The sequence below is a fragment of the Homalodisca vitripennis genome, unplaced genomic scaffold, assembly GCF_021130785.1.
Source record: "Homalodisca vitripennis isolate AUS2020 unplaced genomic scaffold, UT_GWSS_2.1 ScUCBcl_827;HRSCAF=3624, whole genome shotgun sequence".
In the NCBI taxonomy this organism is placed as follows: Eukaryota; Metazoa; Arthropoda; class Insecta; order Hemiptera; family Cicadellidae; genus Homalodisca; species Homalodisca vitripennis.
The window spans coordinates 1,117-73,205 of record NW_025776940.1 but is presented as its reverse complement, the minus strand read 5'-3'; the positions used below and the strand labels follow the sequence as shown (position 1 = coordinate 73,205).

Genomic DNA, 72,089 nt, shown 5'->3' with positions numbered 1-72,089 from the left:
GGATTATTTAGATTTGCATTTATTATTAAAATGAAGTAAAGTATGTAAAAATGTTTAAGAATTATAAAAGTGTCTGTTGGTTTAGAAATAGTCTCTTGTATTTTTTTCAAATTTTCTGAATAGTTGATTGAATTTGTCTATGTAAACAGTTGGTTTATGTAACCTCATCTTTTTCATCTTACTTTGAATCTATAAAGCTTGGGGTTTATCATTAGTAAACTTTAAACTGAGAGAACAATTTTAATTGGGTTTATCCAGTGGAATCTGATCCAGACTTATATTAAAAAATACTGGATTTCAAAAAATATTCTAATTTCCACAAATTTGAGAAGCAGGTTTGAGAGTAAATCCTGACTGCTTGTCCTTTTTCAAACATTTTGTGACACTTGTTCACAAAACAGATCAGTCGGACCTTCGTCATCAAAAAATGAAATTTTCCAAAATCAATAAAGTTTAAAAAAAATCAGCCAACTCGATTAATCAGAGCTTTATTAAAGATATCCTTCAATAATCAGAAGAAAAATCAAAAACAAGTAGATTAATTCTGGTTTTCCTAAATTTCTTGACTGATTAAATTCAATTACCTTTCTTATTCGGTTTAAGATGGGGACATGAGTCTGTTTTGGATGACTTCAATCTAAGTATGAAGGACTTCTAAGAGCTAATTGATCTTCATCATATTATAGTAAATGAAAAAAGTGTTATGTCCTTTAAACCCAAAAAACAACATGTACTAATGATTTCATGTGTATCATTCCTTTTTTTCTGAAATGGACACTATTCCTTGGATAACCTACAAATTCCAGTTTTCTGCTGTTACTGCCTCACAATAAAGAACCCAATATTGATAAAAAACCTCCCTCACTGTTATAAAGTAATTTTGTTTACAACCCAACTACTTGTGTGTCCAAAATTAGAAATAGATTTTACTTGGGTTTCTGATTCAAATTTATAGGCACAAATATTTTGAAAACTTAGAATTAACTACATGTTATTGCTGACAGATTATAAGCGTTCATACTTCTATGTTTTTTGCTGCCTCTTTACTTTTAGGTATAGAGTAAGGGTCTTTAGTTGTTGATGTTGACTAATGAATGCATTAAATTTATTTTGAATTGTTTTGTAATAAATGGATTGTCTGTTGGGCGAAATAAATAAATAAATACATCTATTAGCTATGTTCATTTCTGTTTAAACTCAAGGTCCAACCCAGTTTCGTTGTACATACACTTTATTAATTATTATCTTATCTAAGAAGATAAAAAATTGTTACTTGATTTTTTCTATAACTTATGAGGAATTGATGTTTGTATTTGGGGGCATCTTTTTAATCAGGTTCATAAAAAAAAAAACTGTGCAGAAGGACGAAGGACATGATTTTTAACAGTATAATATTATGATGATAGCAATAAGAAAAAAACTAGTTATTTGTTATATACATTATATTTTTATTTACTTAAATTAATATTCTATTAAAAGCTCTTTATTTTTTACATTTTATTAATTTTTTTAAAATGTGACTTTATTAAAATAACATGTAATTTCCTGATAGAGTCATTACCTCGTAATTATATCTCTGTTAAAAACATTACAATTTCTTATCTCCAACCACTGTGGCCACAATTTTATGAGGCCTGTGATTTTTAATGTCTGCAGTATTTATAAGGTAACAACCAAAAACTTATTACTGAATGGATCATTTAGAAAAATTGATTCAGCAAGATAAAATCTTTCTTGGTGTAGCATTATAAGTAGGCGTAGTGGAATATCTGACATATATTCCTTGCATGGAAGAATTCCCTTGTAGCAATTTAGTCATAGCTATGGTTTTATTGGGGTAAACTAAAAATTTACTTAATTACTTTAGCTAAGACCTATGTACTGAAGTGACTCTTGTTTTGGGGGGAGATCTATTGGAATGATTCCTGACCCTTATTAAGTTACTGCATACTCTTTTTGGGTATAGTTATCGCAGATCCCGTAGGAGCCTAACAAGTAAAAGTTATGATTTTGGGACACCAAAATAAATTCTTTAACAACTATGAAATTACATGGAAAAATATGGAAATAACAAAGTAATAGTTTGTGATTAAACAACATTGATTGATAAAATTTCATTTCTAATAGCTCAATTTCGTCCGTAAAATGTGGCTGGATTAGATATATAGAAAGAAAAATTGTTTTCATTCCCACAAATTGGAATGTTTTCATTCACCAACAAAGGAAAAAAAAAAAAAATAAGTTGGGGGTGTTTTTTTTAAGCTCCTGTATATAGGCTTTAATGGTGCTAAAGCCTTAGTTACTATGGTTTGGGGGGGGGAAAACATACACCATCATAGAAACTAATCTTATCTATACAGAAATACAATTACCAAAATAAGTTTACAGATTGGAATCTTTCTTGAATAGCTACCATTCACATTTTATGTTCATTATGTTTCATTAGCAAGTATTCAAAATAAGATTCATTTCGGCTAGAGAGAGAGGGTATCTACAATGCAAGAGAGCACTGAAAATCAAATCTTGTAATCTTTTGAACATTGATTTTCACACTCTATTTACTTTCTAACTCTGAATACCAAATGTCTGATGTAGAAATCTTATATGGGTTTAGTTCCTACTTAGATTCTTTGCCAAAATTTATTTATTTTCTACTGCTATTTTCTCATTTTGCCATCATGGAATCACATAAGTTCAATGTAAAAAATTATTTGATACGCTTCTAGCCAAATCAGTACGGGCACGAGTGACATGCACCATCATTCTAATCTCAGTGGTTTCTCCATATATAATTGTGTTAACTTTTTTTAATTTTATATTTTTTATTTTTTTCGTTCATGATTTTTTTGTGTTTTTTTTAATTAGTTTTTTTTAATTTTTATATTATTTTTCTGTTAATTTTATAATGAGGCTTCATGCTTTCCAATCTATAGGTTGAGTTAGTTCTTCCAAGAGGTTGTTGGGGGACAAAACAGACATGAAATTTTCCCATCCTCTTGAGTGATAAGGAATTACGCTAACGCATGAGTGAGCCCATAAAACAAAGCAATATAAACAATGTTGAAGCGTTAGTATAAAAAAAATAAAATACCTATTCATGAACATCAAACGGGGAAGATATTAAACCCTTTACACTTACCGGTTACCACTGTCCTGAGTTTTCCAAGTTGTCAGCAATGTACATCGTAAAACATTCAGTATTCCGGTTTTTCCCCAAACATTTGTAAAAAAATAATTAAAACTTACATTATAAGCTACTTTAAAATGAGCATCGTGTTTAGAATTAAATTACTTATAAAATAGATAAAACTCTTTTATAGAAAGATATCCACTTATATTGCAAGTACAGAAAGGGAAAATTCACAGTGTGCTAACTTTGACTATTATGAATTCGTATGTAAGTATCAAGGGTGCTAAGCCTCTCCATTCATGCTAAAAATGTGGTAGAATTATGACTGGTAAAATATTAATAAAATTTGTATTGGTCATTTTTAAATCAACTGTACTATTTCAGGTATTCTTGTAAAGTTGTTGACACAGTACACGTTATGTTTATAATACAATCAACTGAATTATTCATAGAAAAATATTTTAATTATGTTTATGAGTTCCTTAATGTGTACAATTTAATGAAAATAGTGTGTCCCAAATGCTTTCATTAAAATAGTCAAAAAAATGTTATTTCAATAAAATTACTCTCAATGATTCTATTTTTTTTATTGGTATCCAGCCAATGACTGAAAAGAAATATTTCAGTCTGGGATATTCTGTTTTCTTTTTGTCAGTCTCAAACAAATAATAAAAAAAACTGAAACAACGTTAAAACAAAAAACTCATTTTTTTTTATTTTTCGAGTTACAGAATATTTTAATAGCTTTACTTAATAACTAAGATACCTCTACTCAAAACAACAAAGCAAACTTCAACAAAATTGTTTGAATTTTTATGTGAAAATACTACAAAATGTTCTGAAACTGTTTTGAGACATGTCTCTAGTGAAAGGCTTGGTAGTTTTTGGAACAGGCTGAGTGAGCAAAATCGACAGGCAGTCAAAGGGTTAAACTTGTTCAAATGCAAGCCTTATTCCTCATACAATGGTAAAATTAATTAAAAAATTCACTTATATATTTTGATGTTATATTTGTCACCACTATACTTATCATATTGCAAACAAGTAAACTATATTGCTTTTTTTGGTCTTTTCTTTGTGATGGTCTGTTTGAATTGCTAACGAACTTTTGCTAGTTGGGGTTTTTTAATTTGTGTGTATTTGCTATTGGTTTGGTACAACTAGTTTGTCCTGAGTTGGTTTTATTTGCATCAATACAGGACTGAGTGAGTTTTAACTATATATATGTTTCTAGAACTAACATTGCATGATAAAAATTCTTGTAAATGTTCAACTGCAAAGCCTATCTTTGGATTCACATACATAACTGCAGACGATTTTTACAAATCTCACCAACTTTCCCTATCAATCTATGCGACAGCTGAAGTATCAATTTACCTAATTATTAGCTGGTTCGTCATTTTGTGCATTGCATGCCTTTAAAAGTATTATTGTGCATGTGAACTGTTAATTTAAATTTTATTCTTTTCAACCTTGCATATTTACTTATTAAATTTAATTATTTAATTTAGGTAATCTTCTTTTTATCAAACATTATGCTACTTATAACTCAACTAGCAAAGTGGATCAGAGTAAGCTACTGATAAGCATTGTTAACCTTCAGCCCATTATATTAATATCCTATTATGTCTGATTCTTTGACCTGTCTGTGTTAAGATGGTGTTTGGGACCACCGAAAGAGGGGGATTGGTTGTGATGGTTGACTGCCAGCGGTTGGTTCCATAGGGAATGGTATCAAATTGTCAAAAGCTGAAATATCAAAGTAATAAATGTTGCCGATACGAAAAAATAAATTGGGACTGCGATAGAATTACTGATTGCTTAGGGTCATCTAATCAGCCTTTAAGGTTTGTTATCTTCCCAAATGTCAACTGTATTGACCAAAATGGACGATCTCTTAGGCAAGGTTAAAAAGATAGATGATATATCTAAAGGATATTGTAGGACATAAAAATACGAGATTACTACAATACAGAGCTTTGCTTATCGGTATTGGAGCCAGAGTGGAGGGTATTGAGAAAAAATCTGCTGTGGGTAGTGAGAATTTTTTCAAAATAGATGACGTTAAAGTCACAAGTATATTGGCAAACACTACTAGGTTAAATAAAATTGATTAATAGTCCTGCCACGTCTCCTTGGTCGCTGGTTGTTGTCTGAAAGTTTCGATGATAGAGCTGGGTAGGACCAAAAACATCCTTATGTACGCTATACCAGTGGTAGCACCAAGTCACTACCTTTGGAAAAAAAAAGAAGTTGACCGAGAAAGAAGATTTGCATCTGTCTTTGATGCTTGTTAAAATTTTTCAAGGCCCACTCAGTTTTCCTATCATAGAGTTGGCAAGAAAATCTAATCGGGGGCCTCCGCCCACTAAAAATTGTTCTGGGGCTCCCAGTATATGAGGTTTCCATCTTTATGAAGACATTTTTCTGGGGACAAAAGTGTCCCCTGGATGATCCCTCTATGGATAATGTTTTCAGTCCTCACCGCGACCGACTCCTCAAATGAGAGAGCCACTGCTTACTGCCCTCGCGCTAAAGAACTTTGATGAGAGGGTTGCCGAAATGCAGAAACTAGGCATTACTATTAGAGTAACTCTGAATGGCGGTACCCAGATTATAGTTTATAAAATTACTCAAAAAACGAAGTAAAGGCGGGACAAATCCAAAACTAATACAGGTTTACTACTCAAATGTAAATGGGTCTTCGGGAGTAAAACTAAATAACATTAAGGGTCTTTCCTCCTCGCCACTAACTGAGTTTTGACATCTTTTGCTCTCAACTGAGACCAAATCTATCCACAAGACATGTAGTGATGCCGAGCTGGGGTTTTCTTTGCTTATAACGTATTTCGACAGTGACAGATCCTGACGAAACTAGTGTCAAGGCCAGTGGACGGAGGGTGTCCTGGTTGGCAGTCAAGTGTTGTTATCCTTCTTCTGCGGCTATGCCCCATATCAACATGCATCTGTCGAGCCAAACCCTAATCTCGCAGTCAAACGACTTCAGTTGGTGTAAAAGTTCTAACTAAGGCGGTTGTATTACATCCCTCCTGACGGATCTGTCAATTCTTACGAAAACATACGTCACGTCAGATAGGGAAGAAGCTTGTCACGTTGGATTCCTTTCTCTCGAAGTGCTGTACTTATGGGTGATCTGATAACCAAACACCTGAAAATTGATTGGGGGGCAGCACTTTCTTTTACTTTTTTTACATTTTTTTTTTTCTATTTCGCATTTATTTCTCTTTTATTTTTTCCTCTTTTGCCCAGTTTTCCACCTCGGACTATTCTCCGTTTCCGGGCTTCCAGACGAGGAGCCCTTGAGGCGATCTTACTTTCTTACTCTTGATTTTAACCTCAAGTAAATCGTCATTGTAAAAACACTTTACTCGTGGTGTAAATTCTGGCTACGTCATACCTCCATCCACTCGGATATTACATCACTGTTGTATCCAGGGATTGGATGAGCCACTGGTACCTGAGGAGTGTACATTCAACCCCGCTATTTAGGATTGCTCTTTCCTTCCGTTCCCAACAGCTGGCAACATGACTTCCTACGTCCATAACTTCAAGAAAATGTAACACTTATAAAATGTATATCAAGAACTAACTGCAGCATGATATCCCGCGATGTTTTGTTTACAAAAAACTCTTTTTCACACACCTGATGGACGTTAAACACATGCAATTCTCTAACTTTCCTTGCTGAAACGTTTTAAAAAAACCTCTGTCTTAAAATCATACAACCTTTGATTTAAAGTCGGATCTATCATTGCCCACCGTGGTTCAGGTCCGGAGTTGAAGAGACTGGTAAACTGAAATAGAAAAGACTTCACTTTACAATATAAGCGCGAGAACTTTGAAATGACCTGCAACATACTATTCTTACTCTCCTCGCACTCAGGTCAAATTTGTAAAACGGCTTTCTCAAAGATATGCTTCGAGAAAATTACATAAAACCTATGTCCAAATTAATATCCTTACTTCTAATCCCAAACAAGGTTTCTGGTCGGAGCTTTCGTTGAATGGTGTTTAAAAGATAGAACCATGGAACCTCCGGTCAGCTCCTGGTTTATAATGGCACATCATCGTCGGTGTTTGATATGAAACAAGTGCGATAATATGGTTGGCTGATCTTCTTCTCCTCGGTGTTCACAGTTCTCAACAACAAGCCTGCCTACTTGTTTAGGACAGTTGTCCGACTCTTGCAGTTGTTATCTTCTCATTAGTATTTTTAGTGAAGATGAAGTCAGGAAAGGAAGCTTCTCAATCTCAACGTAAATATAAAGGCTCAGGGCTCTGTGGACCATGATACCTACTCTGGTGGGTCCTGGAAGGTATTGCCACCCTTTACTTTTATCTGGTCCCGCTTCCCAGGAGCTCTTCAATCAAATCAGTATCCAGTGGTCCAGTGGTGGTTTTTGCCTGTCAGTTCTTAAAAAAAAGCTATGTTGGTTACCCATACACCAAATCCGGGACAAACATCTGAAGTTACCAATTATAGACCTTATTGCTGGTCCAGGTCACGTCGAATCTCCAAAAGTCTTTTTGAGAGACCTGGTGCTTTCTAGAGTGTTCTCCCCTAACCTACAAAAGGTGTATATCTTACCATCAACATGGGTTTTCGCCTGGGAAAATCGGCGGAGCAAACGAACTTTTGTAGTCCTTCCAGTCCAGACATTAATCTTCATCCTTCTCAAGTCGGAGTGAAACAGGTTGATGTATTTTTTTCTGTTGGCACTTCTCACAAGGCTTTTGACTGGAGTCAGTTCACTTGCATCTGGCTTGTAACGGCTCTCTGTTTTAGTAGCGTCCATGGGCCCTCTTTTAGAGTGGTTTTCATTCGATAACCCTTCAAGGATCGCAAGCTAATGGTGAAATTCTCTTTTCGTTCTTTCTCCAGAGAGTTCGTGGCGGATTTCAGATTGAGTCCCACAGGGTTCGCACTTTGGGTCCCGTATTATTTAATCTATTACATCAATATCTATATCTGACGTAGTTCCTGCCAATCACCTCTATTGTTTGCTGACGATATTAAAACTTTACTCTGGATAATCAACATCTGAATTGCGACTCTTGAAATCCTTTCAGCGAAGTATATAAAGGCTGTAGTGATGAGAAATGGTGGTGCTCTGATATAATGGCAATTGTCCTTAAACTCAACGGAAATGTCTACTCCGTTATCACCTTTCACAGGATAAAACATCTCCTCGTTTCCCATGATTATCCAATTGGGTGGATTATAGTCCTCATAAGGAACAAGCGAGAATTAGGGACCTAGGTGTGATTGTGCTGCTTGCCTCTCCTGAGTTCTGTAAGATCACCGTGTGAAATCAAATTTGTAAGCAAAGCAAATAGGGATACCTCGGCATTGATAATCAGGTTAACTCTACGTTTTTTTCTAACGGCTCCTTTTGGCGTTAAAGACTCTTATTGTTGCCTTGTTACGGTCTCACTTGGAAATATTGCACTAGTTGTGTGTGTCCTCCTAATCAACAATATCTCCAAGGTGATCAGAACTCCAATCGATTCAGTCTCGTTTCATTCCCGCCTTAGTTGGTTCCATCGCCTGGGTCATCGTTTATTGCTGATGTCCCTCGTGTAACTCTTTGGCAGTCTGAACTTGGCCATGTCAACCCACTTGCTTTGAGGAGTAAAAAATTTTTGATCTGGTGTTTATATACAAGGTGGTATTATGAGACGATCTCAAAACTGGCCCCTCAGGTTACTGGAGCGAGTTAAGGTTTCACCACGTTCCTGCCAGTACAAGATCAAGGGGACTATGTTGGCAAGACTGCATCACTCTACAAAAACTACGAAAGGAAACAGCACACGATGGTCCGGAGTCCAGACGCTTGGGAATACACCTACCACTGGGAATCTAGGACTTTTTTAACACTGGTGCTGTATCGTTTAAGAGGACAGATTAACCAAAATCTGCTCTCCATGGAAAGATTAAGAATAGGAAGGCTCCATGTAAAAACCCCCCATGGCATTGTTTTTTATGTTCGTATAGTAGATATTTGTTTTATTACTATTATTTATTATTATTATTTTTTAGATTTCCTATTATTGCTTGTAATCACTTTATTTAACGCTTACTTACTGTTAATCAACCTTTTTTATATTCGGTTATATTAAACTATTTTAGTCCTTAATCGCGGTTTTAAAATTGTTATCGATTCATATCTATTTTCTGCCCTTGCTTGCTCTGCTTCATTAGTACCCTAAATTGTTCATTTGTTATTTTATTTATGTTTCATTGTTCATTAAAATTATTTATCATTGTTATTTATTATAATGTTAAAAAATTGTGTTTTATTTTTTACTCTTTCGTTTGTTGATATTCTTGGGGGGTTTTGTATTTTATTTCTTCATAGTCGATCACTTGTTAGCTCTTTCCATATTTTATTGCCTTGTTGTCTGTTACTCTATCATGTTATTTTTTCATATTTTCTTATTGTTACACTCTTTTTGTTTTGCTTATTTCATTGTGGTCTTTTGCATCTTGCATGTATTTTAATTCATCTTGTTTTTGTATTTTTTTTCATTTACTACAGTACTTTGTTAAATATTACATGTTTTGTGTGTTGCTAGGCTTAATCTATATTAGCCATTGAAAACCTTTGTAATCTATACTTTTGTTAAAATGGGTTTTGTCCAGTATATAAATAATATTTAAACAACTTGCTTGGTTGTTAAATATCGTTATAATAAAGATATGAAAGATGGAGATGTCCATTGGTAATTAAAAATAAAAACAGAACCAACTTTACGATCATTTACCTTTTGTTAATGGATCAAAATTAATTATACAAGTAAATATAACATTTAAATTTTAAATTGAAAAATAAAATTTTAGAGTAAAACTGATGTACATGGTCAAATTGTATAGATAGTTATAGTGCCCATTATCCTTATTTATAACACACAACATTAATGACAATTTTTTGCCCAACATTTGGTATGTTTTGGCAGGTATGTAGTCTAAAGAAGTTTTGACAATTATCACATTATTAAAAAATATATTAAATTAATATATACTTCAACTGTGAGTTATTATAAATCACTTTTTAAAATGTTCTATAGGAGTATACTTTTGATTGCTATAATACATTTTTAGGCACTACCAACAAACCATTATATTGCACAGAAACCTAATATTTTTAAAGGAATATTGCTTAACATTATTTAGTTGGATAAGTTTTGATAAATGTGTCTAGCTTGATCATTGCATTTAATTCATAGTGGGTCACCTTCTAGAATTTAAGTGATCTATTATTCATTAGGTACTACACTTCGATGGTACTGTTTTTCAATTTGCTAGTGGCAGGGTAGCGACACCGATGGTTTACCCACCGCTGGATGGTTGGAGGCAATCACATTGTCAGCTGATAATAGCATGTTTTCATTAGACATAGAAACTTGGAGTTAGTTACAAATGATTCAGATCTAAAATAAAAAATATTGTTTAATAAACAATTTAAAAAAAATTTTACTTCATCGTATAAATAGCCTATTTACCTTGTAAACTTATTACTAGTTTCGAGAGTAGACTACATTGTAAAGAAGAGCTGGGTTTTATATTTGAAAATTAATTTGTTACTAAACATCAAATACAAACGCCTCCCTCGGATAACCAAATTGCCTTTTTAAAAACCCCTTTAACATCGCAAGTATTAACGGTTAAATGTTAAAATACCGAGGTATTATGGTATGATTTTATATTTGTTTTTAAAACCGCTAATACTGACTGAATCTTAGCTCTATATACAAATGCCATTTTTCAACCACCTTTAACTTGCCAGACTAACCACTTAAATGTAAAATTTACCCAGGTATTATATAGTGATTTTTATTTGGTTTTTAACCTTAATATATCTCAAACTCTCTCGATAACAAATGCATTTTTTCAAACCCCCTTAGAACTTTGCCCCAAGTTTAACACACTTTATGTTGAATATACCCAGGTAACCCAGTGTAAGGATTTGTATTGTGTTTTTAACCCCAATAGTACATATTTGTTTCCAATTTCAAGGTTTTTTTTTAAAAAAAAAAATTCTAACTGCCTACAAGTCCTTTTTACAAAAACCTATACCTTGATTTTTAAAACTTCAAATAATACATAATTTCGTTGGAGGAGTTTATTTATAAGGTTACTCTTTTTAGCATGAGTTCACCCTTTTTGGCAACATTTTCCAAGGTTCACTGACAATGTATTTAAGAGGGACTATAACATCATTGACAGACTGGTAAAGACCAATAATTAGTAAATGTTCCAATTATTGTATTGCTTTAAGTATGGTTTCCTCTTATTTATATCAAATTTATTTACTTATTTGCATCCCACCACCCTCTTCACCCCCCCTCACTCCCCCCCCCCTCTCCCTTCTGTTCCTTTTTCTCAGAATAGTTACAGTACCCTTTGTTATGTATGAGATTATCATTGTATTCTTTAATATCTAAAAAAACATGATTTTTAATTTCATATTCATAAAATTCATTAGTACGTTACTTATAATAAAAAATATATACTTTTTTGGCAAATTGTCTATAATTTTTTTTATAGGAAAAGCAGCAAGAAATAAATATACATATTGATAAAAGCTCTGAAATCAATTTTAAATGCCAAATTAAATGAACATATTCCAATCGATTTTGACTCCTTAAGTTTATTATTATTTTTAACATGAAAATTTATCTTATTATTCTCATATTTCTATCTTATATTCCATCTTTTATTCTATATTGTTTATTCTCATAATTTAACAACTACCTATTTTGATATTTATCTGAATAAATGTCTACAATTCAAGTTGTGTTGTTTGTAACAAATGTTCTTGTTAACTAGTATATAAACAAAAGTTGATGGTACCTTTAGAGACTCCCCATTAGATAACGCCAATCTTTATGTTAATTTAGAATTATATTATTGCAATTTAACTTAAAACATACTGTAGAAACAAACAGCTATCTTACTCTATCTTGTAAGAAGAGTACTACATCGATACACAAAGATCAAAGGTTCTAAAAATCCTGACATCAAAACTGATGGGCTAGAAGCTTTTGTTACAAGATCCCTTAGAATTTTTCTTTGGACATATTATTTCTCAGATAATATAAATCTCTTGAGGAAAGTTTTTCAGCTCACCTCCAGGACCAAAGTAAAAATGTTTGGTTAGACCATACATAATCCAATAAATGTAATAATAAATATTGAAAGGGTTCCCTTAAAATGTCGTCTCTTCCCCGTATTTTGACCAACAAAACAAAAAACAGTAAAAGCCAAAGCTGATAAAATTAGCCAAAAATCAATATACTCGGCCGGAGCCGTGTTTCTTAAAATTGGTCTACCAGAATTCCACTAGTTTAATTTATTAATATACCATTTTAATGCGTAGTTTAACAATTGTATTAAAATTATGGTATTAATGAAACAGTTGATACTTGTATAAAAAAGTCAATTTTTTTTATTTCCATGATTGTGATAAACTTACTTGCTGAATAAGAATATAATGATTTAGTATTTGTTAGATTATGCTGACCAGGTTTATTTGTTATTTTATTCAATATAATTTCTAAGTCAGTGGATTTTTACTAAGACGGGAGGCTGCATCTTACTAGGTGAGGCTGCAAATATAGTAAAGCGGCTGCTAATAAAGCCAAAGGTATATATAAAAACCGGGGGTATCCTATGGGTAAATACTTATTGTGCTCCTAGTTTCTTGACTTAATTATTTCTTTAATATCTTCTAATCGCTTAAAACTTGCTTATTTTAAATCCTTTTAAAATGCACAAGTAATGGCAGGTATAATCGAAAAGTAGACCATATCATAACACCAGAGTTGCAGGCATAATACATCATTTTTTTACTAAAAATGGGTATCAAAAATTTTAAGTTTTAATACAGTTTTTATCTTCAAATATTGTCAGTGTAAACCTGTGTTTATTTTCATCCCTCTATATAATTACTGTTGTTATGATATATTAAACTAATAGTTCCATAACCTTTAGGCAAATATAGTTAGGCTTAGTGTTTAATTCAAATCTTACCAGTGCTTCAAATATGTTAACCTCAGCAATTTACTACGGGCAAACCAATTGTATTTCATGGGAGCTCCAATGGTATGGAGGTCAAATAAATTTAATGTTTTTAAATACAAACACAAATTAATTGCTCTCGAAGAATCAAATACGTTAATACAAACCACTCCCACACTACTGGGATTCAGTTTCTTTCAGGCTGATACAGCATGCAGCGAATCGGGAGTACACATAAAGTGACAAACATTTAAAATTTTTCAGATGGACAGAGTACGCAAACGTTTACAGAAAAAAAAATCAAGAAGAAGAACCTTATTGGATGCATACGTTGGACAACGATAGTTTATCACTTTTATTTTCATCCAATAGTGACTAGGTTTCATGGGCTCCTACTGTGGTGGAAACAGCTGATTGCCGAGACTTTGGCTTACAAAAAAGTTCTCAAAGCCTTGTAAAATTGAGTCTACCAAAAAATATTTTTGTGGGGTTTATATAAAAATTATATACAGTAAGCCCTAGGAGATGAGTGAAAGGGCTGAAAACAACCTTTAACTCAATTTATATATTAAATCTATATAAAACTTGTATATTTAAATCGTTTATTTCTAAACAAATTTAATATATATATATAGAGATATATTTATTATATATAATATATATATTTGAGTATATATATATATTATATATATACTATATATATATATATATATATATATTATATATACCGATTATGTAATAAATGACGTAATTTCATAACATTATCAACAGAAGATGATAGTAACTATGAAAATAATAATTTAAGAAATAATAATACCGACATAAAATCATATATGATATTAGTCTCCTTATTATCAAGGAATATCCTCTAGTGTCCAAGAATATTCACTAAACCACACATTGTTGAACAGCAGTTTTCTGTAGGTCGAAGGAAGAAGAAACTTCTTAGCTGTTTACTGCGTTTTCTACCCCGAAATCTATGTTTTCAACATAGAGGATTTCTTGTTCGAACTGCGTACGTTTGACACCTAGAACCACTCCGGTCCAGCACAAGCTAAACCTGGTTAAAATTTGTTCTATCAAGCTGGTTCCTTGAGCGTTCACCAAAACACGCCACAAGAGACTCTTACGGCAATTGTTACGTTTGATTAATATAGGAATTGTTAATGATAGTGACAACTTTCGGTCGATAGTTGAGGTCTCAACTAGTATACGGTGTCCTTACTAATACATGTTTGGAAATACATTTAAATTGTTTGATCCAACTTCTTTGTAGTATCTAGGTGGTAAATCAAAGAGTCAAATTTATCCACCCATCTAGATTCCTTATCAAAAAAGGATTCCAGCCCCGTATATTCTTATTTGCAAAAGTGTTGGAGAAATGTCCTTTCAATATATTGAAAGAAACTAACAGTGAAAATCACCTTGTGAGTCGAGTCTAACCAGTAAAGAACAGGGCTGGATTTTTAAAAAGATTATTAATTTTGTGTCGTTGACTAAGAATTTGATAGATCTATGGATTTTGTAGTGGTTACTCCTTTGGGCATAACCAGGATGGTTTCACCAGTAGATGATTAAATAACAGAACCCAAAACCCTACTATTGAACGACATAAGGCGAAAGTCTAATGGCCCTATATCGATGATTTAGGTACTATTGGTGATCATAACCGACCACTGCTCCCAAGACAGGTTGAATCGTTAGTTGACATTTATGGCGTCGTCGGTGGTAGTGGAGTTTTTTTGTGGTCATTTTTGTTTGTGTCGTTTCTGGCGTTTTTGTGTGTGGGTTTGGTCTATTCGCTTCACAGGTTCAAAATAAGATAGTCAAGAAATGATAACCAAAACAATAAAAAAATAAACGATCAGAAAAGATAAAATATTAAAAAAAGAAGAATAAATAACCCAAGCATAAAATTAGCAATTCTAAAAAAAAAAATATAAAACACAAACAAATAAAGAGAATAATCATAAAAAAAAAATAAATAGTAAAATAAAAAGATCAAAACTTTCTAAAAACGTGATTACGTAGGTGTAGCACAAATTAGGATACAATATTTCGTGGAAATAATTAAACAAGGAAAATTTGTCTTATATCGCAAACCCCTCCCCCCATCTTAGGACAGAGGTTCAAAGTCCGAGCGGCCTAGTAGATACACGTGATTGGCAAGAGCTATCGACGCCCGTTCACGCTGAGTCGCGTCCGTCTTTGTTGTTACTTCCTGTGTTTTAAACCCCTTACAATTTCTCCAAAACAACAGAAAAATTCAACAACAAAACAAAACGATTACCAACACAAAAATAACTAAACTCTTTATCGAAAAAAAAAAACAACACAAAACTTAGTTTTTATTGATCAACACTCCAAACGCCGCAAACCCCAAATTGCGAGTGCCTCCGGTTCCTGAGGTTGCTGCAGAAGGCCGCGCTGATGGTCAACGAAAGAAAAACATCCTTCGAGATAGTTACCGTATCAGTAATAATATCAAATTCTAGAGGGGGCTGATCAGAAATACTAAATTTGAATTGTAATGGAAACGGGCCAATTAATGTACCGGTGCAATAAAAACTTAATATAATCATGTGAATGCCGCAGCGAAACCTGCCGTAATCGGGGGAAAACAAAAAATTCTCGAGAAAAGATAAGATAACAGCTCCGACAACCCCAATATCTCGATCAACAATACCTGGGAAATGCTTGTTTGATTTGATGAAATGTTAAGTTCTGTTACTTAAAACTACATTCGTTTAGATACGTTCTAAGTTTCATTGATACGAAAGTTTTAAGCGTTGGGGGCATATAACGGAATATGAACCCCATTAACAATTGAAATCGTTTGTTACTGTAAGTTTGTAATTTTGTAATTTAAAGAGTTGTTCTTTTCGTTCTAATCATGTTTGTTTCCTATAAATTTTAATATTTTTGTGTTCTTCGTGTCTGCGGTGGGAAGTCGTGTGGTCGTTTATAAGTCCCAAAGATGTGAACCGATATTTAATACCTCGTAACTCTCCATTCTGGTTGGTGTCTTACTATTGTTGTAGTCTCTTACCAACAAATAATGAAACCCCAAGGTATAAATGAAATAGATCCAACTAAAGTTCTAATTGGAGTTATGTAAATTAAAAGTTAAAGCCAGCATATGACAGAGACAAATTACAGGATCCGGTCATAAATCCTCCCACCATGAACACTTTTGCTTGTATCCTGAATGTGGTTTAAATCAATAACTTTGTCAATTTCATAAGGACATAACAACAAGAAGAAAGAACGAACTAAGTTTATATTGTTTATAAAAAGTGTATCATGGATTTTATAATGGAATTTCCATAAACATATGTAAAATATAGAGGCAAAATAAAACAAAACTTTCCGTTTTTTACCAATCAATCAGTAGGCAGATGGTATTCATTGGGATGTATTTAGTGTATTATTAGGATTTAGCTCTCATATGCTTTGATATGATTATATTAACAAAAATTCATTTTAAAATATAGGTGAGAAAACATAGTTTGTATTGGACTGATTAGCCAATTTAAGACGGTTTGACCTGTTAGCTAGGTATTTAGATCACCACCATGGAAATCTAAAAATATATTTCTATTGTATATTCAGTTACCGGATTACCGGAAAAGAATAAAATGTTAATCATCATAGAAAGTGACATTCATTCTATTTCATCGCACTCACATTGATGTTTACAGAAAATAGCATTGGTGATCCCTTATGTTAGTGAGTAAATTCACTTTGGTTTCAATTATAATAATTTGTAGTTTAAATTATTATTCATGTGAAAATCAAGTTTAATTCTAAAAAAAATATAATTCTATTGTTACGATGTATCTATAATTATCGTGTTGCATTAACTTCAGAAAGGTAAGTAATATGCTTAGCTTTAGGCTCGCTCATATTAATTATTATGCTTGGAGTGGAAGGAAAAGCCGAAAACCACTAATTTATATTTTATTTATACATTTTGGACATGGAATGTGCTAATTGAAAGGCGAAATTCTTAGTGGGAAGTGGTCAATAACTGTTATCTTTGTTTGCTAGGTGGTACTCAGGGCAATTTTGTAAATAAGGGATGATATTTCTTGAAATATGTATGCCTAATTTGTTACTCAGAACTTAACATTTTTTTATTATACATAGTATTCAATTTTTGTAATAGGTTCAGTAGGGTCAGTTTTTCACAGATAGTTAATTACAAAGTTATAACTTTAAAATTTTTATAATATAAAAGTATTAAAATGGCTGCAGTATAATAAGTGGCCACGCTGTTGTTATTTTCGTTTATGTAGTGAGTAGGTTAGTGACAAGGAGAAAGAACAATGGCAATGAATATGCAGATGTTGGCCGAAAATGTATATTTAAACATTGACTAATGTTTTAAATACAAACTTTGTAGATCCATTAACTTTATTCAAACACCCAAATTATAGAATCTATATTGTAAAGCTCTAAAGAAATCCTTTAAAAACTGGTCTCAGAAAATGACTGCTTTTGCTGATCATCTTGAAGAATATATGTATCAACTACGAGAAGTAATGATTATTGGTGGTGATCCATTCGAGCATTTTTTTTAAATGCTATTATCATTGACTTCTTCCCTGTGAAGTAATCATAAGTACTACACAACTTAAGACTAGTTTAAATACGGTTTAGTTATTTTATACAGATTTGAAATAAATACATTTATGTTACATATAAAAGTATAAGCTTCTCTATAAATACAATTTAAAAATCCTAAAAATTTTAATCACTTCATAATTATTGATCAAAATTTATTCAAAGTAAAATCTGTGTGTTTGGAAATACATTCAAAGTTGGAATCATGTGTAAATTGGTTATTTATTTATTTATTTATTTATTCACGGCAATACGCCAATATTACAAAACTAAACACAGATTGCAGATGGCTGTCTTGCAATAATATAAAATAAAAGCCATCATGGCTACAATTAGATTATGGATAAATATATAATAAGTAAAAAAAACAAGATTGTATAGTAAAAGCTAGATACTTAATGAAAATAACAAACTGGATAGATGAGTGTGTGACACTAAATACCAGAAAACGAATACAAATTGATTAACAACATAAGATAGACCAACGAAAACACTAATAAGTAACATTAACTAAAAATTGTACAGTAAAAAGCTAGATCCTTAATGAAAATAAACATAAACTAGATATATGAGTAACACCAAGAACCAGAAACGAAAACAATTGATAACAACATAATGATAGTTCGACGATAACACTAAATAGACTATGAAAAAATTAACAACATGTTAAATATTTACTAGTAACTACTATAAAATACGTAACAAACTTGAACAATAGCTACGGAAAAGATAAATTACATAACAATTTAAATAATTAATAACAGAAGACGAAAACAATTGATAACAACATAATGATAGTCAACGATAACACTAATAGACTATGAAAAATTAACAATGTAATATATACTAGTAAAACTACTACAAATACGTAACAACTTGAACATGCTACGGAAAAAAGATAAATACATAACAATTTAAATAATTAATAACAGAAGATGCCCGAATACACAATAGCCATAAGATACGATTAAAATAAATACAATACAATAAATAATAAAGACAGATATGTGCTTTGTTAATGAAGTACACCCCGAAATCAGTTAAGTGCCGCTATTGGTTTATAGATTTCGGAAGTCAGTGCTCTAAGGATAGGAATAAAGTCCTCAGGACTAGAGGTGCTGTCGTAGAAGAAATCATAGTTCGCGGAGACCAGATTTCCAAGCCTGTGCAGACGAGGGATGACGCTGTTCAATTCATGGTTGGTAGAACATGAGGGACGGCAGAAGAAGTCCGCGGAGCGAGTCCGGCCGGGAACTCTGATGTTGATCAAACGAAGCAAGGCAGGACAGTCCAGGATCACCAACAAGCACCCTCTGAAGAAATGTCAGGTCGTGCAACTGCCTTCTCACAATGAGAGGATTCAGGCCCAGAAACTCTTCCACAGCACGCACCGGCACATCCAAATACTCGAAACCCAATCTGACCCCGACCACACGCACAAACCTATCCTGAATTCGTTGCAGTCTTTGAATCTGACCTAGTTGATAAGGTGACCACACTACACTGCCAAACTCCAATACAGATCTCACCAAGGACACATACACTGTTTTCATTGCTTCGATGCTAAGTCCCTTTCTTGAAGTCCTGATAACAAATCCGAGCATCCGAGAAGCCTTGTTAATGATTGAGTTCTAAATTGTGGTCATTTGGGCTCAGGTTGGCAGACAGGATAACACCTAAATCACGTGTGGAATAAGCTCTCTCCAACGATGAACCATCAAGCGAGTACTCATAGTGGATGAATCCAGCGGAACGATGAAAGGATATGGCGTGACATTTCTTAATATTAAGTTTCATGCTGTTCCAACCACACCAATCGTAGATACTACGCAGAACTGACCTGAAGTCTGTGGCAGTCATCAATGGAAACTAACAGAAGTAAAGATTGTTGATATCATCAGCAAACATAAGGTAGTCAGAACTGATACATTTGGTGATGTCGCTTTTTTTTTTTTTTTTTTTTTTTTTTTTTCCTTTGGGATATTGGGGTGGATTCCTAGATCCTCACACGTCAACCTGAGCTTATTGTGTACCCCTTTGATGTTAGAGGGGTAAGCCTATCTTCGTGCCCTTAATTAGGCTAAGAAGCTTTTCCCCGATGCTAGCATCTGGTTCGTCGCGCTGGTTGTTTATCACCGAAAAAAGAGCCCTTCTCCTTGCTCCCAGTCTCTCACAGTCCAGTATTATGTGTTTTGCAGTCTCTTCAGACTTATTGCAGAGTCTACACTCCGAGTCCTCATTTCGTAAACCTAGAGTGTTTAGGTGTTTCCTGAAGTGGCCGTGTCCAGTGATCAAGGCAATCACTTGCTTAACCCGATCCCTCCCCAGCCCCATCAGCCATCTGGTGAATCCGGAGCTAGAATCGGCAAGCAGTCTTTTGCCGAGTGCTTGTCCTTGGTGACTCTGCCACCGCAAGCGGTGTGTCTTCCTGGACCATTTGTTTATACTTTGATAAGCGGCTGACTTGCTTATACCACAAACTCGGTTCTGGACCGGTGTATGGCATGCTTGCTCCGCTTTTGGCAAGCCTGTCGGCGCATTCGTTGCCACCTATTGCCTGTGTGGCCCGGTACCCAACCAAGACGCACCACAGTTGCGTGATCCAAGCTTGCAGAGAGTGTTAAAGCACTCCCACACAAGCTTGGATGAAATGCTTGTTGGAGTCAAGAGCTTTTTAAGAGCTGCCTGACTGTCTGACATTATACAGATGTTTCATTTCCTGGTACCTTCTGGTGAGGCCTAGGTTGGCACAGGCTAGGATACCATAGATTTCGGCTTGAAATATGGAGCAGTTCCGACCCAAACTGCCCGCTAAGGGCAGTTCTAGGGGATTGACTAAACACTCCATATCCAGTTCTACCCTTAATAAGCGAGCCATCCGTGTACCAGACAAAGCTCTTTCTTATTGTTGGGATGTTATCTTGCGATTTCCACTCATCCTCTGGAGTAGAAGTCAACAGAGAATGGCTTATTGAATACGAACTCCGTTTCTCATTGTGTCGGAGACCATTTCGAGAGAATAGCGCTTTGGGTTTACAGCCTCAGTGATGGCGCGCCATGGCTCGCGTTAGACCGCGCCATTCCTCCACAAGCCAGCAACCATCAGCCGATAAGCTGACTTACGCGCTTCAGCTTTTATATGAACATCAAGAGGTAGAAGTCCTAAAGCCACCTCGAGGGTCGCTGAGGGGAACTGCTCCTGAATGCTCCGGTTACAAAGATTGTGCCAAGCCTTTGTAAGCTTTCAAGCTTGGGCTTTGGCAGTTACCTGATTCACCTTTGTCCACCAGGACTAATGAACCATAAGTGATTTGAGGCCTTACAACTGCTTTGTAAAGCCATAGTGCTATATGGGGTTTTACGCCCCATGAGATTCCTGCAAGTCTCCTGGACGTCATGAGCGCCCACTTTGCTTTGTGCAGGATATTATTAAGATGATCATTCCACGTAAGCTTATGGTCCAGAGTCAGTTCCTAAATATTTGACTGTCTTTGACCACTCCAGCTGAGTGGATGCGAGTTTCAGCCTAGAAAGAGACTCTAGGTTCCTTTTTTCTAGTGAATGGTACAACTACTGTCTTAGAGGGATTTACTTTCAGTCCCTCTCCCTGACACCAGTTGTGTACATGTTGAAGGTTGGTATTCCATGAATATCAACAACAACATTTGTGTATTTTCCCTGTCACCATAAGGACTATGTCGTCTGCATATCCTTGGACATAGATTCCGTTGTTAGTAAGGTCCTCAAGTAGACCATCTACTACTAGATTCCACAGTAGAGGTGACAGGATGCCTCCTTGAGGACATCCCTTGTGGGTGCGATCACAAGCGATACTTCATTGAGATCGGCCCTGATCCGTTCTGGAGCACAGCATGGCCCTAAGCCACCGGCACAGAGCTGGCTCGAGGCCACGTCGCTGTGCTCCACTTACCATTGCAGTGAATTTGGCATTGGTCGAAAGCTCCTTCAATGTCTATGAAGGTGCACAATGCCAATTCCTTGGCGGACAGGCTATCCTCAATCCTACTGACTAATTGGTGCAGTGCTGATTCACAGGATTTGCCTTGCTGGTATGCATGTTGGTTGCGATGAAGGGGAGTGTTCTGAGAGAACTCCCTTTCTCAGGTGCCTCTCCACCAGTCTTTCTAATGTTTTCAGTAGAAACGAAGATAAACTGATGGGACGAAAAGATTTAGGGACAGAGTAGTCCGCTCTCCCTTTTTTAGGGATGAAGACCACCCTGTTGAGACGCCAGACTTGTGGTATGTACCCATAGGCTAGGCTCGCCCTGAATAGTTCACATAGAAGGGTAAGGAGATTTCTCCGGCCCTTGTTGAAGCAGGGCCGGAAAGATTCCATCCCCTCCTGCAGATTTGAAAGGGGCAAATTTAGAAATTGCCCATTTGGCTTTAGAGAGAGTGACAATCCTTCTGGCAATGGCCCAGCTACCACGACAAGACTCTTGGCCGTGAGCCTGCCTCGTGATTACCAGACGTTCCAGTGTCGTCATTCTCAAAGATTACAATCAGGGAAGTGAGTCTCAAGGAGAAGTTTGAGGCTATCACTAGACCCGGAAGTGTGTTGACCTCCCTGGGACCTTAAAGATCCCAAGTGACCGGTTGGACTTGAGGCTAGCAAGCGTTGCAGTCTAGCTTGCCGCGCTTAGTCTCATTTATACCTTCTGTGTAAACTGCCTCCAGGAACTTTGTTTTGCTTTTTTGATTGCTAGGCTGTATTCTGTTAGAGCTCTATGATAGGACTCCCAGATACGGCTCCTTTTGCATTGATTGTACAGCTTCCTGACATTAGCCCTTTTGCGAGCGAGGTCTGCAGTCCACCACTTACTATTGGTTCGACTCTTCCCCCGTCGCAATGGGCAATTGTCATGGAAGCTATTGATTATAGCATTCTGCAGGTCAGAAGCTATCTGATCTATGTCTGTGAAGCATCGCACCCTTCCGCCTACCGATCCCAACTGTGACTGAAGGTCAGACTTATATCCCAACCAATCAGTCCTCCTGGGATTACGATAGAGGACTTCTGCAGCCTCATCTTGCAAGTTAAAGAGGATTATACCTGTGATCCGATAATGAGGCCTCTTCGCTTACGTGCCACTTATCAACCATTTCCAAGTTATTCCTTGTGTGCAGATTGTTATGTCAATAACTTCTTGTCTAATTCGTGTTGCGAACGTAGGGCGGTTACCTTTATTACATATAAATAGGTCCCTACTTAGAAGAAATTGTAAAAGTGCCTCACCTCTAGGGTTAGTGTTGGTGCTGCCCCATCCAGCAGAGTGGATTGGGCGTTGGCGTCACAACCTAGAAGAAGTTGTTGACGTCTGGCTTGTGCTTCTTCCACCAGGAGCTCTAGGTCTCTTGATGGAGGGAGTTCCCTGGCATCATATGGCAAGTATACGGAGCCTACAATTGTGCTCTGCACTATACCTCCATTCTTCCAGGTCAGTGTGCCCACAGTGAGATCTCTGGAGCAGAATTCGTTGAGGGTTAGAAAATCCAAGCCTCTCCTCAACAGGATGCAGGTTCTGACATTCCTTAGAGAGGTACAGTAAAATTAACTTACCTTTGGTTTTCATTTAGGCCCGCCACTCTCCCTTGGTGAAGCCATGGTTCTTTGAATCAGTGCCAGATCAAATCCCTCCTGGAGGAAAGAACTGGCAGAAGGCTGCCGAGGGCAGCCCTACTGTGCTGGAGGTTTGAATTTGTAGAAACTCGTGGCATTGTCCTTGACTGTCGAGGAGACAATTGAGACCTGCCAGAGTCCTAAGTTGGCTCTACAGTTGGAAGCCTTCACAGCCTTGTAGCAGACCTCGTCCAGGAAGCAGACGAATCCGTAACCTTTTGGGTTCTGGCTTGGATGGAAGGATTTTCCACTCGCTTGATGTCGCTTAGAAAGATGCAAAAGAGAAAGGGGCCGAGATGTGAACCTTGGGGGACACCCGATATGAAGCATGAAAGGGCTGGGAAAAACCACCAGAAGATCTAACCATTAACATCCGATCGGTAAGGTATGAATGAAGCCAGCGTAGGAGGCTGCCCATAAACCCATAGGCACGTAGGTTTCGCAACCAGATTGACGATGACTCACGGTGTCGAAGGCTTTGCTAAAGTCCAAGTAGATACTATCAACCTGATAGCCGGCGCTGAAGGAAGATCGAATATAATGGTCGTATATAGAACAAGATTCGTAGTAATTGATCTTCCCCGTGAAAACCCATGCTGTTCGGAGTTTAGGAGACTTTTGCAGCTGAAACTGATTCGATCGAGTACTAAGGCTTCAAAGACCTTGCCCAGCGCTGGTTGAATAACTATTGGTCTATAATTCTTAACATCCGAGATATCAGAGGATTTATGGATGGGGACCACAAAAACTAGTTTTCAAACAGTCGGGAAAGGTGCCAATCTTCAGAAAAACCGTTGAACAAAAACAGTCAAATGGGGCGCAAGTAAAGTACAGCAGTGTTTAAGTACAATAGGGGGGATAGAATCGGGACCAGTCCCCTTGTATGGATCCAGAGACGCCAACTTCCTCTCCACATCTGACTCGACGAGCACACATTCGGATAAGTTAACAGATTTCATCGAATTCGTAGTCCGGGTGAGGGGGCCGACATCATTTGTAAAGACTGATGAAAAATGATTAGCAAAGAGGTTACAGATCCCCCTCCGGAGATGATTCGACTGCGCCGTCAAGATGGTACGAATCAGTAGATTTGGAGGAAAATCTTCAAGGAGTTAATGAAGCTCCAGAAAGATTTAATGTTGCGAGGTATCAAGCAGTTAACATTTAGCAATGTAGTTAGAGTAGCATCTACCACTCAAGCTCTTGCATGCAGATCTTAGATTTTTAAATTCGTTGTAATGGGTTGGGTTCGAGGTAGCTTTGTATTTTTTATGAGCAAGTTTTTTCTTTACAACTAGTTGCTTAAGTTCAGGAGACATCCAGCATGGAAAGCAGGACTTGCCAGATCTCTTAGTGGGTGTAAATTCAAGAACAGTTTCTCTAATAAGTTCCGTCATAAGCTCAAAGTATTTAACCAATATCAGGGGGTTGGAAGGCAACAGGCCCAAGGAGGTAATTGAGTTTTCTAGAGATTTGATCGATATCACAATGCAGAAAGTTGTAGGTAGTAGAGTGGGCCGGAGGCAACATTGTGGGTAGACAGACTCCACAATGCAGAGCTGGGTGAGCAGGTTCCTCGGGGTAGAAGGGAGATCCAGGGCTGGCATAACATCAAGTGAGTGGTCCGTAGAGAAAATGAGATCAAGGGTGACATTTCGCACGTTTGAGATCTTGTTGCACTGGGTCAATTCAAAACCAGTTGCCATATCTATCATATGTTGAGAGCCGCCACTTGTAGAAACACAGGAACGGAAGCAGTCCAGTTCACATCGGGAAGGTTGGAAATCACCAGCAAGAAGAAAACAGCAAGAAGTGGACAGGAAGAGAGGACTTTCGTCAACAGACACACAGAACCCGTTCATATACTGAAGCAGGCTGTTGAGGCGGAATGTATACGCCGCAGACTAAAATAGGGGAAGTAACTGTAGAAATAGACAAGAATAGAGACTCCACATCAGCGACAGAGGAGTTGATGGTTCTAATGTGAAGATCTGACCTGGTTATTGACTAATGGCGGTAAAGAACAATGATGAGCGTGTGTTCTTTGTTTCACAAGTCATGTTTATCTGTGAAAAACAGTCAAAAGTAAATACATTTTTTTTATGATATATTATATTTTAATTTATATACATTTTTATATATTAATATGTAAGATTTAAAACCAGAAAACTGAATTGTTCTTTGAATCTATTACGTTATTTTGTCTAAACATTTTGTTTTTAGCATTTTTAGATGGTTGTCTGGTCATGAATATCGATGATTGGATATCATTTGATAATCATGATCTAATTGTGGCAATGGCCTTTTTATTATACTGCAGCCCTAAAATATTCTATATTCATGGGGCTGTAAAAGTACAGTTTTAAATATTCCTGAAGGTTGCAGTATAATAAGCGGCCACCACCATCAATATTCAGGAGTATCGAATCCTCGATATTTACGACTATCTAAAAGTACCGAAAACAAAAGTGTGGAACCAAATTACATAATAGGTATTTCAAGTAATATTGTTTAGCTAAAACAATGCTAAAAGTAAACTATACATTAAAAACTATCTAGGCTGTTTTATATTTATAAAAATGTTATAAACGAAACAATGTAATATTCACTTACTTTTTACTATTTTCAAGGATAAATGTGCCTTGACTACTTGTGACACAAAAAAACACATGTACATTGCCATTACGGGAGACTGTAATAAGCGACCTACACTCTTTATTTCGTTTGTTATTATCGAATTGTTCCATATATTATCCAAATTCGATATATTAATCATACGAAACAAGAATTATGACGCATTAACAACAAGATTAATACATTACAATTTTTAATAACATTAATTTAGTAATAATATAACAAAGTAAACAAATCCAACTATGGTCTAGATCTACACATCCGAAATATGTTTATAATATTTTGAAATTGCACGGATAGCAGTGAGCAAACTGCTTTTGTGAAGACAGTAGCCAAACCCACATGTATATCTAGAAATTTATCAAATAAGTTTCTCATATTCATTTTCATTTCCAAAGTCTCCACAAATTAGTTACTTCTTGCTGTTTATTGTTTACATGACAAATGACTGTTACTAATAAGTAATAATCATATGCTTTTGATAAGTAAATTGTAATATCGAGTTATTCATTCAGGTTAAAACAATCAAACCATTGTATAAAAAAACTACCGAATAAATAGTGTAGACCCTTTATTAAAGTCTACCCCGTCATTATAATTAGATAGACAGTAGTATTAGTGTCAGTAACAGGTAATTCAGTGGTAACCTATTACCAGGATACTGGTATTTCAGGAACAGCTGGACCGAATGATTTGGTGTTCTAACAACTTTGTGATTTTGGATTACTCTGTATCCAGCAACAGCCACGGCCATGAGATTAGGAGTGGGAATATTACACAATGGAATGTTATTATGTGATATAAGTAGGTTTTAGATTAGGTTATCGTAAATATATGTTAGTAGTAGCGTTGAAGTTAAATATAGGCCTAATCTTTATAAGCACTAGCGTGTTCTGAGCTTTAATTCGGGGTACTATTTTTGAGGAGTGTTTTTCTTTTATGCTAGAAGATCGCGCTGATGGCCAGAGGCATTTCTGATCAGTATTTTTTGACCTTAGATCATGTCCCAGATCGTCCAACTTCTCCAACATCAGATCATTGTCGAGCTGAATTACTTTATAGACTTTTAAAATTATATTATAGTGAAGCAATATTTTTATATGTAAAAGAATACATTTAAGATTATAAAAAAATAACACAACTTTTTTTATACTAAGTTTGAGCAGAGTAGCGCTTTCAATTTACTACTTTACAGGAGTAAACATGTATGACAGCATAAATCGTTCTAGTCGATAGTTTGGTCATTTGAGTGTTGATTCGATTGGGTTCGTGGCCGTTTATTACATGTATTGCAGACTTCCTGAATGCTGTAGGGGCAAACTGTTCAAAAGATAGTTTTGTTCAAAAAGCTTTTACGGCACTTGAGGCCTTGAGGGAGTCAGACAGTGCAATAAAATGATTAGTGTCACTGATAAGGAGATGCCGATCTAGGAAACTTGTGCGATGCTAAGGGATTTTGATGTTGTTGAACTGTCTAAGAATGTAATGAATTGGGGTGTTTGTTACATGAAACAATTCAGAGGTTTAATAACTCAAAATATAAATGGGACGGAAAGGTAAGAGTATTGGAATCCTTGAAGATTTTCCTGCAGGAAGACGGGCAAGGTTTCCCAAATGCTGCTCTCAATGCCCTCTTTCGAAGTTTGAAAAATGTTACTAGTGCATTTACATTCAAATCTCCAAATGGCCATGGTATAAGATATTTACCAAGTTACAGCAGCAGTATAATAAGCTACCACAATTGAAGCTATTATATGATTCCGTACTTAGGAGATTTATTCTTCATATATTGACAGAATGAAAGGTTTTTTGTGAAACAAGATTATAACCTCTTTCAGATTGTGGGAAATTTCTCAGAACTGTACACATTGTTACAGTTCTCTAAAATTTGGTTTAGGACTTGATAAATCTTATACAACCTATGGTTAATGTTATCTGTCTCAGATTCATAACAGCATAAACATTGAAAAGTTCTTTCAAATATGGTGTGAGACGTTGTATTGCCAAACATCAGGAGTGGATTTTTAATCAATAATGGTTCAGGGTTGGGTAAGGTAAAAATTACCTATCAACATACATACAAAGACCTAAAATATTTTTAATCATATCGTTATTAACTTCTGTACTTTTATTGAATGCTGCATGCTTCAGTAGAGGATTTCCCCCTATTGAATTTTTGCTCTATTATTGCTCTATGTGATGATTTTATGAAAAATGAATTTATTGAAGATACTGCCAAATACTTCCACTGGATCATCTGTTGTATGTATATTTGTTTATGTTTTATAAAAATGAGAAGTTTGAAGAATATTATTTGTGTTTTTCCGCAACCCTTCAACAGCCTCAAATTTTTCATAAATAGCATTGATGACCATTTTTCTACATTTTGACCTTAGCCAAATAACCGCCATTATTTCCTTCTTCAATTAGGCCTACTTTCAAGTCAGCATTTTCTTTTTCTGGTAAGGTTGTAGGATTAAGTACATTGATATTACCTTCATTATGTTCACTTTCGTAATGAAAATCTATTACCACATTTTTACTATAGATTCAGTGAAATTGTCTTTTATGTACCTTATGTTTTCCTCACTTTTACCAGTTTTAAGTATAACCACAACATTCTGGTTTGTACTAAACCTTGTAATTTTGAGCTTATTCTCAGATATAATTGAACACAATGTAAGCTGAAATGACAAAAAGCTGATGTGTAGTCAACCATAATGTCCTCACATTAATCATCATAGGTACAGACCAAGGGACACAAATATGCGTGAAACATTTTTAAGAGAAACATTCTATTAAATAACAAGGCGCAAATATGCTTTGACTGACTACCTGGGAAATAAACATGTAGACACAAATATGTTGCTCACGGTAGCAGACTTGTTCATTGTTGTATATAAACAGCTAAATGATGGCTGAACGTTGTTTTATATATATTATATAATATATATTTGGTCTTCCGATCATATGTTTTATTTTTTTAAACGCATATGTGACAGATACGACCAAATACAAAATAATTGAATCGGAAAAAGTAAGCGCTCTGTGGTGTAATGGTAGCACATTCACCCGGCGGAGCAAGTACTTTTTGCGATTCAATGTTTATTGATATTATATAATATATATATATATATATATTATGGCATAATCATTTGCAGTTGGAAAAATGTCATTCTGTCTGTCTGTCCCACATAGTATCACGAGAATATGACCTGTATACTTGAAATTTCACATGAAACTTCATTTCTACAGGCAGCTCTGAGTTCGACGATGGTACTTAAAATTGACCATCCAGCACATAAATAATAGTTATACCACTGTCAGACAACTAGATAAGAGACAAAGTCACCACTTCAAAGGTCTGTATACATTTAGCTGTCACTGATGTAACGTTTATTTACATGTCTGAAGGTTTGTTTTAGGTGTGTAAAGCTAAGAAAAGTATACTTCCAAATTTTACCTGTTTTCATACCCTATCATTTCGAACCTCCACCAAAACTAACATGGGTGACGATGAATTTCTGTTGTAATGGAAAATTTCTATATCGATTTCAAGAAGAATCAGGATGTGTGCCCAAAAACAAGCAAAATTGGCTCTCAGCTCCTGGACAATGAAATATAAGTAGGCTTGAAATTTTGCTTGCAATCACAGCAAATGCTGTTTGATATGTGACACACTGTGGCGTACTGCAACCTTGTTATAGTAGATATGAATTTTAAATCATTTACATTAATTGCACCTACTTCGGAGAATTTCTTGTAATTAAGTCCATTTAGAATTGATTTTTTGTATATAAAATGAATGTACGACTGATGAGGCTATTTATGAGTCAGAAAGTTCATTGCACCAGATATCAATTAACTTGATACAGTATTTAATCTTATTTTAACAAAAACTGTGGGATATTTATTCCTAAAACATTTGTAATACATTTATTGTGTAATGTTTTTTCAGACTAATAAATGAATGGGAAATGGACTACGATCACCTACTATACAGGAGAGAGGTAGATCAACACAACCGATGTTGTGGAGGATGGATTTGGTGTATAAGGGTATGATGCCTTTCTTTAAATTTATTATTGAGTTAAGTTTTAATTTAATAGTCTAATTCCATTTGATGTTCTCAGAAACAAAGTAGAGTTATCATGGAAAATTTACAGTCTTCGAGGACCCTCAATCTACATAAACCCCATTATGTTAATTATTATTAGTTTTTTAGTTTTAGTTAGTTAGAACAAATTAAATGTTCAAACATATTTATATTACCCATTTTAATTGCAGTAATAACAATTCGGAATTAATTTTCATCTTTTGTTATGTAAGACTGTAAATAAAATAATTTGTTACAAGTAATCAAATATGTTTATTACAATGTAAGATAAACATAAAAGATCTGTAATTATTTTTCAACAATATTTTGTGCCAGTTTTTCCGCTATTTCTTTTAATGAACATATAACATTATAACTCATCATAAAATATGAAGTCAAAGCTTTACAAACAATTATATTTCAATGCAATACATCTTTTTACATAAACCTGTGGAATTTTGAAGTATTTGGTAAAATAGGTAGGCAGTAAAATAATAAAAGTGTTAATAATAAACTCTTGTACACGGACATTGGGAGTTGACACCATATTTACGATGTCCGTATAATACGGATGTTGGGGTTAAAAGGGTTAATAACTACAAGGATAAGATCAAGGATACATAAAAATTGTACCATAAGGATTGAAATAAAGTTGTTCCACTTTTATAACAAATAACAATGGCAAATGTCCAAATCCACTACTAGTACTATAAAAGAAGGCAATTAGGATCATTTGCACTCGAGTCCCAGCAAAGCTGTTAACAAGCCTATTGAAACCCTAAGCATACACCAGTACCTGTGCTCTATATCTTTTATGTGTAGACAAACTAAATCTACAGACACATGGACCTTCATAACTAGCCCCACGTAATGCCTCCAGATTCATCCTGCTCTAACATAGAACAGCCCTCTATGTGAAAAAACCATCATATATAGACCTAAAGCTGTAAAACCTTCTTCCAGACCGCCTCAGAACCTGACTGGAAAAAGACTAAAGAGGTCGCTTCAAAAATTCCTGCTGAAGAATTCTGTGTACTCTATTGAAGAGTTCCTGGATTCTATAAACAATAGAACTCCTTGTTTCTATTTATTGTAATTTGACAAAATTACTGTTCTTAATGTTCTTTAATTTTATATAAATTCTTTAAGTAATAAAAGTCTTTTTTTATCACTTAGAATCTGGTAACAAGAACATACAAGTAACAGACCAGAAAATCAATTTTTACTAGAGAAATGTTTAACTTCAATAATTGCTTATAAGGTTTACGTGTTATATTGAACAAATCAAAAAAGTTTGAATAACCTGAAAATATTTGTTCAGAAGGGGAATAGCCAACTTACAGAAGAAGGTATCTAATTGGAGAAAGCTGGGGATCTCAAACTCTAATGGGCACCAAAATGCTGACATTTAAATATTGAGCAGATCTGAAACAAGAAATTGCTAAAGACGGGATTTAGGCAAAGGAGGGAGGTGGGTAGGACACAACTAGGATAAAGAAGAAAATACATGTAACAATTGTATTTATTCATTGTAGGCACCCGAATCTGCTGTTCTATCCCTAATCTGCCTCGGGCCCGTGCGGCAGACCAAGATTATGGTTGGTCTGTTCATGTATGCTTGCACTAAATCAACAAGATCTGCTCAATTACTATTATGGAAATTTAATACATTTTTCTTTGAAATAAAATTCTTTAATACCACCACTTGACCTCCTTACTTTCAGTAAAAAAAGGAACCTAATGCCTCCAATTATTATTGTTGTCAATTATAGCAGTGGTAAAGCCCGACAATGTTTGGATTTATATTTCTATCCTACATTTTAAATAATTGTTAGATAAAGCTGTATTTAAAAATTGAACTAAAATTAAAAGAGTCTTAAACTGTGCTTCAATACACATTTTGCTGTTGATGATAGTTTTTTTTTTATGTAGTTGATTTGGAATTCTCGGTTTTCCATTTGTTTTGCTGCTGGTGATAACTTCTTATTGATTCTGTGGTCGGTTATATATTAATGAAAGTTAACTGTGTGCTGCAGGACATCTGTGGTGTGGTGTGCGCCATCCTGACTTGGCTCCTGATCCTGTACGCTGAGTTTGTGGTGATGAGCGTGATGCTGATACCAAGTCCTTACCCCATCTACAGTTACATCAACATGCTGATCTTCCAGACTCTGGCTGTGTTAGCATTTGCTTCACACCTCCGCACCATGTTCACCGACCCGGTAACTGTCACAACAACAATATTTTGAGGAGTCGTTAAATTTTGTGTGCGAAGTAATCCACAGCAGACCTAAGTTTAAACTGAAGTCCTATTGACTCCTAATACACGATTATATTTCACATTATCTAAACACAACTTTATCTAGTAAAATCAAGGTGGCTACCCGACCAGTAAACCGTAAACTGGAAATAAGTCGGGAATTTAATGGTCAGAATTTTTCTGTAGAACCGGTTAAAAATTTAAAAAACAATTTTACTTTCTCCAAGAATTTATGAACTAAAAAAATAATTTGAATCCAAACCTCGACTAAACTAACTGTGTTTATACTGGCAAAAAAATTGCACAAGTTTTTTGACCGACAGTAAAAATCACTAGTCTAAACAGGCGCAAAAGCTCTTACGAACGCTGCTGCAACTAGTGTCGGACAGTTGTTTGTAAGAACTAGAGAGCAGTGTCCACTAGTAAAATTCCGATTATAAACATTGTCTAGACGTCACTATAGTGTGTGAACAAACTTTGTATTGACTTTCGTAACAACTGTAGTTACTTGCAACTGCTCTCATGAGTAAAATTGCTTTCTTGTTCACATTATGCAACAGTAGTTCTGTTACAAGAAATCTTTTGTAACTTTACTTGCCAGTGTAAATGCATCTTAATTTTATTGTCAATCTACAGACGGCCAGCCAGCTGAATCTACTATGTACGTCAGTTTTCATCGTCAGAGCACTCATTAATTGGATGATGGCTGTGAATCTCTTTAGTTCTTCGATCATCTGAAGGACTTCCCCGCACACGTAACGATCCCTTGGACAGTATTCGAAATTTTCAAACTTCCAACGTATATGTCGAGTATAACAATAACACAATGTGACTTGAACCACAGCCTTGGTGTATTTATTTACTTTGTAGTTGTGTTGTTGTGATGGGATGATTCTATTCTTGCATTATCTTAGAGGCAAACACAAAATATTTAAGAACCATTAATTGATAATGTTAATTGTGCTCATATGGAAGACACTGTTCTGTACTGGTGTTTAGGTACTTATTCTATGGATCACGAACTAACCGCACTTCAGTAGTAGATAACTTTTTTATGCATTCTTCAAGTATTGGCTGGCAGTGGGATTTTATTCGGAGCCATGATACTCTCGCAGGAATCTAACCTGTACAATTTTATAATGTACATGGAATTTTTACTAAAGACTGATTGTTTCCGATAGTTGATACTGCAATTCATTTCACTTGATTCCAATACCTTCAGAATCGCTTAAAATACGCATGGAAAATAACGATTTCACAAGATTACAATTAGTGATATGGGGAAGGTGAATCTCGAATCCGAACATGGATGACAGTCTATATGTGTATCACTCCCAAAAGGTTTCAAAACAAAACGTTCAGATGAGAGTATTCAGGTTATTTGTTGGTTGTACTGAATAAACCTTTTGTACTGGAGAAATCATTGTCTCCTCTATTAGGCTACAGTTACAACACAATAAAGACAACAACAAAACATAACACACAACAGAGAAAATGTACCAAGAAGGTGATCCAAGAACGATTTGTGTGAAAAGAAACAGTGAGTAGCTCAACATTCCCTGGCCGTTACTGGGCTCACGCTGAGGCAACAGTTTTAGCAGCCCACCGTGTATAGCTTGTACAGCAGTACTATTGAAGCCTGCTGCAGCAAACCTCCTTAGTAACAGTCATAGTTTTGTGACTGGATAAAATGCTCTATGCTGATGGTATTTTAGTATAACAAATCTGAAATTCAGATAGGAGGTATTTTACTTAATGTTTACATGTGTTTATATGAATTAGGGAATTTGATCATTGTCAATATATTCTTTTGTGTTGGATTGTTAGTTTTTCAAATACTATCCATCCTTTGGTTATTTCTAACTTCTGAAGAATAGAACCATATATAGCAAGTTTTCACTAAAATACTCCTTTGTGGTTACTTTAAAATCACGACATCATCGCCATTATCACCATCTGTTGATCATTTGTAGCATACACAGTACACGAATTCACCTATGTGTACATCTTTCCACCTTTTAATAGATGTCCACTATTCATATACAACCATTGACTCATCCACAAGGTTCTATTTTCAAACATTTTAATAATATTTATATGTTAGTATAATAAAAAAAAAAAATAGTACAGTAATGAAGAAGACAATGAAAGAGTTGAACTTGAATGTAATAATTATTGAAGAAAGCAACAAAATCATGTAAGGCAGAAGATGTCTAATAAATCTTAACACAATAATCGTTTGGCAAGGTTAGATAAAAGTTTTAATATTAAATTTTAAGTCTGATTATACTTAATCAGGCTTATTAAGTTACCTTCTGTCCTCAATCTTATCACTATTCAGATTCAGTTTAGCTGTAGATATCTGTAAAACTAAAATACCACACTAATAAAAATGTCCAAATCTCTAGTATCATCAAGGATTTAGATATAGCTTATTATGGAGGTCTGTCTCACATCGGTCAGATCTTTAAAAATGTTGTGATCAAATCATATTGAACTAAACCCTTCAAATCATAAAAATCGTGAAAGACTGTAAACCTTTCCAATCACAACATAATAATCTGGCTGCCAACCATAACCTTCTTTTAACAGTTAGATTGCTTAGACAAGACTCACAATACATATTAAAAAGTAAATAATTTGGGCTTTTTTTGTTTTAAAGATTGTATATTTATGAAACTACAAATAACATAGATATTTATGAAACTACAAATAACATAGCGATGGTGGGGGGATGGTTGATTCAATGTAAATGTTGAGTTTAGCTCCATTTCACCTTTTGCTTAGTGCAACATTTGAAATCTGAGACTGTCATAGACTTGACTCTTGAGTCTTGAGTCCATGTTCGTGTGAAGAGATCCAAAAAATTTGGTGACAAAGAAGCTCAAAAACAAATTCTTTGGATTGTTTCGACGTGAGAGACACCTTATCAAAAACAAGTATAATTTAGAAGAAAAGGTGCATTGAAGAAGAAAAACTAGTTTTTAAATGCTATACTAGTATATAATTTTAATAAGTATTTTGAAAGCAAACAATGTAATAATGCTAAAAAACATGGAAAATATTTTTTTTATTTTTTAGTTAGTCATTTTATTCAGAGACGTGGCTTAGTAACTCATTGCTGTATAGTACTACAAGGTAGTAGTACGCCACACCACGAGTTTCATAACCTTTGTCACCAAATTTTAACATGGACTTTACACACCTTTTCTTTTTACTCTATGTTGAAATCTCATAAGATTTTTACTTGGTTTTTTTACAAATTTATTTATTCTGCTATGTTCTTGATGCCGTCATGCCGTGATCAAAAGATCATTTGAAAAAATATCTGCTAATACTTGGCCAAATCCAATAGAGTGAGATGTACCATTATCGAATTCATTGTTGTTAATATATAGGGTGTTCACAAAAAGAGTGTCACAAACTCCTGTGGCTCTAAAAAACATCTCATATAAAAATAGGTTGAGAAATGTCTCGTTTGGCTGCAACACCATTTTGTATCTTTTATTCAAGAGTAGTTTCTTATCTCTAAAGCTAATTAAGCTAAAGAAACCGAATTTGGCACATAGATTTGAATAGATCAGAGGAAATAAAAAATATAATTGTGTTATTTTCTTTAATATTAACAAAATGGTGTCTGTTGAACATTTTAAAAGTAAAATAAAAAAGAAACCAGTATAGTTATAAAAAATGTACTAGTCACCAACTATTTGAAAAATTTCATTACAATTGCAACTTAATACGGTACTTGTTTCAACGAAATCCATTAATGTATAAGCGAGCATAACTACTTTAAAGGTATGCTTGCACAAGCCGGGAGCAGTAAACATTTTGTATTTTGATATGCATTAGCTGTTTTACATAGGTTATAAAAATTGTACAAGATACCAACTATTTTGAAATTTTTATAACAATTCCAATGGTACTCTTTCAATAAAATACATCAACACATAATCTAGCACGACCATTTTAAAGATACGCTTGCACAAGCCAGGAGCTCCAAATATGTCACAGTTGAGAGGTATCAGTTTGTTGCTATTGTGCACTGTAGCTGGGGATATACTGACATACTCTGCTCTTGATGCACACATTCTTTATGTAACAAAAAGTTTACAAGATAATATGGATTAAACTTATTTTGTTCTAAAATATTACTTCCTTTCAGAATGTTATTATTATCCTAAAAATAACATTTTTTTACATACTTCTGATGTTTATAAATTATTTCATATTCTAGTCTGTTTCATCGTCTAAAAGAAACAATAGCCAACTCAACCAAATTGCACTAAAATTAAATATTTCGTGACAACTCCTTTTTTGCATATTTAAATGATTTGTTCAAGAGGGTTAGGTGGAGGAACTTTAAGTGGCTAATGGGTTAACTGTTTTCAAACTTTTCTGTGTAAAATTACAGGGTTCTGTGCCAAAGGGAAATGCAACAAAGGAGATGATCCAGCAGATGGGCTGTCGTGAAGGGTCACGTCATTTTCAAGTGTCCGAAGTGTTGTAGCATCAAACCAGAGAGAGCCCACCACTGTTCTGTCTGTCAGAGGTTAGTGTCAGATACTGTAAATCAGTTTGTATCAGTATAATGCATCATTTTGTTATTTCTTCCGAAGTAATTTATAATATTTCATAGCTAAGCGATGTCACTATGAAAAATTTAAGTTTCACCACATCAATAGTAGCCCTTTATAAAAATTTTGCCATTCATACATTGGAAACACTTATGAACATCATGTTTTGAACTTTCTGAGAGAAAATATGTAAATCTCATTACATTCTGTTGTAATATTAATACATTTTCCTTTTAATTTCCACTGTGATTTTTCTCAGTGTACCAATTCCAAATTTCCTTTATTGTTTTATTGGTACATTTATTCATCATCCTTTACATCCATTGCCTCAACCTCACAACCTTTACTACTGCTAGATTACTTTTATCCTTTACCAACATTTGACTCTGTCTTATACATGTGTTTCAAACAGACATTCTTCTTTTTTTTAGTACAAATTTTGATAAATTCTATTTGTTTTTTAGTTTTTAATTTTATTATATGTTTTACCAGACTTTTGAGTATTGTTTTAAAACAAACACCATTTTAAAACCTGTTTATTATGAATGGATTTAATTTTATACAGATCAAAATTTGTTTTGTAACATTTCACCGTTTTCATAAACCATTCTAGCTGCTTATAGTGCTTTAGTATTCAGACCCATATGTCTGCAAAATACGGTGATCAGTGACTTCTAACTTCGAAAATGGTTTATTACACTCATATTCACACCTATATTTCTTTTGTAGTAGTTTTATATGAAGCAAAGAGTGATTCAAATTTGTGAAGTATATTGTTATTGTAAATAAAAAGCTATTTGAATTATGTAAAACTAGCGGACCCGGCGCGCTTCGCTGCGCATTTCAATAAGTTTCCCGCGGCTTCGCACGCAATTTCCCGTTGAAAACAGTACACTATATTCACTTATTCATTTTCTATCACATTCTAAACATTGCTGAGATAATTGATAGTCGTTCCTTCGTGAGCTTCTTGGGCGCATTATGAAGGTATGTACCACATTCCTGATACTTCTGTCAAAAAAAAACAACTAAGGTTGATTTTATAACATTCTTTATATTTGTAGCCAACGTAAGATAGTAATTATGATATCTGCATTGCTCTTCTGATCAAGCATGAGCATGGTTTATATTAAATAAATATTGCAGTTAAAGGTGAATTTTTACGTCAAATTTGAATTGTATTATCTGGATAGTAAAGTCTATGTTTAACAGTGATTGCAGAAACAGTTTAAACAAAATTTGTCGTTTCTCTTAAGCTTACTCTATGCTTTAAAACTATAAGTGTAGTAATTAAATTATATATAAATATATATTTTTTGTCGCATTATATATGTTTACAAAGAACAGCTGATTAAAAATTTGAAAAGACTCTTTCACTTAATAACATATGTTTGCTGCAATGCATTTCTTACGGGTATTTCTGTAACCAGTGGGGCGGAATCCTGAATCGGGAAAGGGATAAAAAGTATCCTATAACCTTCTACAGATCAAGACGAACAAATTAAAAAAAAAATTAGGCGAATCCGTCCAGCCGTTTGTGAGTGATGCTGTTACACACGAACAGTTTCATTTTTTATATAATAGATTTACAGAAGCAGGAATAAGTTAAACAAATATTTTCAGACTTGAGCATTCAAACCATGTATGGACTTAACATCATGAAAACTGTCTTCGTAGTAAGGCTTCCTAAGGACACAATACGTATCTTAACAAGGCACTTTCCACAATTATTAACTAGAAACCATTGTCAGTTGGCAGTCTCACAGACTAATTATATATATATATATATATATATATATAGTGGCCAGTTTTATATTTTACAATAATTTACCTACAGATATTTTAGTCTTAACCAATTTTATGAACTTTAAAAAGAAGTTAAAACAGTACTTGATTGCTAGATCTGTTTAGATGAATTCTTTCGTCAACCTCAAAGACTTAAATCGATTGTGTTATATTTATCTTATTGACTAAATTATTATAGGCCCGAACTGAATTACATGTAATAATTAGGTAAAATAAGTGATTATATAAACTGATGCCATTGTATGTTTGTATTTATATGTCTATGTTCAAATATTAATAAAGTTTGCTTTGAATTTGAACTTCAAACTATTGTTTAATGGACCAAAAGCACATGAAAAGCTCTTCAGTTAAAATTCTTCAAATAGGCCTTTTTGTACAAAATATGGCCAGACTGTCTCAATGATGTGCCACACTGGGTTCCCTTAGGTAAATACCAAAATTGATGTGACAATTCCTGATTTAGTACTTGTGAATAAATACTAATTGCTACACTTAGCACTTCCAAGAGTACACTCCATGTTGTTTGACAGTTCCTTCTTATATTGTAGGCAGTTTGAAGCAGTCATGTTTTTCCTGAGACTTTTACTTACTTTCACTTTGACTTAAACCACATTCTGGATATTTTACTTTATCTTTCAATGTATTTATTTCACTTCTTAGCATTAATAGATTTGACTTAATGTTGTGATGATTTTCATTCTGTTTTTTGAAGGTTTGTAATTAATTATCGTCCCTTCAGCCAAGTTATTATCCAATACTGATTTCTTCTACAAGAGATTTATTCCTTTGTACAGTTCGAAGTGAAGTGGAGTACTAAGTTAAATAGTATTGTACATTTTTCATCTATCTTAGTTTGAATTAATCGCAATTACTTAAATTCAGTTGCCTTAAATTAGCATTGCAAACAGCAGACAGATCAGAAGCTACTACCTTGATCTGTCACTGTAGACAGTTTCATATACAGAGATGGAACTGAGCTGACTTGTCACTTCCTGACAATCATATACTGTGCATTGAATTAAATTAAATGTATGTTTATAAAATCACATAAACCAGTTAAAAACCCAATGTGTGTGTGTGTGTGTGTGCACTGAATTTTCTGCTGTACTTCACTACTACTACTACCAGTAAACAGTTTTAAATGGCAGTTATAGTCCTATTGAAAGAACATGTGATTTACCTCATCCATAAAAGCAAGTCACATTTTTCTTGATTTATATTTAAAGCAATTTACTAAAAGTTGAACTAACTGTGTGTCCAATTAGAATTTTCTTAATATGACTAAATTTATTACTCCAGTTGTAGATAGTTAATTTCTGTATTATGTAAAAATAACTTTAACCCACAGATTGGGGGTGCTTGGTGGCAGGCAGATTTTTATCAGAACGCAAGCATGTTTTCAAGTACTCATAAGCAATTATTATAATAAATTATAAGAATAGAAAATATTTTACTTTAAGCTTAAATATTTATGTTATTTGTTTTTAGAGCAAACTGAGAATAATTAAATTTGTCAGATATATAAATTATATAGAAAAATTTATAATTTACAAGCACTTTATTTTCTGAAGAATAGTTAATTTATTAATCTAAATATATATAAATTTATGTCTAGAACTAGTAGATCTAGAAATGCCAAACTTTGTACATAGCTGGAGGAGAGAAAAATAAAAATATGGTGGTGTGATTTGCTTTAGTATTAAAAAAATGATGCCTGTTGAAAATTGTTGAAAAATAAGTCAAATAACAAAATTCCACCATACACAAAATTTACAAAATGCTATTTTTAAGTGTATTCCTCTATGTTTATAGGACATTTTTTGTTCGGAATGATGATTACTATCAGTCACAGAAGTTTATAACACCCTTTGTGATCACCCTGTGTATCAAAGTCTACCCCAAACAGCTTTGATATATCGAACCTCATTATATAGAAATTCTCGAAATATTTTTCATTTCCCCTTGACATTTTATGATTATATTTACATACCTTGCTTACATATCAATTAATGTTTGTTTCAGATGTATTCGTAAAATGGACCATCATTGCCCTTGGGTTAATAACTGTGTTGGTGAAGATAACCAAAAATATTTCGTTCTATTCACGGTAAGCTTAACAATATTTTACTTTGTAATTTTATTTCGTTAGGCCAGTCATGTTACTTTCCTCTTAGTGCAGTGTCGGGGATCTGACGCTGTTAAGATTTAACTACTGAATTCTGGAGTCATGTTCGTCTGAAGAGATCCAAAATCAAACAGTTCAACACATACTTTATGTGTAGAAAACTCAGTTGCCCCACCGTGCTTATCACATCGTAATGCACTCAATGATGCACGAACATGACTCAGAGTTCAGGAGTTAAGTCTGTAACATCATCGGTCCCAGACGCTGCACTAAGATGAAGGTGAACTGGAGTAACATTTACAAGGTAGGAGTACACTATGTCACATGTTACGTAACAGGATTTACTGAAGTTGCATGCAAAATTAAAAAGTTAAATAGCTAATTTTCGTTCTCAATAAGTCCTGCGGACAGAGTAGGAGTCAGAAACAAAATAAATTCTGACAGCCCTCTGACAGTCAAATCCCATGGATGGACATGCATCTTCATCAAACTCGTTCTTGTCTACGTAGAATTTAAGTTTCATGCAAAAATTAAAGTTTAGAGGTGAAATTGTTCTCGAAATACCCTCAGGATAGTTAAGCTTAGCCAAATCCCGTAGAGAGATAGGTCCATCATCAGTCACAATATTGTCTATGTAGGAATGAAGTTACATACAAATTTCAAGTCCTTAGCTCAATTCATTCTTGAGATCATCCTGAGTTGTAAGCTTATTCTAATGCTTAGCCAAGTCCATTGGAGGAGTATGTACCACCATAGAATTCTTTTATCTTGTCTGTATACAAATAAACCTATATGACGGAATATTTAAGGATCAATAGAACGTAATGGAAATGTTAAAATGCGATGTGGTTGTACTTAGCCTGTTTACAAACTTGTTTGTTCTATGATTTTTTTTCGTTGCCTCATAGTTACCTGTAAGACCAATGTGGAAATGTTCACTAATGCTCAGCCAAATCCCATACAGTGACGTGCATTAAGTGATTTGGGTGGATCTACTCTGAATGACCAATCACTGACTGACCTATTGTGGCCTGTATTCTTTAGTTCAGTTCTATAATTCGTGTTATGTTCTGTTAAATGCATGTTTTAGAGGTAGTGTGTAGGAGTCCACACACATGTTTGTTGTGTTTTTCTGACTTTTGCTTGTCACAATGATATGGTTCGATATGTTTATTTTAACCTAGATTGTAGTTGTAAGTTATATTTTGTAACCTTCAGTTATTATTTTTTTAATAAAAAGGAAAAACAATAAAATGTTTGGATCAAACTTTTGAAATGTTTTAATAATTAGTGATCCTTAGTTTAACACAAGGTAAGATATTCAACTTGATAAATCTTTTTCATAAAAATGGAGAGTAAGGTAAACATAACTCTTGTAAATTAATAAATGAACAAAATGAAATTATTTTTAACTATAATGTCAGAATTGTGGGTTTGGGCTTTTAAGCAGAAGAAGAACTGATATTCAATTTTGAAAATTGAAAAGAAATCTAATAACTATTAAATTTGGAATAATCAATAAAGACTAATATCAGTAAAGGAGTGAGCCCACAGATACTGATGATGTAGAAGAGCTGCTTGTAGTCAGACTATGATGGCTCCGATTTCTCAGATGGTGGTATCTAATAGGTTGCAGAAGAGCAGCTTGTAGTCAGACTATGATGGCTCTAATTTCTCAAATGGTGTCATCTAATAGGTTGCGAGGTGTGACGTCCTTTGGATGCTGCAGAGGTATGGTATAATGAACAAAGGGTCAATTGCGATTCACTACAAAGATGTGAAGAACTGGCAGATTATAAGTTGTAGCTTAAGTAGTGTCAGTTTTCAAAGAAGGGCGGCACAAAAAATTAGTAATGATTGCACAGTGGTATCAGTGTGCAATTAAAGTTTTGTTGCTTTGAAAACATGTAAACTGTAAAAGAGGTAAGTCGTAGGATATAAATTGAATAAATTAATGAGAGTTGAAAAGTTATATTTGTTGATCTTTTTATACTCAATACATAGAATCATTTTTGGCAGATGGGTTATATTTTAATCAGTTAATTATAGTAATTACAAATGGAAAGAAGTATGATTCTGATATTGTATTGATAAGTTGGTAATGGTATAAATAATTATTATTGAAGGTGATTTCATCTACATTAAAAATGGGTGTTCTTAAATCTGGGGTATTCGTTCAGTTGGAAATTATGAATCTATAGCTTCAATAAGTTAAAAAAATAGTTTGACAATAATTTTAAATATATCTTATGCTATGACCGATCCTATGTTTTAAAAGTAAAAGTATTGATTATAAGTGAATGTGATATTTGAGAGTAGTTAAATATAATTATTGCGGCTGTATTGAAATAGTTTGAGTTGTCAATTAGTCTTTAAATTTTCTATAAATCATGTAATTGGTTTATTTTAAAAATTCAAATGGAACATAATATTGAGAAGTGAGGTGAAAAGAATTTTGTTGAACTTTTTCATTCATTTAAACCAATTTAATGGTTATTCATAGTAGTTTTGGTGATCGTAGGTTAGTGGATTATAATGTTCCTGTGAATATAGCGAAGTGTTACATGAAGTTGTGATTTCTGAATCAACTTGTTTAGGGGATCTATAAATTAATCTTCTGACATATCTTATGAGAGATACCATTTCATAAAATATGGTATGTTTTAGTTTGGTTACGGTTAGTTATGCACGTAGGGGAGAGATCATATTGGTGGTCTCAAGTATAGTGTCACTGAATAATGGTATAGCTTTTACAGTCATAATTCTTCCACCAAAGAAATGTTTACAGTCTTATCAATGTTTACTAGAGTTACTATACTGTTATGTGTCTTATCCACAGTTCTACATAGCGTCAATCTCCGTTCACACTCGCTGTTCCTGGTAGCCAACCAGTTCTACATGTGCATCAGGCTTGAGTGGAAGGACTGCTCCTCCTACTCTCCTCCCACCACTGTTGTTCTGCTGGTTTTTCTCGTTTTCGAGGCTCTGCTCTTTGCCATATTTACACTCGCCATGCTCGTGACACAACTGCAGGCCATCTGGAACGACGAAACGGTAAGCACAGATAATGTTCACTTTTTAACTAAATGGGTTATTAGAGCTGGAAGTACTATTTTCAATCTATGGGATTTTTGAGAATTTTGTTTATTTTGCACTAAATTATTTTTTCCTTTTTTAGTATACTAAAAAAGTGTTAAATAATTAATCAAAAATCAACATTTTTAGTACAACTATTTGAAAAAAATTAGAGATGTACTCCCAGACCCTCCTCTCAACCGGTTTTATTACACATCCTAGGGTCCTCCCTGAAATAACTTCATGACCCTACTAATACACTTAGTTATTTGAAAATTATTCATGTTTATTTCTTGTACCTTTATAAACCCAAATGATGTTTTTAATAACAAAACCTTGGTCTTAACTTTATAGGTGTAGTAATATGAAGTTTTCTTTTTGCCCTCTATGTTTTTCACATTGTGATGAACGTTGTACTTGGCTATATTATAATATGAGAGATTATGATTGGATTTTGGTAATTATAATACAAAATTTATTCTTGTGGGATGAATATTTTAATATTTTGTTTCTGTGGGTTGGCAACACTGCTGTTTACCACTAAAATGTAATTTTTGTGTATAATTGTGTAATTTTTACGTTCAATGTTTATTTTCATAGTAACAGTAATTAAAATACACAACATGATATGTATGTTGTATAAATAATTTTATAACAAACATTGTTATGAAAGAATTATTTTGTTATTATCTTTTTGTATCATTTTGAGTAAGCAACGTCAAGCGTGGCTGCTGCTTGGATGGGTGACCGCTGAGCTTTCCTGTCCTTGTAAGCGGCCCTCCTACCCGGCTATTGGTGGTGGTTATTATTATTATTATTATTATTTTAACAACTCTGTTCGAAAAAAAAACTGTTACATTTAATTAAATGTTGTAAATGTTATTAAATTCATTATAATATGGTGGTGTTTGAAAAGTTATTAAGCCTATATGGTAAACTAAATCTAAATGATTACTCATGTGTACAAGAAATGTTTGTTTGTATTGTTATATTAAAATGAGACTACATGTCTTGTACAAAAAACTATATATATATATATAAGTAGATATGAATGTGCCGGTTCTGGACCACTTTTGGGACAGACAGAAAATCAAGGGAAAATACTGTTTAAAGGACAATAAACGAATCTGTAAAATCAAAACAGTAAGGCGGTTCTGGACCACTTTTGGGACAGCCCAAAAATCAATACAAATACTGTTCAATACACCATAAATATGTAAAAACAAGATAATAATATGGCGGTTCTGGACCACTTTTGGGACAGCCCAAAAATCAATACAAATACTCTTCAATACACCATAAATATGTAAAAACAATTCACAATACAATTTACTTAAATAAACTATGGTAAACTGTATTCAAGCAATTTTTCATGACAGTATGACAACATAAATTGTGGAATTTATAATACTCGAATGTTGAATTTAGAATATGTTGGCATTACCGTTGAGCGAGAAATGTTGGTAGCACTGCGCGGCACACAGGAGAACTTAGTTAAAAGATTTTTCTATAATAAATAGAACAATCTGAAAACATTTGACCAGAAATTGTGCTGATTTGTGTCAAGTTGTCACAAAAATCACCACTTCTCAAAATTTTAGTTTACAAATTTTTGCTCTTTAAATATGGAGCGGAAAAAGATAGAGTGCCCATACTGCAAAAAAGACATTTTTGAACATCACTATACTCGTCATTACAATTCGAAAAATCATTTGAAGAACAAAGAAATTTATAATAAAGAACTAAATTATTTGAGGACTTGGGCTAAAGAGAATCAAATCGATGGTCACGAAAAGATGTACAATATAGAAAAATTGCGTGAATTAAAGAAAAGCTTTAAGGAAGATAAAAAAAGATCTCAATCTATTTAATGATGAAAAAATTCAATCAATCGCTGAAAAATTGTCCATAGAAACAAACGATAAAACTAAGTCTGAAATGATCGAAGAAATTGATAAAACTCTTAACGAAAAACCTGAAAATATCATAGATGTAGAAGTTTTATCCTCAATACACGGTCTTTTCAAGCAATACATTTTAACAAACTTGAACGACAATTCCATGTCAATTTACAAATATCTATCAATTATGAGGCCAGAAATTAAAAGTTTAATAGAAAAATTTCAAGAGAATGTTAAAAATATGAAGGGTTATCTCTCGTTGGAATGTGAATATGAAAGAACTTTAGTGAACGGTGAAACACAAACGTGTCCAATGTACTTTACTATAAAAGCAGATGAAATCTTCGATGTAAATGATTTTATCACCAAACAATTTAATAAATTAACACATCGTGAACAAACAAATCATCCAAATAAGGGTTCTGGATGGACATTTAAAAGCTGCAAACAACTAGTTTTGAGCATTAATAAACACGAAATGATGAACGCAGGATCATATATCGATTTACCAAAGAAAATCAAAGATAAAAAAGCTTGTATAAATATCAAAAATAAAGATGATTTCTGTTTTATTTATTCTATCCGATGTGCTATTGAAAAACCAGAAACTCATGTAGACAGAGCAAAACAATATGAAAAATTTGTGAATGACGAGATATTTTCAGGTTTCGAGTATCCAATGTCCTTAAAAGATATACAATCATTTGAAAAACGAAGTTACAATTCCAAGTATAAGTATCCTAAAATGTCTATCAATGTCTACAGTTTTGATGAAAATATTAAGGTTGTTCCGTTACAAATTTCTGAAAAATATGATGCCGAGTTAGAAATCGATTTATTGTATGTTAAACAAGAAGACAAATCTCATTATGTTTTGATCACGGATTTAAGTAGGTTAGTGAGTTCTCAAACATCCAAACATGGACATAAAAATTTTCTATGTAGAAGATGTTTAAGCCATTTCTACAAATCTGGAGATTTAGCAGATCATTTAGAAATTTGCAAGCAACATGAAGTATGCAAACCTATTATGCCATTTCCAGGTCAAACAACTAAATTTACTAATTATCAAAAGAAGTTTAGCCATCCGTACGTTATTTATATGGATTTTGAAAGCATATTAGAGAAGATTCCCACATGCAAAAACAATCCGCAAAAATCGACTACAACCAAGATTCAGAAGCATATTCCTTATGGTTTTACTCTATATTTAGTGTCTAATGTGACCAATCGTATGTACAAGCCGATATGTTATCGAGCAAAAAATGAAGAAGAGTTGCCGAACGTTCCTACAAAATTGTTTGAAGAGCTCAATAAATTATCGAAGTACATAGCTAAAAAATATAATTCAAAGAACATGAAGCCCATGAAATTGACTGACGAAGAAGAAATTTCGTATCAAAATTCAAATCTTTGCCACATTTGTGAAGAAATATCGTATCAAGACACTGAAAAAACTTTAGGGTTTTTACCAGATAATTGGAGTTCTGCTTATGATGCATTCAAAAAATGCAGAGATCACTGTCATTTGACTGGAAAATTTCGAGGTGCAGCTCATAGAATTTGTAATCTGAATTTGAAATTTCCTCAGAATATTCCCGTTTTCTGTCACAATATGTCTAATTACGATACGCATTTGTACATAAAAGAATTGGCAAAACAATACGGTAATGTTGATTTGATTGCAAACACCGATGAACGATATATAAATTACTCTGTAAATTCTGGATACGGGTATGAATTTGATGGTGACAAACCTAGAAAGTTCATAAAATTCTCTTTCGTAGACACGTTTAGATTCATGGCGTCATCTATCGAAAAATTAGCGAAAAATTTAAAGAAAGAAGACTTCAAACATACAAATCATTTTATACAGGATGGAAGAATATTGAATGAAATTATAGAAAGACAGCCAAATGACGAAGAAGAAATCTTTAAAATTCTATCTGGAAAAGGCATATTTCCTTACGAATTTATCGATAGTATTGAAAAACTTGATTACACAGAACAGCTGAAAATTCAAGATTTCTATTCACTTTTGACAGACGAGAGCATATCTGAGAAAGATTATCAACACTACTTGAGCGTTTGGAACAAATTAAAAGAGAAAAATCTTGGAAATTACTCTGATCTCTATAACATTCAAGATGTTCTATTGCTCGCTGATATCTTTGAAAATTTTAGGAATATTTGCTTAAAATGTTATAAACTCGATCCGGCACACTATCTAACAGCTCCCAGTCTCGCATGGGACGCAATGTTAAAATTAACGAAAATTGAGCTTCAGCTAATTAACGATTATAATATGTATTTGATGATTGAAAAAGGCATTCGCGGGGGCATTTCTCAGTGTATTAAGCGATATGTTAAAGCAAATAACAAATATTTGAAAGATTTCGATAAGACAAAGCCCGAAAACTATTTGTTATACGTTGATGCTAATAACCTTTATGGGTATGGCCTAATGCAAAAACTGCCGTTTAGTGATATCAAGTGGATGGATCCAAAAACTTACACAACTGAAGAATGGAAAGAAACAATTTTGGAACTCACTGGCGACGAAGATTATGGCTATATTCTCGAAGTTGATCTTGGATATCCAACGAATTTACACGAACATCACAAGGATTTACCTCTTGCTCCAGAACATTTTAAAAACAAACTTTGCACAACTCTACTGGATAAAACTGAATACGTTGTTCATTCGAGAAATTTGAAGTTCTATTTGGAACAAGGTATGATTTTGAAACATGTGAATAGAGTTATCGCATTCGATCAGAAGCCTTTTATGAAAGAGTACATTGATTTTAATACTAATATGAGGACCAAAGCTACAAGTGACTTTGAGAAGGATTTTTATAAGCTGATGAACAACTCAGTTTTTGGAAAAATAAGTATGGAAAATGTGCGAAATAGATGCGATATTAGACTAGGAAATGAAGAATTTTCAATGAAACAAGCTAAGAAAACAAATTTCAAATGCTTTAACATCTTTGACGACAACTGTATAGCGAGTCACATGTACAAACAAAAGGTTAAATTTAACAAACCGATTTACATAGGATTTTCAGTTCTCGACCTCTCAAAATTGCTAATGTACGAGTTTTATTACAACAAATTAAAGAAGTTTGATCCAGATTTGAATCTGTGTTACATGGATACAGACAGTTATTTTCTAGAATTGAAACGAGATCCTTTTAAAATTATTAAAGAAAATATAGATGACTTTGATACAAGTGATTATCCAAAAGATCATGAATGTTTCACTACTAAAAATAAGAAGGTAATAGGGAAATTCAAAGATGAGTTAAATAGCGAAGTTTTAGAAGAATTTTGTGGTTTAAGGTCTAAGATGTACTCGTACAAATATCTAGATAAAAACCCAGTTAGGTGTAAAGGAATTAAGAGAAGCGTTGTAAATAAAACAATAAATATCGAAAACTTGAAGAGATGTTTGTTCGAAGATAAAGAAGAATTTAGGGAGATGACAGTCATCAAAAGTTATAAACATGAGTTGTACACTGTTACCATAAACAAGCTGGCACTGAACGCTAAAGATGATAAGAGAATTGTCCTAGAAAATAAGATCGATACAGTACCGTATGGCTATAAAAATGAAGCAAAATCTGATATATTAGACGAATTAAATAAACTTGGAAACTTTGATATGTAAATGGAAGATGATTTAATTCACTGTCACAAGTGTAAAAAGAAAACGAAAAATATAGATTCAAAAATCGTTCAAACTCAAAATGGATTGTATAGAATTGCTGCAAAATGTTCAAAATGTAAGACAAACAAGAGTAAGTTTATAAAGAATCCAAATCCAAAACCTGTTAAGCAAGAATTGAAGACTAAAGATGAGATAGAGATTGAAGCTAGAGAAATTCATGCACCGGTACGAAAAAAGTTTAAAAAGAGAAAAATTATAACATTAGGAATTGACGATTTATGGGCAGCAGATTTAGTTATAATGTCTAACTATTCAGATCAAAATGATGGATTTAAGTATATGTTAAATGTTATTGATACTTTCTCAAAATATGCTTGGTCAAGAGCTATCAAAAGAAAAAACGGCAAGGATATTTCAAAAGCTTTCGAAGATATAGTAAAAGATGCCATAAGGATCAATCACAAACCTCCAAACCTACTTCATACAGATAAGGGTTTAGAGTTTAAAAATAAAGAATTTAACGATGTTTTGAGAAAATACAACATTAAGATTTATCATACTGAAAACGAAGAGAAATCAAGTATTGTAGAGAGATATAACAGAACTCAAAATGAGAGAATGAAAGTAATTTTTGAGATTAATAAAAACTTTAAATGGATCGATATTCTTCAAAAAATCGTAAAGAAATATAACGATACTGTTCATAGCACAATCAAAATGAAGCCTAAAGACGTAGATAAAGATGCAGAAAAAGAGTTATTAGAGTCGGTTTTTAAGTATGTTCCACCAGAAATTCACACGAAAACTAAATTTAAAGTCAATGATCATGTAAGAATTGTTAGTAAAAAACAAACATTTTCGAACAAATATAAGAACAATTGGTCAAGAGAAATCTTTGTGATTTATCAAATTAATAACACAGATCCTGTAACTTATAGTATAAAAGATTTAAATAATGAAGAAATAACCGGAAAGTTTTATGAATATGAATTGAGAAAGTCAAAGATTTTTTCTATATAAATGGAGGCCCAAAAGAAATGTTCAATGTGCAAAGAATTAAAAGGTTTTGAAGAATTTTATAAAGATAAGAGTAGAAAAGATGGAATTATTTATAATTGTAAAGATTGTTATAGGAAGTATCATAAAGAGCTGTATGATAAAATAGAAAAATTAACTTTGGAAGAGAAAGAATGTCTTAAATGTAAAGAAACTAAAAAAATTTCAGAGTTTAATAGTGATCACTATAGTAGAGATAAGAAAGACTCATATTGTAAAGATTGTGTAAAGAAGAATCACCATAGATTATATTATGAAGATACTCAATGTGAATGTGGAAGAACTATAAAATGGTTAAATAATTATCAAAAACATTTACAAACAAAATATCATAATTCAAGAGTTTAACATTTTCATCGTGTAATAATTTGTTCTATATAAATGGAGTCTCAAAAGAAATGTACAAAGTGTCAAGAAGAGAATAGAAAAGACTGTTATTGTAAGGAATTATATGATAAAATGAACAAATTAACTTTAGAAGAGAAAAAGTGTTACTTTTGTAAAGAAATTAAAAATATTTCTGAATTTAATAACTGGCAGTATAGTAAAGATAGAAAAGATGCTTTTTGCAAAGATTGTGCTAAAAAAATTTTCAGCGAAAGTTATAAAAACGAAATGCCTTGTGAATATGAAAAAAGAATTCTACAATGGTTACCTAGTTATGCTAAACATTTACAAACAAAATATAATAAATCGAGAGTTTTTAGTAAAATTTAGAAACATTTTCATCGTGTAATTTAGATATTCTATAAATCAGTCGAGATTCTGCCATATTTGTAGTAAAATGATTTCCGTTGTATAAAATATTCAAAGATTCTTTCATTTGGTTGTAGAGATTTATACTATTTGGATCTCCTTGTCTTAATAAAATTTCCATTTCTGGGTAATCAATTTCAAGTTCTTTCAATCTTTTCGGTATTTCTCTCTTTTGAGCTCTGATAACGTAATAAGGATATTCCCACATGTGATTCTTCTTAATTAATACAAAAACATGGTGTTTTTTCTTAGCAAAATCTTTACAAACAAGGTCTGGTTTCATTAAGTCAATTTTTACACTTTGTTTTGCGATTATTTCCGTTTTTATTTCATCTTTAATTTGCAAGTGCTTAACTTTGTCCTCTAAATATTTAATCTTGTTTTCAAGTTTGTACACACCAAATTTACGAATGCTTGGTAAAACATCTCTCGTAACCCATTGTTGAAAGCTTTTTGCTTCTATTTTATGAGATCTTAAAATTAACGAATAAAGTCCTGATTCATTAATGAAAATAGTATCTTTGTGAATATTTGCGAGGTGGCCCTCGAGGGCTACCTTATCTTTTAGATAAAAGTATTGAGATTTGTCACCTTCATCGACATTATTTCTAATCGCTTTTTCTGTATTGTTATATTCCAATATTTCTGCAACATCTTTAGCCTTAAACCAAAATTCATTATTTTCGTCAACAATTGTTAAAATTTCTTTATTATTGAATTTTAGTTGATTATTTCTTAGATCTATGACTGACTCCATTTAGATAGAAAAAATTTAACAAGCAATTTTTATTTTGAGAGACCTGGTTCATTAATAAAAACAGTACAGGGATGAAGATTGTTAAGGGGCCATTCGAATAGACCCTTGTTTTTTAAGTAAAAATATTGAATTTTGTCATCATCATCAACGTTTAATATGATTGCTTGTCTAGTGTTTTCATATTCTAATATTTCTGCAACATCTTTCGCTTTAAACCAGATCACATTGTTTTCGTCTACAATAGTTAAGATATTCGTGTTATCGAATGTAAGTTGGTTATTGAGCAGATCCACAACTGACTCCATTTAGAAAGAAAAAATTTAACAAGCAATTATTTGAGTGTAAAGTCCAGATTCATTAATAAAAATTGAACTAGGATGTAATGTTTGTAAGAGTCGCGATTCGATACCCTTGTCAGAACGTATGTTTTTGAATATTTTCTCGGGGTCTATGGGATAGACTCCGGTGATTTATACATTTAAGGGCTATTTTCCCCTCGTCATTATCGTCATTTTAATCTAATCGCCTCTCATCAATCTTAAATAAATTGTTGTTTTACTCTCATTATTTAATAAATTTCCCTCAGAGTCTTGTATAGTTAGAACGATTTTTTGAATTCTTTTAATGTTTTTTCTAATTGGAATATAATCGATTTCATTCGGTTTTTCACTGATTTTCGATCCATAAGCAACATTTGGGAAAAAAGTGTACAAAATTTCAGATTCTTTGTGTAAATGTTCGGTATGATTTTCAAAACTAGGTTCAACGAGATTGCAGTGCACTTCAATTACATCAAACGGTCTAAATTTTGGCGTTTTATTTCCTAAATATACCTGATTTGGCTCAATAGTTTCTTGAACAAACCCTAACAATTCTACAATAATTGCTGAAAACATTATTCTTACTGGTGATTTTATTTGAATTTTATTAGAGAGATAATTTTTTTGCATTTCAAACTTGTTTTCGTCAAAGTTTAAAGATTTATCTGATTGTTTGAATGTTTTAAGATAATTTTTAAGGGAATTTTTTATTTGATCGAAAGTATAATATCCTTTGTTTAAACCATAATATTTTGTTATGTTCTTCTCACTAAATCCTATACAATAAGGAGAACTTTCACTAATATTTATTACAAAATTGTCAGAATAAAATCCGCTTAAACCGATAAAATAATTTGATTCTTCCTCTAAATGAATAGGATGTTCCAAGTTTAAAACTAATTTAGAGCTTTCTGAAGTCAACTTGAACAGCTTCATTTTCGCAAGCGTTGCTTCAAGATGAAAATCTTCTATTTAAATGGAGAAATTTTTAAAGCAAAAAGATCAGATAAAACTTCAAACGTTTGAAGAAAATAAGAAAGATCAACCAATCAGATTGTTAATTGTTGGTTCAAGTGGATGTGGAAAAACAACTTTATTAATGAATTTCATCTACAATAGGTTGATTCCTTATTCCAATTTGTACGTCTTTAGTAAATCTTTAGAACAAGACGCCTATAAAAAATTACAAGAAAGATTTGAAAATATTGAGAAAAACTTAAACAAAAAAATATCACATTTTTATAATGCTTCTGAGGACATAGTTCCGTTAAGCGAATGTAAACCCAATTCGTTAATCGTTTTTGATGATTGTATTTTGGAAAATCAGGACGTTATTAAGGAATATTTCGTAATGTCTCGTCACAAAAACATATCTTGTATCTATCTTTCTCAATGCTTTTCAAAGGTTGATAAACAAGTTATTAGAAATAATTTGAATATGTTGTGTGTTTTTAAGCAAGACGATCACTATTCGAGAAAGATTTACAACAATTATGTGGGATCTGATATGAGTTTTAACCACTTTAATGAATTGTGTGATAAAATTTGGAAAGAAGACTATGGATTTTTAACTATTAATCTAACTTTGAAGCCTAAAAATGGAAAATATTTGAATAAATTTTCCAATATAAACGTGTGATAATCTAGTTGTTTTCATGTTTTTACGTTCACGTTTACGTTTCGTGTTCTCGTTTTTACGTTCCACGTTCACGTTCCACGTTCACGTTCCAAGTTCACACGGTCCACGTTCACGTTCATGTATCACGTTCATGTTTCACGTTCGTGTTTACGTTTCACGTTCATGTTTTACGTTCGTGTTCACGTTTCCACGTTCCACGTTCACGTTTTACGTTCCGTGTTCACGTTTTACGTTCCACGTTTCGTGTTCTCGTTTCGTGTTCACGTTTCCACGTTCCACGTTTCGTGTTCTCGTTTCGTGTTCACGTTTCCACGTTCCACGTTCACGTTTCAAAATTTTCCTAAATAAATGGCGAACGTAACTTCTGAAGAAGCGAAAAAACTTGATCAAATCGAAAAGAAATTAATCAAAGAATTTAAAGAACAGATTCGAATTGATGAAAAAGAACAAGAATTTATTCAAAAAATTAATCAACCTGTAACATCTGCAATAAAAAATGTTGAGGGCAAAATTGAAAATGTTTTAAGCGATAATCAAAATTTGATGAATTTGGTTCCAGTTGTACGACAATTTGCTGATATTTCGATACCAGAATCTGAGTTTGAATTGCCAAAATTACCATCTTCAACACCATTTAGACCTCGAATCATTGAAGACTCTACCATAGTTGAACCAATAAGTCCTGAAACAACGGATATAATAATTGGTGAAATTGGTAAAAAATTTCTTCCTAGAGCAAAGGATGATAAATTTGGTTTGTATTGGGACAGAAAAAAGAAAAGTTTTATGATTGGAAATTTGCCCGTGAATTTTGAGCATAATGATATCATTATTAATGAAAAAACATATGAAGGAACTCAAGGTTTATGGAGATTATTAACAGGCACTGATGTTCCAAAAGACGGTTTATATTCTGAAGAAGACTTGAAAAAGTATACTGAAATTTTATGGAAATCTGATTCAATTTACAAAAATAATGATCCATCAACTAAGAAACCAAAGTCAAGTAAAGGTAAAAAATATCTCAATTTGATTAAACCAATTTGGGAAAAAAGAATCGAAGGATCAGGTGTGAGAAAATACAGTGATAATAAGATTGAGTACAGATATATCGACGATTTGACAAAACTCGATGGAATTATTAATTATATTTATGCTCAAGAGAAGGCTGGAAACAACAATTTTTTGAACGAAAAGAAAGCGATTAAAGATTTTATTTCGAACAAACTTGATGAAATGATTGAAAAACCTGATGGAATTAAATATTTAAAACGAGTTTTGCCGGCAATAAGTTCATCTATGATTGAAGGTAGTGGACTTTTGAATGATTTTATCAACAATTTACCTTTTGAATTACACGTACCAACTTATCAATATCTGGGGCCTGGCACAAAACTCGAAAAAAGACTAAAAAGAGGAGATCCTGGTATAAATAAATTAGATCAAGCTGCTATGGAACACGATATTTTTTATGCAAAACATAGAGACACAAATTCCAGACATATAGCAGATAAAGTTTTGCAAGATAAGGCAATGGATAGATTTTTATCAAAAGATGCTAGTTTAGGTGAAAGATTTGTTGCGCTTCCAACAGCTGGAGCAATGTTTTTGAAGAGAAAACTAGGAATGGGAATCGAAGAGAACTTGAAATTTTAACTATATAAATGGAGGTGAATGTAAATTTCAGCAAAAATCAGAAAGAAAAAATAAAATCCGCTTTTAAGAAGAAAATACCCGTTAGTATTCAATTTAAAATAGATCAACTAAAAAATGGCGAAGATAAGATATTTTTAACAAATAGACAATACAATAAACTCGAAAAACATAAGAAAAACAATAAAGGAACCAGAATAGAATTTTCTTATAATCAGTTGAAAGAACTTAAAAATGGTGGACTTTTGAAAGATTTATTAGATTTTGGAGAAAATATTCCAGTTGTTAAAAATGTTGTTCCTTATGTTCGTAAAGCTGCTCCAATCGTTAAAAAGGATGTGATTCCTATTGTTCGAAACATTTTAAATTGGTTAGATAAAGAGTTGGAAGATGTTACAGGATCTGGATTAGATGAAAAAACTTTGAATTACGTGAAATCAAACATTGAAAAAAAAATTTAAACCTTTAACATTCGGGGAATTGGAAGAAATCTGCAAAAATATTAAACATTTTAGAGGAATCTTCATGAGAGATACATTACCTGAAAAAGTTAAGAAATTTGAATGTGGAATTGTGAATTTAGACTCGATTATGGGAAGTGGAACACATTGGATTTGCTATTATAAAAATGATAAGATTGCGTTTTATTTTGATTCGTATGGAAGAATTGAGGACAAACCACCTATAGAATTGATTAAATATTTGAAAAAATCAAGCGTTTACTACAATGATTCTCAGATTCAAGACTATAAAGATCCCCCAATTTGTGGTCATTTATGTGTTTTTGTGTTGAATGAACTGAGTACTGGTAAAGATTTTAAAGAAGTTGTTAACAAATTATTGCTTAATAAATATGGATTCACAAAATATTTTTGACGTATTTGGAACACAAAATTATTCAAAATGTAGATAATAGTTTGAATTTTGATAGTTTGAGAAATGAGTTTGATAACAAGTTAGAAAATTTATTACAAAACCTTCCAGATTCAGATATGTTTGCTGTCGAGATTGAAGATTTTAAAGCAGAATATGATAACAAACTTGCAAATTTCATGAGTTCAAATGAAGTTGCTGATAAAATAAAAACATTGGAAAAAGAAGTTGATGATGGTGTAAAAAAATTATTTACCAATTTAATGTCTCACATCGAAAAAGCTGATGAAATTACTGAAGCGATCAAAGTTGAAAAGAATTATGTTAGTTTGGCTAATAAGAAAAGAATTGTCGGTGTTCGACCTGGTATTGACAAACATGATGTTGTTGTTAAAGAACAAATTTTAAAACCTCTAAAATTATCAGAAAACATCGATATTGTTGATTTACATGATCCGAATGTTAAAAATTCCTTAGATTTTAAAGGAAAAAGAATTAGCGGTGTTAGTAAAGGAATTAATCCATTTGATGTTGTTGTAATGATTCAATTAGAAGATCCTATTAAAATGTTTAATGAACTAAAACAAAATTATGAGAATCATAAACAGCATGTTAAAGATTTTACAACAGAAGTCTATGAAAAACTTGATGAAAGAAGTAAAAGATCTATAGAAAATTGTGATGAAAAATTTACAAATTTTGAGGAAAATTTCAATCTATATAAAGGCGATCTTTATGGAAAAATAACAAACTTTTTGGAAGATTTCGCTAAATTTCAAGAGGGTTTTAATGAAACCGATAGAAAAAATGGTGAAGTTTTTGAAAGAGTAGTTACTAATCAATCTTTACTTCATGATAAATTAATTAAACTAGAAGAAAACTTTGGCGAAATTAATGAAAAAGTTATAAAAAATAAGCAGTCTTTTGATAAGTTTAGTTTAGATGCCACAAAAACTTTTGAGAATATTGATCATAAACTCGTTGAATACAACGATTTATATCTCGATAAAGTAAATAAACTAGAAGAAAACTTTAATAAATTTAAAGAAGATGTCGATAAAACTTTTGAAAACATCGACAACAGATTTAATGGAGTAGGTGGTTACGATGACTAATTTTCCTTATATAAATGGCGCTCATATATTGTGTGAGATGTAAAGAGAAAACTGCCACAAACGATATAAAATACTATGCAAACATTAACGGAGTTAAGAGAATATCTGGAAAATGTGCTGAATGTAACGCTAAAAAGAGCCAATTTATAAAAACTAGATTTTGAAATTTTTTCTTAATAAATAGAGATGGCGGGACATTACAGTGCTTTCGATCTTTTTATAATGCAACACGAAAGAGATTTGAAAAAAGAACATTGGGATGACATTTCTCAAAAATATGAATTATCCGAAGATATGATGAGATTATACGTAAACAAATTGAATTGGTATAACATTGCAAAATATCAAACTCTGTCCCCAGAGTTCATTCAAGAAAATATACATTATCAATTAAAAGATCATATGTCTGTTCTTTGTCTCTATCAACACTTGAGTATAAAGTTTTTGGATGAAAATAAAGATACAGTTGATTGGAACAATATTATAGATAGCGGTTACTATCCTGTGCAGATTTTATTGAAATATGTGACCGAGATCGCAAAATTTAAGGAAGAGAATCCTGAATATGACGAAGTAGATCATTAAAAATGACTCTAATCTTTTTAATTATTTTACTAAAATTTATATCTTTTCTTATAAAAACGTACATTAGATCGATGAAAAAATGATACATGATGTTTAAAATTTCTAAATTTTCTCTTATTAAATGGCGGACTACAGAAAATATGCTAGTGATATTGAAAGGGCGGAGTTTAAAAATTTCTATCCAATTAGTAAACAACATTTGAATGAACCGAATAAAAGAACTGAGTTTAATATTGATTTTGGAGATAACTTTTGCTCGTCTAACTTCCAGTTTTATATTTCTGGAACTTTAACAAAACAAGATGGTCAAGCGTATCTTGGAACTGATAATGTTAGATTAATCGATAATTTTATACCGTTTTTATTTTCTAAGATTGAAGTAAGAAAACACAATAAATTGATAGAAGAAGTCGAAAACTGTGGCCAATTAAGCACAATTAAAGGAACTATTTCGTATTCAAAAAGTGATGTTATTTCTCAAACTTCTAATGGCTTTGAATCAGATTTTAAATTTGGTGTTTTTGAAGCAGCTGGAAATTTATCTCATTTTGGATTAGGATTTTTTGAAAATGTTACTATTCCGATCTATAAAGGAGGATTTTATCTAAGTTTTATAAGAGCAGAAGACGATGATGCGATTCTGAAGACTGCAACTGGAAATGTTATGCCTGTTGATGGAAAAATAACAATTACAGATTTTTTTATTAGAGTTCCAATGATTGATTATAAAATCACGAGTAAAATAAGGTTGATTGATGAAATTACAAAAAGTCAAAACATTATGTTTAATTTTCTAGATTGGCAGTGTATTGAACAAAAAGGTATTTCCGGAACAACTTATTCGTTCGATATTACAAACATTTATAGAAATATCTTCAATCCCAAGTTCGTTATTATAGGTTTTCAAACAGGTAGACAGAATAATCAAGAAAAAAATCCTTCAAAGTTTGATGATAGTTTGGATGTAAAAAATATCAGAGTAAAATTGAACGGTTCTTATTATCCAGATGAATTACAAAATTTAAACATTTCAGGAGGTCTTTTCAGAATCATGTATCAGATGTATCAAGATTTTAAGAAAGTTTACTGTAATAATAAGGAAATGTATTACAATCCTAAAGAATTTTTAGCGAATAGACCTATTTATGTCATTGATACAACAAAGAGTTTGACAAATATTTCTGGTTCAAAGAACGATATAATTATCAATATGGATTTTCAAAAAGCTGTTACAAACGCGATTTGTTATGTTGTTGTTGTCTCTGAGAAATTTTTAGCCTATGATGTGATTAAGAACGATATTAGAGAAATTCAGTAAAAATCGCGTTATTCGTCGGATAGTTTTAAAACTTTACAGAATTGTTAAAGACATTGATAAAAGTATTCATTTTAAATTGCAGTAAAAAACTTTGAAAAATAGTGATGATATTAGGAAAAAAACTATTTCAAGGTCATGGACCGGAAGTGGTGATTTTAAAAAATACTTTAATATTTACTGATCCTATATACCAAATTTCATCAAAAAAGCTCCAATAGTTCTCGAGATATAAGAGTTTAAAGATAAGGGATGATTGGGGTAGATTTTGAAAATTTTGTTATTTTCATGAAATTTTAAGTTTAACTCGCTTGTTTTTGAAGTTTCAGATTTTTCCGATAAAATTTTTTATTTTTCTTTGAATATTAAGAAATAGGGGATGATTTCACCCTTATGGATAAGTTAAGTCGAAAGAGTTAAGTATTTACTATATGTGTACCAAATTTCATTAAAATCGGTTGAGTGGTTTTTTAACAACAAGGTTTGAAATAAATATTGATATTCACTTATTTAATATACATTGGAAACTATAACAGTTCTAATATCGATTGTAACCATCGATTTTTATTATCGATAAAACTTCGATATTCATAATCGTTTATCGCACGGAAAAAATTTTCATCATGGGCGTTGGCCACGTATAGTCAGTCATGCTTGATCCTCCTCTATTTTAACGAAATTTAACAAGATATATCATCAATTAGAAGATTCTAATGTATTTGCAAGTTGAAGAAAGAAGATATAGACTTTATATGAAGTAAGAAGATTGTGTGATGTTCTGTGTTTCTTGTTAAAAGTGAAGTGAAGTGTTCCACTGGGCGTTGCCATTCATAGTGTTATTATATTTTATAAGTTACTTTTATATTTGGGACTCGAAGAAAGACGTTACAAGAAGATTGTGAATTTGTGTAGACATTCTAAACTGTGATAAAACATTGTGTGAAAATAGTGATGTAAAGTGTTCATTTGTAATACAGAATTATGTGTTTTTACAGTGATTTCATTGTCTCACACGGCGTGAGAAAAGCAAGGTCATTGTTTGGTGTCACTACTGTCCTTGTACCACACACGGCGTGTGCAAAGCAAGGTCAAGCGTTAGTGACACAAACGCCTCTCACATGTTTCAATAAAATGAGATTCGAGGTCAAGCGTTAGTGGTACAAACGCTCACAGCAGACGTCACAAATCTAGAGTTGATTGAAATAAAACATATGATACCTTTCTTCTTCTCCCATTCCCAATTTCTTAGAAGTTAAGTAGATATCGCAAAAAACACGCACACTAACAACACTCATTTTGTATGTCTTTCATTATATCGTATTGAATTGCTGAATGACAAACGTTTCTCTTTTCTTCGTCAGAATCACACACACACAATATATCTGTTTCGTAAATGTTTTTTCCATATAATTTATCCCAATCTACAACAAAAGCGTGATCTCTTATAAATTCCTTTGATAAATCTTGTTGTTTACAAAGACTTGTTAAAAAACTAGCTGTATGCATATTCCTTGGCCAGTATGGATATTGTCTTCTCAACATTTCAACAAATAAACAATGAAATTTAGCATAAAAAGCGATGAAAAATGTCAGATTGTTGGTGTTTTAGTTTATTTTGTAAAAATCGGAATATTTTTCTTATTTTTCTATTATTTAATTTAAAATCTCCTATTACATTTAACATATTTATACTATCTAAGTTGTCTGTAATAAATTGCATTGAACACTTTTTAGTACTTAAAAGTTCTCTGAATTCGTTTTCATTTAAGGATTCGTTTTCACTTAAGGAAAATATCAACATTTGTTTAACATATTTAGGTAATTCAAAGAAGTCTTTATAACTATTTCCTGTGGTAAGTTCTTTAAATGCTAGAAACTGAAGTGATTTTGGAGAGTTCATGTTGTTTGATGACTATTTAGTAGAATAGATTTTTTATTTAAGAAAAAATAATTTGCTAAATTCATATTATTCTCTTTCATTCCTTCTAAAACTTCAAAAATATACTCTTTCGCCACTGAAAAATCCCGATTTCTCCCGTAATAATCTTTATAATCGTACACATAATATCCTAAATAGTTGTACAATAGAATGAAATTATTTCTATTTATCTCTGTTGTAGAAATGTAAACACAAACATTTGCGCTGAAAAATTTATATCTCGGCAGACTTAGTTCCATAATCTCCATTTATAAAAAAATCTTTTTGTTTAAATGGAAGAGTATAACGCCAACTGTTACAAGTGTTCTAATAGAGGAGAAATTATCGATAAAAGATATTTAGTTTGTAGAGGTTGTAATTTAATTTTGTTAGAAAGACCTAAACCTAAGAAATTTCGAAATAAATTAACACATTTGAATAACCTGCTTACAAAATTGCAATATGGAGACAAGAAGCAAACAAAATTTGTTACAGAATTTAGAAAACAGAATAAAAATTTTTACTTATCTCTTGGAACCATTGACAAAATTATTTTCCTTTTCAAAGAATACATTAGGTTTGTAGGTATCGATACACACGTTTATTATGAAAAGATATTACCTGTATTTTTTCATTATCTGGATGTTGAATTTGTCTACGATTTTAAGCCAGAAATCCTCGATGATTTTATAGTACATTTGGAGAAATTAAACGAGGAACCTCTTGAAAAGAATGCGGTTTTACTCACATTCTCCCCGACTTCTCGAGTGATTGTTAGCAAATTTCATTTTTTCCGTCTTTAAATTTTTTCTATTTAAATGGAGTTCTTGAAAGAGTTAAATGATATTGGAGAATGTAAGTTTAAAGAGTATAAGAAGTTAAATGAATTGGAAGAAAGGAAGAAACATAGAATCTTGAATTTGGAGAAAATGAAAGATAAATTCGGGTTTACAATAATTGCCGAGTTGGAAGATTGTAAAGTACACTTGCCGAACAGATTTTTGACTGTTTTGGATGAGAAAAAGATTAAAGAATTAAACAAAAATGAAAAATTACACTTGATTGTTACTGGAAAGAAGACTATTAAAGATAAAGACTGTGTTACAATTAACTTTGTAGAATAAAGATTTTTTATTAAGATTTTTTGATTTTTTCATTAAAACAGCTTATAAATGTAGAAGCAAACATTGAACAGTAAAACAGCTAAAGATTCGGTTATTTAACATTCGTGCTTTCCTGTTAGATTTTATTAGATTTGTTTATGGTTCAATGGACAGTATTTTACATTGATTTTCTGTCTGTCCCAAAAGTGGTCTAGAACCGGCACATTCATATCTACTTATATATATATATATATATACAGGGTGAGTTTTTTAAAGTGATCCAATAGCTAACTTTTTAATTACACGACTTAGCACCACACTTTAAATTTGGAACTTGCTCAATTTTAAGTTTCACTCAGGGATACACTTTCAAATTTTTTGAAGAGGGCCGTAATTTTCCAATATGGCGGTCAACTTTAAAATCTCTTATGGAACACACTGTATTTTATGTTGTTTTTAGATTCTACTCAACAAAATAATACATTTTTGCTTTTGAGAGTTTTTCAATATCTCTAATGGTTCAGGAGCTACGTGGACTGGAAGTTTTCATAATTTTTGCCAATATGGCGGCCAACTTTAAAATATTTTATGGAACACCCTGTATTTTATGTTGTTTTTATATTCTACACTACAAAATAAGACATTTTTGCATTTTAGAGTTTTTCTATATCTCTAATGGTTCAGGAGCTACGTGGACTGCAAGTTTTCGGATTTTTTCGGACTGATGATCTTCATAAAATTTGAAAGTGTATCCCTGAGTGAAACTTAAAATTGAGCAAGTTCCTAATTTAAAGTGTGGTGCTAAGTCGTGTAATTAAAAAGTTAGCTATTGGATCACTTTAAAAAAACTCACCCTGTATATCGTGGATTCTTATGTATTTTTACCTGATAAAGCTAATAAAATAGGTTTCAGAACTGTACCTGTAGTAGTTTTTGAGGGATTCAGGGTTAAATGCAAAAAATTGGGGCACGAAACAATGTTTTTTTTAAGTTTGATGTACAATAACTTTGTTAAATTGGTAATAAATACATAAAATCAACAAAACATTAATTGTAGAGAATTTAATTCTGAGAAAATTGATATAATCAAAGTCTAAAATAAAACAGAAATAAGTACCAAAAAATCGATTTTATTCAGTATAATACATTACTAGCTGTAAAGAAATACCGTACGGTATTTAGTTAAAATAAAACAAAAACAAAATGTTTGTTCCTTAATGATGAGATAAATTGATAAAACAAGATTAACTGTTAATTAAATTTGTTTGTTAATAAAAATATCATGTTTTATTACGTTGTATTTTTTTTTTAATAAAAATTTACATCAAATGTTCAAAACTAAATGTAGCAAACATTTTCCCATTATTGTTTACTAATCATCGAAATGCACTTTTTTGTTTTATTAATTTCTAAGTTGGTAACGCACGAATAACAGCTGATCAACAATGGTATTCTGTACTGTTACGTTAGAACTGTGTATTAGTGGTGTTTTGCAAGCTACAGCAGGAGATCGGGTTCTGTGAATCGTGTTATTAAATGCAAATTTTCTGTGAGTTATAATTTGATTGTTTATTCAGCGAAAAAATGCCTTACTTATTTACATCAGAGGAATACGCTGATATGGTTTTTATTTTGGGTTACTGTAATGGTAATGCTAGAGCTGCGTTAGAAGAATATGAACTACGTTACCCTAATAGGAGGATTCCAGATACCAAAACAATTTCAGGAACTTTTCGTACTCTTCGGGAAACAGGATCACTACCAAGTACTAGAACCAATTATGAACGAGCTGTCCAACTTGATGATGATATTGTTATTAATGCTGTTCATCGCAGTCCAGGTGTAAGTACACGACGTATTTCTAGGCGGATAGGAGTTTCGCAGTCAACGGTGTGGAGGTCACTTAATCAAAACAAATTTTATCCGTTTCATAAACAAAAGGTTCAACATCTACAGCTAGGGGATGGTCCGCTTCGCTTGGAGTTTTGCAACTTTTTGAATATTAATAATCAACTCTACAAGCGTATTTTGTTTACGGATGAGGCACAATTCACTCGGGATGGTGTCAATAACTTGCACAATGAACACTCATGGGCAGAAGAAAATCCACATGAGGTAGTGGAACAGAACTTTCAACACCGATTTAGCGTCAATGTCTGGTGTGGCCTTTTGCACAATCGGCTGATTGGACCTTTCATATTACCTGGACACCTAAATGCTGAGTTCTATTTGCATTTCCTTCAAGAAGAGTTGCAGCAGCTGTTAGAGAATGTTCCTTTACATCTCAGACAAAATTTGTACTTCCAGCATGACGGAGCACCTCCCCACTTTTCACGTGCCGTTTCTGCTTACTTAAATCATCAATTTCCTGGACACTGGATTGGTCGTGGAGGGCCTCACCCTTGGCCACCAAGATCACCAGATCTATCTCCATTGGATTATTGCATCTGGGGATGGATGAAAGACATTGTATACAAGACAAAAGTGAATTCTCGTGATGAATTAATTGCCCGTATTATGGATTCGGCTGTGCAGATACAGGGAAGTCCTGAAAAATTAAGAAACTCAACAAAAGCAATACACAAACGTGCTGCAAAATGTATTGATAATGATGGCCTTATTTTCGAAAATCTATTATAAAAAGGTGCGTACGGTTGGCCCAACCTGATTAATTTTGCTTAAAACAAGTAATGTATTATACTGAATAAAATCGATTTTTTGGTACTTATTTCTGTTTTATTTTAGACTTTGATTATATCAATTTTCTCAGAATTAAATTCTCTACAATTAATGTTTGTTGATTTTATGTATTTATTACCAATTTAACAAAATTATTGTACATCAAACTTAAAAAAACATTGTTTCGTGCCCCAATTTTTTGCATTTAACCCAGAATCCCTCAAAAACTACTACAGGTACAGTTCTGAAACCTATTTTATTAGCTTTATCAGGTAAAAATACATAAGAATCCACGATATTTCTTACTTAATTAACCTTTCCAAAAGTTTAGTATGGCTTTATTTTACTCTTTACCCAGGAATTCAGGCGAAATTTTTCGCTAGCTGTAACTTGCTAACGAAGCGTTTTCGGACCTATGTTTATATAAACATTTTTTCATTATTTTTTACTAGTACAATGTGCTGTAGAAGTGGGGGGAGAACTTCATGAATCACCCTATATATATATATGTATACCCATACATAAAAATATGTCAGTAAAACAGTAGCTACTACATTACTGTCAATAACGAGATTAAAGAAACGCTTTATATATTACACCTAAATACCATCACTAGGCATAAAAACATGCAATGAACGAGGAGAACAATACTGTCAATAGATATTTATAACAGTAATTCCAAAATTAGGCCTGTTATGGCAGCATAAAGCAGAGAGCAATGATAAAGCAGTTGTTGGAGATCGGACTTGCCCGGGAGAAAGTTGAATGTTGAACAGTAGCACTGTGGCTGGCTCTGTACTCTTCCCGAAACGGGTTACGTCTGGTAACTGGTCGAAATCCACAGTAAATTGTGAAATTATTTTTAAGAATTCTGTTTTTTAAATGCTTAGTTAAATCATGTTATTTCTTATGAATATTAATGTATTTGTTCGCAGGGCATTGAACAGCTTAAGAAAGAGGAGGCTCGTTGGGTGAGAAAGTCCCGTTGGAAAAGTATTCAAGCAGTATTTGGACGATTTTCCCTCGCATGGTTCTCTCCATTCACACGTCCTCCTCCAAAAGTGAAACTAGAAAGCTATTTGTATTCTGTTTGAGTCGTCCATTTTTGTTATTTAACTTTTTGCTGATTTTTGTATTTTTGTTGTACAGTATTTTATTGCAAGCTGTCTTGATAGAGATGTATAGAATTAAGTTATATTGAAGAGTTCTTAATCACGTGTTGTTGCATATAATTGTGTGTATTTATATTGCTGTGTATTATATGAAAATAATGTATTAATTTGTATAATCTTTGTGTTGTTGGTCTTAAATGATAGAAACAAAGTAGTATTGGTTTTCCATAGCCAAAGTGAGATATATTTAATATTTTTATATATATTTTTGAAATGACATTAGATAGATTTTAACTAGTAAAGAGTTATTTTGTATTAAGACTGGTGTTTGTTTAAAAACACTTGCAGAAGGCTTAGTTTTCTGAGAACTACAGTACATTATTGTGATTCCTTAATGTGACTCTATATAAACTGTACTGAGAAAACTACCACATACATGAGAATACTGAACATTCTGTATTATATATTTTTAATGTATGCCTTTACACTGTTATTGCTGTAGTTGTAATTTGTACATCATAGATTTGTATTGTCTTAAAAAAGTTCCTTAGCAACAGAAACATGACCTTCTGATATAAATTATTATATAATCATGGTGATTTGCACTGTTTTATGACGTAATTATTCTTTGAGTTAATATTAGTTAAGCAATTGATAAAAACCTTCAATCAAATATGTAAACCTACTTGTTTCATGAACCTACTGATTTTAATAAATATTTTAATATTTATATATTTATATTAGTATTTTTCACATAAAATTAAATGTTTTCACTATAAGTATGATACGGTATTATTTTTATGGGCATTATAATATTTTAGAGTACCATATTATATTGATTTTTAATACTTTAGCTCTTTCTCTAATTTTTTGTATCTAAAAAAAATAACAACATAAAATTGATTAGACTGGAAAAAAATATTGGTTTATTAGAAAGAACTATTGATTAATTTTTTACTGTTTTTACGTTACCTGTATGTACTGCAATAATCTGGTTAACTGATTGATTGGTAGCTACAAATGATTAATTATGTATACAGTAAACCTCGCATTCAAAAAAAGCTGTAGTATTTGTCCTTATTATTTTTGGTCTTTGAATGGGTTTAAAAGCAACCAAAATAAAATTTTACGATGAATAAGCAGAAAACGTTTTTAAAATGTTTACACATAACTGGAGTACAACATATAGATTAGGTACAAAGTATAGGTGACCAGTATTCAATACTTTTGGGTTCCAATAGTGTGTAGTGAAAAATTCTCTTTTAATGTATTTTGGATAAAATTAAACATCAAAATTGTGTGTTAGGATTGGACATCTCATTTCTTGTTGATTTTGAAATATCATTATGGTTCAAAACTCTTCTACAATCACCTGATGTTACACATTTAACATAACAATCTAGGTTTCTTTATCTAGATTTCCTATACTATTTTGAAATCAAAATGCACTTAACATCCTTCCACTTTGGCTTGTAATGTAAATCAAATTATATTAAAGTACAAATGTTCTCTATCTCAAGATAACTTAATGTTTGCATGCAATGCGTTTTAAAAGCTTAATTATGTGGACAAAGTTAATAATCACAATTATATTTTTATTAATGTGAGTATCTTACTTTTATGTTGTGACGTTTAAGCCTTTTAAAGCAATGTTTTCATATCTTGTATGTTGAAGAATTTTGTACTTAAATGCAAGTTTCTGTTCTGAATGATTCTTTTATAATTTTAGGGCACTGTTAGCATTTGGATTTTGTGGTTGCTTAATATGCAAGGTATGGCTAGAAAATAATCAACTGAGGGTGAAAATTTTACTTACAGATATTTGATTGCAATGTACTCCCCCTGCTCGATCTCTACACTGCTCCATGTGAATTTTCCACTGTGTGTAACAAAGAATGCTGCAGATCATTTTATGTAGCATGACCCTGTTCATGACTTCCATCACTTTCTTTATTACTGCTCAAACAGTCTCAAATCTAGTTCCTTTCAAAGCTGACTTGACTTAGGGAACAAAAAAGTCACAGAGAGCCAGGACGGGTGTGTTGGATGGATGATCTAAAACGGGGATGTTGTGATTGACCAAAAATATCTTCACTGACAAAGCTTTGTGAGCTGGAGCATTGTAATTGTGTTAGGATCATGTTGAAAGTTTCATGAAGAAGCTGCTCGACACTTCCTTGTCGATTCCTATTCGCTCAGACATTGCTCTGATAGTTGACTGACAATCTTTTTGAACAAGGTTATCGATCTTTTCAATGTTAGTATCAGTTTTTGTCATGTGTCATCATGTGCGTTTTCATGGCCATTTTATATTCACTTAAACCATTCAAACACTTGTGTTCCTGATACCGTCATTACCGCTTTTCTGGTTGTAACATCACAAATTTTACACTTGCAGATTTTTGCAGTTTGAAAAGAAATGTCATATTCACATGTTGTTCTCAACTTTTTTCTTACGCAAAGACTAAGTGTAAGTGCTTATAACTGGCACTACGAGCGGAATAATTACGGGAGCCAGATATAACTCGAGGAGGGAGTCATGTAATCAGCTGTACAATATTCAGCCTTATTGCATTCGTTCTATGGCTCTGCTAGTACTAATCTAGTTATTTTATAGCCACACCTCATAATAAACACTCGTATATGATAATCCTCTCAACTAACTATCTCTGTATTAGAACAGTGGAATAATCAACTTTTCTTGTTTAGAACGGGGTAAATGTGTACAATAAAGAAAATTGTGTACGCTCAGAGTGGAACCAGGTTAAAATGTATTGTCTAAAAATTATTATAAAGCCTGAAAGAAAAATTTCAACAGAAAAGGGAATGCTTGAGGAGTAGAAGACTGTTTTGAAAGAGCAATTCGTATAATAAATGAAAAGAAAATAGATCTTTTTAATTAAGATAAGTGTTAGCCACTTCCTATTTTGTACACAACTCTCTAGATGTAGTGTACAATCTTAACACTTTGGCTAGCGAAGGACTCATATCTAGTGTCGGAACACCAGTTTACACTTTGGCTTACACTGACAATCCTCTCTTATTTGTGGAATCTTCATATAATTCTGTAAAAGGCATGTCAGTACATGGGCTTGCCTTTAAATTGGCCAAGTGCAGTGCCTTATTGCTGTTGAAAAATTTTAAGATCAAGGTAATTTAAGCTCCAATTGTTACCTTATGTTTCCCAAGCTTTGCTTTTTGGAAAATTTTTAGCTTACTGTGTATTTATAGGTTGAAACAGCACTGAAGAAGGTGGATGGAGGTATTAACGTTTATCTTGATTGGATAATCAATATTTTTTAATAACCGTGACTGTACTTGAAAATAGTTTGCTTATGCCTTTTTGATTTACATGTTTGTTCTTGATTCTGTTTGTGTTTCGATTCAGCTTTAGCTGTGACCACCCAAAAATCTCCCTACAAGCTGCAGTAAGTGAAAGTGGCTTTAAAATCCCCTCTTCTGTTGTAATTATTCTTATTGTGATGCTTGGCAGCTAAAGAGCTCGTGTAAGTTATTTTTTATTTGTTCACTATTTAGTGTTGGTGAATTGTCTTGTTGTTTCGGTCAGTATAAAACATTTATTTGGTGAATACCTTAGAAAGTGGTTATGTCAGAACATTTCACAGTTGGCAGATGATGTGAATGTAGGAGAATCTAAATTTCTGCTTTCATTGATTATACCAGGTTGGTATTATATTCAGTCTGTGCACATTTATATCAGCTACATCAAACAAGAATACAGATGCCAAGGTTCAGCTTTTAGATGTACAGTGGCATGTGCCAGTCTCAGAACTGTTAGTCATGTATTACAAAATTGTTCCAAAAAACATTTAAGCATTATCATGCTGTATGTGGTTACTGCTTTTCCAGTCATGTCTTTCCTTATCTATTTCCGTATCTTTCTCTATTTGTTCCGTTTATGTTCCGGCAAAGCCTTTTATACGCCAGAAGCGGACCTTCTCCTGACATACATTATCATTATTTAGCACTCTAAGAGTTAACACACAGTTTTATGAGCATCTATCACAAGGCTACCACAAAACAGTCTTCATAAATTAGTATTAATAGTCTAAAGTAAAAATATTTCAGTGAGATTTTTTAAAATACTAATGATTAATAAAAAGCAATTAATATAATATGTTGATTAACTACAAGGTGTATGATACATATGTTGTATGATACAATCAGAGAACGTTTAGTTTATTTGGTTAAATAAATAAGACTTTGTTAAAAAGTTTATGTAAATTTTTTTATTAGTCCACAAAAGTTTGTTTAAGAAAAAAACTTGAATGTATTCTGTCCTAATTCTCACACGAATTATTATTTGCTACTTTTAAGTTTGAAAATAGTAGGTTTATTCTATTTAATTTATCACTGATATTTGTTTTTCATTAGTTTTACAAAATGTTAGTAATCTTTTATACTACTGTAGAAATAAGTTAAGACTTGTAGTGAAAATATATCAAAAGACAGTAAAAATCACAGGAAACATGATGGTTTAAAGCTATTCATAACAAAATTGTTATATAAATTTATGCTAACTAAATGCATGTTATATTAACACAACTTGTGTTTTCGTATGTAATTTTGGAGTACAGAAATTAATGTATATTTACAACCCGTAAAGTTTGTTATATCACTTGAAAATAAAATTTTAAACAAATAATGTTTTTATTAAGTTGTAATAAGGTTAAAAGTACAAGACATAATTATATTTATGTATAAATTTGTCTGTGTACTTTTTCTGGAATCCATCCAATAAAAATGTATAAAGTATTATACTCTTTATAAACTATATATACTGTATTGGAATTAAATAATAATTTGGAATACTGTAGCACCATTTTAATAAATTCCGTTTAATGAAAAGTAGTAAAAGCAGCCTTAACTGTAGACTACAAATTCTATTTAGTTTTACATAGTGGATGTTGTAATACAGAGTTAGTTGGCTTTATTTCTCCTTCAGACTGTATGTATTAAGTTGGTTATCATCTAACTGGGTAGAATATTGAAATAGTTTTGTATACATTACACAATTTTGTTGACACAATTTCCTACATTCTAATTTTGATTATTTATAATTATTGTAATGATAACAAAAATGTTAAGCATTTAAACTGAAATATTTTACAATTTACACTTAGAGTGCTTCAATAATTCAAACAATTTTTATACACTGATATTGTATATACAAATTCATATTATGTTGAAAAATTTGGATGGATAAAATATGTAGAATACAACAATTATTATGAAAGGCGGTGTTTTTTACACTAGAACTATTGTTGTAAATCAATTAATTAGACATGCATACTTGTAAACATATAGTTCAGGAGCCATTTTTTATTGTATAAGAACAAATATATGTTTTTTCTTGAAAGTTATGGATAAATTTTCCTCAGAAAGAAATCAATTTCCAGCTACACTAATTTTGGTTGAGAGTATCGAAAGGGTTAAAAGTATGAAATAATAATTTTGTTCTAAGATTATATTTTTCCTAGCTTGATCGCCTTAGAACCTACCTTAGAACATAGCCTTTATTTATGTGTGTGACCTTACGTTAGACACAAATAAATGTTACGTCAGTGTCAGTTAACCAATACAGACACTTGAAGTGGGA

The 72,089-nt window shown here is 32.6% G+C and overlaps 1 protein-coding gene across 1 annotated transcript; it reads left to right on the top strand.

Moving 5' to 3' along the window:
* The first annotated feature begins 30,037 nt into the window (after positions 1–30,037).
* Positions 30,038–67,201, top strand: LOC124371015 (palmitoyltransferase ZDHHC3-like). Its single transcript, XM_046829326.1, is given in 8 exon segments — positions 30,038–30,133; positions 32,208–32,393; positions 36,846–36,905; positions 36,907–36,983; positions 40,837–40,921; positions 43,779–43,808; positions 43,811–43,993; positions 66,293–67,201. Coding segments are annotated over 8 exon segments (861 nt in total). The 5' UTR covers positions 30,038–30,052; the 3' UTR covers positions 66,452–67,201.
* Positions 67,202–72,089: the final 4,888 nt, after the last annotated feature.